Source organism: Malania oleifera, chromosome 2 (assembly GCF_029873635.1).
Source record: "Malania oleifera isolate guangnan ecotype guangnan chromosome 2, ASM2987363v1, whole genome shotgun sequence".
Taxonomy (NCBI): domain Eukaryota; kingdom Viridiplantae; phylum Streptophyta; class Magnoliopsida; order Santalales; family Ximeniaceae; genus Malania; species Malania oleifera.
The window spans coordinates 95754334-95826422 of record NC_080418.1 but is presented as its reverse complement, the minus strand read 5'-3'; the positions used below and the strand labels follow the sequence as shown (position 1 = coordinate 95826422).

Genomic DNA, 72089 nt, shown 5'->3' with positions numbered 1-72089 from the left:
TGTTAGCAGATTTAGCACGTTTCTACGTAGACTAACTGATGATGGCTAAAGACCCGCTGTAGTACGAAGTAATGAAATGAAATGTTATGCAATGAAATGACAGATGAAATGACAATGAAATGAAATGACAAAGGCAAATGATGTAAATGGGAAAAAGTCACTTAAAGTGAAATGAAGTGCAAAGTTAAGTTATGAACAGGAATGAATGTGCATGAATGTATAATGACAGAACAGAATGATGTATTATGATAATAGAAGTATGTATGTATGTAGAACATGTTATGATTGGGCGAGGCATACTCTTCGCCTGAGGGCTTGCTGAGTAAGGCGAGTGCACTAGTAGCTTCAGATGTGGCAATAGCTACATAAAACACTAGGGCAAATGGAACCTACTTGTATGGGCGGGTAGGATTCCCTATCCTTAGGGCCTTTACCGGTAAACTATTGTTGAACTATGTGAGTACGAGATTAATCTACCACTTGAGGGCTTACTAAGTAAGGTGAGTGCTCTGATATGTTTTAATTGTGACCTTAGGGTTACCTAAGTATCAAAGCAGAAGGGTGCTACTTGTATGGACGGGTAATCACCCCTATCCTTGGGTAATCTCGTGGGTTAAATATTTGCATGTGATTATTTAGGTTCATAAAACGATTTCAATATTATATGATGATTTGCAAATGAAATAAAAATGATATCTATCTGTCTCATGTTGGCCACACGCTATTTTAATATGTATATTTCTTCCCTTACTGAGATGTGTCACACCCGAATGTGATTATTTCTTTTTCAGGACATCCTCGAGGTCAAGCTTAGGGAGCTCGAGGGTATTTAGAATTTTGAGGGACTTAAAGAGAAAGGGTATATTTTCAAAACACTTTGGGGGAATGTAAATATTTATGTTTTAAGTTTTTATGTTTTAATCCTGTTGAGAACAGAATGGTTGTGAAAATACTAAAATGCTTTTGGAGATGAATGTATATATGGAAATGCAGGTGTTGGATGGATACTTTGGATTATAGATAGAAATTAGTAAACTCTGGTATTCTGTTACATGGAGATTATGATTATGTTTTCCGTTGCGTATGCTAGGTTTAATTATGGATTATCAAGGATTTTATCTAGTATAACGCGCCGGACCTGGGTTTAAGGGTTCGGGGTGTTACATTTAGCTTTTACCTGCTGGCAACTCAAACACTGCTGCATAAACTCAACAATCTCTCTATTCATGCCGCTCTACTAGAAATACTTTCGCAGATCCCTATACATTTTAGTGCTACCTAGATGTACCGTGTACAGGGACTTGTGAGCCTCTTCAAGGATCGTCCTTCTGATATCCACATCTGTAGGCACACACAGCCTAGTACGGAACCTCAGAGCTCCATTATCAAAAATAGTAAACTCCTCTCCCTATCTGTCCTGCACCTTCTCTATCAACTTTGTATTCTTCTGGGCTGCTTTAATCTTTTCATATAGCGTAGGTTGCACCACCAAGTTGGCAATAAATGTATGGTGATCACCCTCTACTAATTCCACACCAAGTCTCTCCAAGTCCATTTGGATCGGGCGCTGAATTACTGCTGCTAACTGTGTTGTTTCCCCTGATTTTCGGCTCAAAGTATCAGCCACCACATTAGCTTTACCTAGATGGTAGCTAATAGTACAATTGTAATCCTTGATGAGCTCTAACCATTTTCTTTGCTGCATGTTCAACTCCTTTTGCATGAAGAAGTACTTTAAACTTTTATGATCTGAAAAATATTTCACATCTTTTGTCGTACAGATAATGCCTCAAAATCTTCAGTGCATGGACTACTGCATTCATTTTTAGATCATGAGTGGGATAATTCTTTTCATATTCTTTCAATTTTCTAGGGGCATATGCTACTTCTCTGTCCTGCTGCATCAATACACATCTGAGCCCCCTCAAAGATGCATCATAGGTCCTGATAACGCTGAGAATCCCTCTACAAACCGACGGAAATAACCTGCCAGTCCTAAGAAACTCCTGGCTTCATGTACGTTCCTTTGCTTGACCTAATTCACCATTGCCTCTATCTTACTGGGATCTACAGAAATTTCATCCCCTGATATAACATGCCCCAGAAACGTAACTTTTTCTAACTAGAATTCACATTTTCTAAACTTGGCATACAATTTCTTTTCCCTGAGCATCTGAAGAACTAGCCTTAGATGCATCTCATACTTCTCAAAACTCATCGAGTAGACCAGTATGTCATCAATGAAAAGCACAACGAATTGTTCTAAGTACTGGTGAAAGATTCTATTAATCAAATCCATGAACACAACAGAAGCATTCGTCAAACCAAATGGCATAACTAGAAATTCATAATGCCCATACCTGATCCTGAAAGCTATTTTTAAAATATCCTCGGTTTTATCTTTCACCTGATAATAACCTGACCTGAGGTCGATTTCGGAATAGACCCATGTACCTTGAAACTGATCAAATAAATTGTCTATACAGGGTAGAGGATACCTATTCTTAATTGTTACTTTGTTTATTTCTTTGTAATCTATGCACGTCCATCACATCATGCTTCGTGAACAGGACTGTTGACTTTTTGAGTCCGGTCTCTATTTTGATGATAACAAAACACAGTGAACTCATGTGTGTATTTAGCATGTGAACAGGTCCATATTAGAGATCACACATAAGAGACAGGGAAATGAAAGCCAAAATAGATCTTAAAGCTTATTTCGTGTGGCATATTCCAAGAATGACAAGTGAGCAAAAGAAGAAAGAAGAAGGTAGTTTATTTTTATTGTAATTGCATTTGGTTTTCTGGTATGTAATATTTGCATATCATGCATGATGGGATGCATATGCTCAAGAGGCCTTATAATAACCATAGGATCCATCACCCATATATCTTAAAGGCCTTATGCTTATTCACAGTGGGTTGATGAAGCATAGAGACCATAACAGGACTTAAATGCACATTTTAAGTGGTCTCGATCGACCAAACCCTTAGCAGTATAAATGCCTTGGTCGACCGAACCAATCAGAAGTCAACAAGTTGACTTCTCACGGTCGACCGTTCTAAAATGAATGTATTGTCCTTGGTCGACCGAACCGGAACGTATCTGCACCCCAACTACTTGGTCAACCAAACCTTGTAGTTCAAAATAGCCTCGGTCGACTGAACCTCAAAAAAGGTCAACTGAAGCCAAGCCATGGTCGACCGAACCCACGAAGGGTTCAAAATCGCCCTAAGATGATCCATAGAATCCCTAGTTCAAAATTACCACGGTTGTTCGAACTTAGCAATACAGTCGACCAAACCCTTAATATGGTCGACCAAACCTCTCAGGTTGGTCAAATTTTTACTGCAGGTGAATAAGATTATTTTTAATTAAACATTATTAATCTTTTTCTAAAAAGACCTTCATGTCCCCAACGGTTACTTTTTCATGAATATTTATAAATACCCCCTTATTTTTTTTAATTAGCAAGAGATTAACAAAATCATTAGCCAAAAATTCTTTGAAATTCTCTTCACTCACAATACTTTTATAGCTCATATTCTTTCAATCTTTTGAGGCATATTGCTCATTCTCCTTGTTCCTTGATTTGCAAAACTATCTCTTGAGGAGAATTATTTTGTTATACACCTTGGTTGCAAACCAATTGCAACTTGTAAAGGAGTTTAATCTTTTGATATTGTGCTTACATCTCATACATATTATTGGTAGCTTACAACTCTCTCATTGTGCATTGTTTGAAATTGATTTTAGAGAGTAAGCTAGAGTGATTCCCGTACTATTTTATTGATAAATACTATTCGGGAAGAACTCATACTTTGGCTTATGAATCTTAGCATCTTTATTGCAAGAGTCAAAAGCTTGCATGTTATTCTTTTGGTAAAATCTTTTGCAATCTTAAACCCTAAGATCTATTGTGCTTAATCCTTGAAAATTATTTTCAGAGATATTTGCATAGAAGTTCAAGGTTCTTTGATTAGTTGTTTGTTGAAATTAATATCTTAAATTAAAGATATCACTTTCATGTATATACAATATATACACATTGGTTGAGAGTTGACATATAACTTGACCTTATCTCACTTGAGCATAAATCCTTATCATACGTGACCGTATTGAGCATATTGTTATACATCATCTGTTTAGTTTAGAGGCACATCTATTTGTACACAAAAATTATTGATTATCTATTGCATTCCTAACGGGTTGTCGGAAGAGGAAGACTAGCCTTGTGAATAGTCCAGACTTGCTCAGACCCGGTTAGGAGAGCACCGGATTGGTTCATAGCCGGTTAGGAGAACTAGGTGCACCAGCCTGTAAGGTGTTGTAAATGGTGTCGCTCCACTTGTGAAGTGAGCAACTAGTAAAATCCTCTTACTTGTGAGCTTAAGGCGGGGATGTAGACAGTTTTGGCTGAACCCTGATAACAAATCTAGTGTCAGTTTTATTTTTTACAATTTACTTTCTACACCTGTATGTTAATACTTATTGCTCTGAATGTTTTATATACTAAGATTGCTTTAATTGCTCTTATATCTACTTAGTAGTTTATCTATTGAATTGGTATTTGTTTTAGATAGACCCTATGTTATGGCATACTGCTGTTAGATTAATTATACCTAGGAAGAAATAATTTTAAATTTCCAATTCACTCCCTCTTGAGAATACACCAATTCCAACAAGGACTGTAATTGTATATATGAGCCTCGTAAGTAGACATTAACACACACATTGTACTTCTGTTATATGGATTTTATGATGTGAATGTACTAACTAAATTTTGTTCTATACTGCATGCTGACATACTGCAGGAGGTAGATTTGATCTCTCCAAATCCTTCAATACAGGGATTGGTGAGGGTTGAATTGAGGATTGTCCACGAGGGTGGACGACGGGGACATATACCTCGACCTCCACTGCCTACATGACATCCAGTACGAGGAGGTCGAGTTACTCCAGTATGAGAAGGACATGCCCAGCGTGCGGATAGTGGTTCACAGAGCCGATTTGGTGAATCATTTATAGAACCGCTTGTCATACAGAGTGATGATGTGTTTGGCCTATCAGTTCCATATACCTATTCAACGGGAGCTGATATTGCTGAGTTGTCTAGTAGCAAACCATATGTTGGAGATGTTCCTTCATCCTCTCATCCTTTATGTTTGAGTACCTCATATGACTCTCCTACCACCCCATCCACAACATTCTTGTTTGACAATAGTATAGATGCTAAGGATGTGGATGCACCGATCATTCCACCTCGTTCCTATTTGACATCATTATACGAGTCATCTCCCCATCCGCTTCATATGGATGATGATGCAGTACCTCAGGGTGGAGATGGTAGAGCTACAGGATGACGATGGGGTAGGAGACCTGATGGGGATGACTAGCAAGGAGAGGGTGGACGCGGATGGCAACCCCGACAGTGGAGACCACCTACGTGTGGCACTTGAGCAGTCATTGTTGTATATGTACTTTAGGGCCTATATTGTGTTATACATTAATTTGATTCTTATGTATTAATGCTTATGAACTCATTGCATTATTTTTGTATAATTGGGAATATTTATTTGTTGTTCCCTAATATGTATATGTAATTGAAAAATACTACTTGCACAGTATGAATGTATATAGTTGTGTATGAAAGTTGTGAAAATACTGTTATCGATTGCCAATGAAAATTATTTTCTTTGAACAGGAGCAACCATGAATGGGTATTCTTGATTTTAAGAGGATAATCTACCTAAATTTTTACAAAAGTTTGATGTGTATACAGTTGTGTATGAAAGTTATGAAAATACTATTATCAATTGCTGATGAAAATTTTTTTATTTGAACAAATGCAAGCATGGATGGGTATACTCGATTTTAAGAGGAGACTTTGCCAAAAAATTTATAGAAGTTTGATGTAGTATGAATGTGTATAGTTTTGTATGAAAGTTGTGAAAATATTGTTATTGATTGCCGATGAAAGTTGTTTTCTTTTAATAGGTGCAAGCATGGATAGGTATACTTGATTTTAAGAAAAGACTATTGAAATTTTTATATTTTTTCAATTATTCTGTTGTGCTTGAGTGGCATTGCCTTTATGCCTTTTCTCCTTATTTAATAAGTTGCCCCTTTGCTGATAATAATTGTTGACTTTTTTAGTCTGATCCCTAATTTTGATAATGACAAACCGCAAGTTTCTTATGTGTGTATCCAGTATTTGAACAGGTAACATTTTAGAACACAAACATAAGGAGACTGAAAATGGAAGTCAGAAGAAACTCGAAGGACATGTACATCAACTGGCGTATTCCAAGGAAGTCACAAGAGTAAAGAAGATTAAAGACTTTTAAATTTCACTTGTATTACATTTAGTTTTTCTATTTGGTCTGTAATATTTGCATCTGCATGCATGATATGAATAAAGCTAAAAAAAGACCGTAGATTGACCATAGGGATCCAAATGACCTTAGGGCATCCTTCGATCGACTGATGCCGAATTTTTTCAGTAGACCTCAAAAATGCCTAGACTGACCTTAGGTCCCTCATGCATGCATAAATGAGTGCTCTATCAAATTTAAGTTAATCATCATATGAATAGGGGCAACATTTTAAAGAGAAAATGATCGAAAATGCCCAATTTGGCATGTTCGGTCGACCGAACCTTGATACATAGGGAACTTCGGTTGACCGAACCCCCATCGGGTCAAGAAGTTGACCGCTCGATCAACCGACCAAGATTATATGTGTAACGTCCCAGACCCGCCACGTGGGGCCCAGAGTGTTATGAGACCAACATGTGTCTCTAATACCATTCACACAGCGAAAATAATAAATACCCTCAAATAAAGTATACCAAAGTTCTATATTTACATATGCAGATTCACATAATTACAATCTCATTCTTCATAATACAAAACCAGAATTAAAATATATTAAACATGAACTAAATACATATTCGTTCTATTATATTCAACTCACAAAACTACCCCGCCCTAGAGCTATCTAAGTTCGATCACCTGGATAACCTGAAAAGTTAAAATCATCGACGGGGTGAGACACCTCTCAGTAAGGAAGAAATAGTTTATAATAGTGTGTGGACGAAGTGTTTAATATACAATTAAAATATCCATACAAATGTTCACAATCCACTAGTAGCCAAAATAGCACGCTCATAATCAGACCATGGTCAATGTATTTAACATCCAAATAGGTGCTCACATTCATAAATATTTTAACGATAATTCCTGAGAATAGGGAAGTTTACCCACTCATACAAATAGATTCCCTTTACTCTAGTGCTAACACCAGGGCACTCACATTTTTTAGTAAGCCCTCGGGTTATGTATCTAGGTAAAGTCTTCGAGAATAGGGAAGGTCACCCACTTATACAAGTGGCTTTTCTCTACTCTGGTATCCATAAGTAATTACCAGAGTACTCGCCTTCCTCAACAAGCCCTCGGGTGGAGTAATCTACCTTACCCTAAACACTTAATTAAAGTTACACATAATCATTACCAAACATTTCACAAAGCTCCACACAAGATAATCAACATAGTCGTCAACCATACCCACACAGGGTCCATCACCATGCAGAAAACAACGTCCACACAGGACTATCAAACATATAGCATACATGTCCACACAGGACTGATCCACACAGGACTATCAAACATATAACTTACATGTCCTCACAGGACTGGTTCACACATGACTAATCAAACCACAGGTTACAAAGTAAACACTTCATTCATGGTAAATAGGTAAACAACCTCCTCATACCACTACCAATGTTTACCTCCCAATATAAACGCCCATATAACGACCTCCTCATACCACTGCCAACGTTATATAACGGTTATACCAGGAACGATATAACGACCTCCTCATACCATTACCAACGTTATATCGTCATTTACATGAACCATAACACAAATCAATAACCAACCTGACCAACCATTCATATCCACACAATTACCACTATATACACAATCATCCAATATCTGAAATTAACCAGCAAAGTCAACCAGGCAGAAATCACCGCCAAACACTATTCGCAATCTCAATGATTCAGCTTTCCACAATGCTCACAATAATTTAATTAACAAGAGTGGTTTCAACCACACGATTTTTCCCAATATAATATATATAAAATCAGTATTTTCAATACCAACATTTTTCAGAAAACTATACCTAAATATGTAGAAATTATACCCAAAATTAGTCGTTTAAAATTATTAAAAAGCTATTATAAAATATTTTTCCCTTACCTGCTTTTTGGGATTCCTACCTAAAATCGACAAAACGAGACCCTGTATTCTAAGAATCCCAACTTCCTCAAATCTCAAAAAAATATCCATATAATACATCCTAGGCTCCAAATAACAATATTTGCTAAGAAAGTTCCAAAATAATACACTTACCCTGGTTTTGGGATGTTTCCCAAACCCCTTAAATCAAAGATCCACTCCACCTATTTTGCAAAGAATCTTCTCAGGAGTCTCGTGGTAGCTTCCGATTGTCAAACCAAGCTAAATTCGGCCCGGAATCATAGAGAGAAGGTAGCGGGGCCAAATTTTCTAGGGGGAGAGAGAATACATGCAAAGAGTTCACGCTGAAATGAAAGAATTCACTATTTATAGGTAGGGGTTCGCCGATGAGACACGTGGACTCGTTGACGAGTACTAGTACACAATTCAGTGACAAAACAGCAAACTCGTCTGCAAATTCCAGTCGTGTGAAAAACTCCTCTCTGTAATTCCTCATCGACGAAACATGTGCTCTCATTGACGAGCCAAGATAGAACGCTCATTGACTAGACTAGTTGGTTCGTCGACAATTACTCGTTGTTACCTTTACAAATTTATTCTTTCTTCCCTTCTATCCTTCTTATTATTTCAAATAGTTTAAAATTTTTCGGGTCGTTACAATAAGGGCAACGCTCTAGTCGACCGAACTCCCCACATGGGAAATGCCAACCGCCCGGTCGACCGAACCTCATAGTTCAAATTGACTCGATTGACCGAACCGTGTGGTTTTGGAAAATCGCCTTTGAAAGCTGCAAGTCCAGTCGACCATCCTTCTAGTTCAAATTTCTCCCGGTCGACCAAACTAGAACACTCGATCAACCAAACCTTAAGTACGGTCGACCAGTGCTCTCGGGTTGGCGAAGTTTAACTAGGTTAAAAACATTGTTATTTTTACTAATCTCACTTAAACCTTTTCTAAAATGACTAATATGTACCTAACGGTCAGATTTTCTAAGGAGTCTATATATACTCCCTCATAACTCAAAATTAGCAAGATGATTAGTTAGAAAATCTTCTCAAATTTTTATATCATATTTTCATTTTCCTAAGCCTGTTTTTCATCCTCTCTTTGTTATATATTCGAAAAAATCATTTTCAAGAGAGTATTCTTTATCTTGGGCATTTTATTTTTACAAATCATATTACTTATACTCTCATATCCCATTATTTAAAAATCATTATCTTGAGAGTAAATTCTAAGTTTTCTCCATATATTTTCATTGATAAATATCTTTGGAGAAAAACTTATTTATTGCTTGTGAATCTTGCACACATATTGTAAGACTTCAAAGGCTCATATATTCTTCATTGCAAAATTTTTTTTGAGCAAGAATCCTAATTCCCCTAAGCTTTATTTAAAAACTAGTTTTTGGAAAAAACTCCTAACATATTGAAAAGAGTACCTTGAGCATATTCTTATCTTAATATCTCTGCCTAGAAGGTCTCTTATTCTTGTTAGTAAAAAAATCATTTTTCACACTCAGTCTTTATTGAGAAATAATTTTTTTAGTGAAAAATACACATTCTCACATTGAGCTTTAATTCATATCATATGTGAGTGCATTATTTGGTTGAGCATATTGGTACATATCTGCTTAGTGTAAGAAGCATATTTCCGTGTACGCAAAATTATATTGTTTGTTGTATTCCAGGAATGGGCCTGAAGAGGGAGACTAACCCTATTGTATAGTCCTGGATTGGCTTAGACCCGGTTAGGAAAGTTAGGTGCATCATCCTGGTAAGGTGTAGGTTGAGGTTAGTCTCGTTTATTGACCTGGTTGTAACCGGTGCCGCTCCACCTATTAAGTGAGCATTAGTGAAATCCTTATGCTGGTGAGCCACGGCAGGGACATAAGCACAATTGGTCGAAACCCGATAACATATCTTGTGTCGGCTCTTTCTTTCTTTATACTTTTTATATTTCTGCAATTTAATTTATGCACATATATGTTTATATTTGGATAGTTATATGAATGTTGTGCATGCTTTAAATATTGTGAATGATTTGAAAATACTGAGTCTGCTGCATTTGTTTTAAATATTTGCTCAGTATTATTCAGTTGGGGTATTGGTATGTGCTTAGACAGACCCTAGGTTGGAATTACTGATTGTGGAATTGAAATCAACTTAGGAAATTTTAATTACCCAATTCACCCCCCCTTTTGGGTATACACCAAAGCTAACGATAATAATAATAATAATAATAATAATAATAATAATAATAATAATAATAATAATAATAATAATAATAATAATAATAATAAATATAATAATACTAAGAATAGTCATAATAATAATTTTTGTTGGGTAAAAGGGAGTATGATGTTTGTTTGGTAAGAGTGCAAATGCAATGCTAGTTTTGAGTATAATAGTCATGAAATGCTAGAAGCAAATACGTATAATATTTTCTTTTGTTTCCTTCAAGCCTTGATGAAGTGATGTGATATTCCTAGACTAAATTTGATGAGAAGGAGATAGTGAATGTATATTTGCCTTTTAGTTGAATTTCATGTCATGAATGTGTTGGATTTAATGAAAATAAAATGTTCTTTCAAAGTAGGTACATGATGCTTGGTTTTGATTTTCATGATGATGTATGTGTGAAATACGATGCAAATGAAATGATTTATGGAAACACTAATCTTAAACTAAACTATATGCAAGTGACAATTCTATGCAAATGCAAATGTCTGACTTGATGTAAATGATTTACTTAATGCAGATGAGGTTAAGCTTAACTATTGTTCTTGAACTAGACCTCAAGTAATGGATGAACTAAGTGTAAAGTGGAAATGCAATTTCAATTTAAAAAAAAAAAAAAGGTTTTTCAAAGACCTCATAAGAATACCATGCTCATTGAAGTATGATGTCCCAAATTGAATTGTGAAGCCACACTAACCTCGAATTTTGAAATTGGATGATTTCTTTTATTTTCTTGAACTTTGGGGCTTTGATTTGAAAAATGAATGCCTACTAGATGCAATGCATGTATGCTAACATTTGAGGATTGAATAAAAATTCCTAGTAGTATGAGTTTCATAGATCAAAAGACAAAGGAGGTAACCTAGTAGCATAATCTAAACTTGATGTGCTTCTCCTATGAGTATCTTTTCATTAAGAATGCAATTGATTGATTTATCATCCAACAAATTTATTTGCTTTTTCAAAGCTTCCTTTTATGAATCCGTAATCATTATGGACTTTTAAAGAAGTTGAAATACGTATTATGCAAAATCAAACACTATGATGCAATTGACTTGACCTATGAAATCTTGACTTTACTCGGTCCATCGATGAACATCCTAGTCCGAACTACCCCAATGTACATGGTTATGCTAAGTGTGTTTAAGTCACGTGTCTCTCCAATGACATTACGTCGATTTTCTACCCTAGTGTAAGGGTTGAGCTACAACACTTTAAATCTTTCATCTCATAATGACTTGATGTTGGGAGCTCAAACTCCTTTTGCCCTAATGTGACGCCCCGAACCCCTGTTGGGTCCGAGGGTTTGATTTTCCATGAATTAATTAATACAAGCAGCATAAGTAAATATAACCACAAATATTATACACCAGAGTACTAAACAATCGTATTTACATGGGTATCTAAAATAATAATATTTACATCATGTGAAATATAAGAACATTTTTAACTAGTATTATATAAACAATTATTCTAAACTACATTCTCTAATCCTGCCCTGATGCTCGCTATGCCTAATTTCTAGTACGTCCTGCATAGTTATCTGTAATGTAAAATAATAGTTGGGGTGAGATGATGCTCAGTAAGTAAAGACTAGATTATTATCAGTGTGTGGCTAAGATGAGCTTTATAGTGTAAAAATTTATTTAACAATTTAATTGTTAAAAACTGCATTTAAATAATTAGAAATCATAGTCGTATGCATATAACTATATATATTTCCATTTATAATTTTTCTTCACGTAATCATTTAGCCCTACTAAACGGGTCTCTGTTAACATATATGTGTATACTTTCTTTTACTGTAAATCATCATGCAGCCCCTTTAAATATGACCTTGTATAACTATATATATATATGCACACTTTTCCTTCAAAACATCATTTAGGCCAAATAAATGGCTCTAATCACCTAAATATATAAATATGTATTAAAAAACTCCTTTTGCCCTGTGGGTGTCATGTTTACCCCCATGATTGAGTTGTGCGGTCCGAAAACTGGATTTAACTGGTTGGCCAAACAAACTAAATCAAATTGTAACATCATCTGTAAGTGAGATTTTCCTTATTATGTCCTGGTTCGGAACCATGTATGCACTCAAAAGAAATCCACTACCATCCACCAACACTTACACAATAGTGTGGTTGCACTCATAATCCTCTGTAGGTTACGGTACCGAGCATTCATAACATTCGAGCCATCAAGGTTCTTAAAACATACAATTATAATTTATATAATAAAAACAGTATCATAAAAATCCCATCATTTCTTAATATAAAACTTGTATTAAAATCTCATCATTATTCACAATAAAACATATAATAAATATAATACTGTAAAAATCTCATACTTGCTCATTTATGCAATAAGATAAGCTCATGCCACACGATGTACGTGCTAATCATTATTATAATTTTATAAATTACCTGAGAAAATTTAGAATATTTCTTAACAAAATATACTCAGTTATATTTAAATAAAAAACAAATATGATCAAATCCACGTATTTTAATTTAACTCATATATATTTAAATAAAAAGCGGATATGATCAAATCCATGTGGTTTAATTTAACTCAGGTATATATTCAAGTAAAACAGATATAATTAAATTCACGTACTTAATTTAAATTAGGTATATTTATGAAAAATCTAACATAATTTAGCCAACTTACATTGCTCTATTCGGCCAATGTGATAAAATAATAAATTCCTAAAATGAGTTTAGAATTAGTAGGAGAGTAAGAATTTTAAGTGTACCAAAAATTCTCCGTTCACCACTAAATCTTTTTCCTCACTTTTCCCTTTAATTTCTCTTTGAAATTTCCTATAAAAATGAATTTAGAAAGTAATCATATTTATAGGGAATTGGGAAAATGACATCTTTGTAATTTGTTGAAAATGGACAAGCTTGCAGAAGAGGTGAGGTGCATGACATTATCTTGCTTTAATGCATGCAAATGGGATGGGGTTAGGATGAAATGAATTTATGTTGGGGGGAGAGGGGTTTGTTTTGCATGCATGGAGAGGGGAGCTTGTTTTAATGCAAGCTAACAAAAAGGAAAAAGGGGATGAGATTGTACGTGCATGTGTGAAGTGTGATCAGATTGAATTTCAAATTCAATATGATATATTGAATGCATTCACATCCTATTTAATATTATTATATTATATTATCCTTTATCTTTATCCTTTTATATATATATATATACACACACACACATAATATTATATAATTAATTAATTAATTATTTATTTAATTTAATAATAATAATTTATTTATTAATTTTTTATACTTACGTGTATATTATTTTTGGGGTTGTTACACCCAATGTATTTTCTTAAGTTATTGTTATAAAAAGGGTCTATGTAGCTAGACCCTTACATCAAAACCTTCATTCTCTCATTTTGGTTAGGCTTGTGCTTTGCAGTTATGACATCTTTTTACTTTTTGGATGAACTCAATGAACCAAAGCGCATATGCTTGCCTTCAATCTTTCAAATGAATACTTCCCATCATAATTAACTGAACACTTCGAAATAACTAATTCTTGTTGACTCTTGGCTGCCTCACTCTTTATTGAAATGACAACAAAATTGTAACCAATATTAAATGTTCATTTTTTAAGATTATTTATAAGTAAATAGTTTGGAAGCTCGCCTTTTTATCTAAGACACCACCACCACTGCAACCAACAAAAATAATAAAAAACAACCATTCCTTAAATTATAGTAGGTGGGGTCGATTACATGAATCCTTTTCAACCACTACAACAACTAGTTTATTTTTGTTGATTTAAGATTGTTAGATTGTTATATTTTTCCTTTTGTGCATGCAGTTTGAATTTTTTTTTTAAATAAATGTTGGTGGACTCTTTTCCTATCATTATTTTCTTCCATATTTTGATAGTTTGAATTGACATTCTTTATTTGTGCAAAGTTTGTTCACTGGATTATATCCTGCATTAGCTTGTGCTAATATTTATTGAACCTTATCCGCTATAAACTAAAACTGCACATTTGGTACGTAAAAATATAATGAAATTAACAAAATGATTCTAGATAACGAGTTTATAAACAAATCACGACTCATTTTTAAAATTCTATTATACAAACTTTAGAACTCACTCATTGTTATTAAAAATGATAAAAAAGATTTATGAGTTAAAATTAAAAGCAATCAATTTAAATACTCTTAATATCTTAATATCTAATGTAAAAAAAAATCGTTGAAATTTCTTCAAATCTCTCAATAACCTAATACAAAAAAAATTCCAATTATTGAACGTTGCATGAGCCATGCAAAAATTGCTGGTCCAAATAGTATTTTTTAAATGCTACCTGAAGAAGTTTTTTTTTTTTTTTTTTTCAGAAAAGAGGTTAAACCATTTAGCATTTTTTTTTATTTTTTTAAAATGCTGAATGGTTCAAGGTCTTCTTAGCTGTATCAATTGTGGAAATAAAGTTTTACTTGAATTTTTTTAAATATTTTTTATTTAAAATAAAATTAAATTAGAAAAAAAAACTCCTGCCATTCGCACCAATTCACCAATTCCCTACTTCTAAGGTTGGGTCACATCTCACGGGACCAGCTTGAAGTAGGAAAGTGCTGGTCGCGGACTCACCGTCCCGTGATGGTCGCGGGGTCATCACCATTCGCCAATCTAAAGTAATTTCCTATCACCAGCGGTGTAATGCGAAGGCAAATTGACTTGCTCTATCCCCTCAAATTTTCTCGCTTATCTTCTGCTTCAGCATCGTTCTTTTCGAAGTCAACGCATTCATATTTTCCAAGTGACCTGCCGGTGAACATCCACCAGCAATGCCGCCGGCTGCGGTCGCCCTCTCGGCTACACTGCGGATTACCCCTTGTTCATCTTTTCTCTCAATTCCAACCAGCAGCAACAGTAGGCACAGCAAAAACCTAAATCCCTCGTCGTTCATCACCGGTACCACCACCCATTCCCTCTCTCAATCCCGCGGAACCATCACAGTTGCTTCTACTTCTAATAGCATAGCGCGATGTGCGGTGGCGATTGAGAAGGAGACGCCGGAGAACGAACGTCCCCCCACATTTCTGCGAGCGAGTAATGAGAGTGAAACTGGAAGTGGGAGTATAAGGGGCCGATTTGAGAAGATGATAAGGGATGCGCAGGACAGCGTGTGCTCGGCGATCGAGGGGACGGATGGGGTTGGGAAGTTTAAGGAGGACGTATGGTCGAGGCCTGGTGGAGGGGGTGGCATCAGCAGAGTATTGCAGGATGGGGCAGTTTGGGAGAAAGCTGGAGTTAATGTCTCCGTCGTCTACGGTATTATGCCTCCCGATGCTTATAGAGCTGCCAATGTTTCTTCCTCCTCATCCTCCAATCTGAAAATTGGCCCCGTCCCCTTCTTTGCCGCCGGTATCAGCTCGGTAATTCATGCATTTTGATAAGTGCTTCTTCCTGGTTTAATCTCCTTGTACTTTTTTCAAAAGTGGTCATTGGCTCTATGCTCTTCTTCAACATGAAATTTGTAATTGAGAGGGATCTCTGCAGTCTACTGTGTGAAAATTTAGGTTCTTTGTAATCTTTTTCTCTTTTTTACTTAAGTATATATTTGCTTTCAGGTTTTACACCCAAAGAACCCTTTTGCCCCAACATTGCATTTCAATTATCGCTATTTTGAGACTGATGCTCCAGAAGGTACTGTCTCTCCTAGTTTCCTTAATGTTTTTTGCAGAAAGGCCTTGTGCTGATTTCCTAAGCTTGATTCTGTCAGCACAAGCACTTTTGTGCTAACTTCCCAATATCTACTATGTTGTGATGATGATTTTTAATTTCTCAAAATCAAATTGCATATAATTGTTTTAGATCTTTGCAGTTTTTAGTCATGCATCTGAGAATGGGTCAGTTTGTGCTGTTTCCATATCTGTTTATACATTAGAAACAACATGAACAAACATGCATTAGACACAAGCTATTATTTTTGTCCGTAAGCTGTTGTAACCCTAGTTTCCAAGATAACTAGCTTAAAGATATTGTCAAATTTAACTAGTGAAATTAGGTTCTGATGTACTAATAGATATAGTGTTGCTGTTCTAAGTTTGAAGCACCACACAAAATAGACTTTATAGGTTGTGGCAAAATGATCCTCCTATAAAAAGAAGAAACCAAAATAGACTAGAAAGCAATCAAAATTAAACTGCCTTCCAACCTCTTTAAAAGTCGAGAAAGGAACCCTTTTAAAACTGCCAGCTGCAAGAGAAGCCTTGTATTGAATACTGTCTAAAGCAAAGTATCAGAATACATTTTCTTAAAAAAGATAGAAACACTCCTTTCCATCCAAATTCCCATTAAACTGCAAATACGGCATTAGTCCACAAGACTAAATGTTGGCCCGTGTGTGCGTCTAGAGGGGGGGCGAATAGATGATTTTCACGGATATGTAAATTTTCTACAAAATAAAATAACTTGGCAAGAAGCAAGTGAAATATATCACAATTATTTCAAAGCAAATAAACACAAACAAATAAATGGATGAGGGAGAGAAAAGCTCAACATAGCGATTTAACGTGGTTCGGCACCAAGCCTACGTCCACGCCTTGACACCAACTCAAGGATTCCCAAATCCACTATATGATTTCCTTTCAAGACGGAGAAGCCTTTACAACGAGGGAACCACTCCCAGTTGCTTACCAAGAGCTCAACCAAGGTGTTCACCAAGAATCACCTTACAATGGCTCACAAAGAACCTCCAAGGTGTATAATGAGTCAATAGCAAATAGATACAACTTGAAATGCTCCTTCTTGAGCTAATATTACAAGTAGAAACCTCACACTACTCTCTTTTGCAAATGATGTGTAAACAAGAATAAGGGGCAAGAGAGCTTGAGAGCAAATATGAAACCTAGAATGAATGCGCAATGAATATTCTCAACAACCAATGCTCAATCAATATAGTTAATGAATGCTAATGGTCGCTGGCTAGCCGTTGGGCATCAATGGAGATAAGACAAGGCAAAAACTAGCCGTTATCGTACATTAAATTTCTGTCTGCCGCAGTCATTAGTCGACGAGTCCATGGACTAGTCGACGAGTCACACACATGCACTGGTTGACGAGTGCCCTTTTCTCGTCGACGAGTCTTCTCTGCAAGTCTCAGGACCTCCTAGTTGACGAGTGCCCTGTTCTCGTCGACGAGTTACCTGCATACACTAGTTGACGATTTCCCTGTTCTTGTCGACGAGTCACCTCTGCAATCTTAGGTAGGCCTCGGGATCTCCTAATCGACGAGTGCCCTGCACTAGTCGACGAGTCCCCTTCATACACTAGGTGACGGGGCCCCTGATCTCGTTGACGAGTCACATGTTTTACTACAAAAATAAGTCTCTAAATGTACTAGGACAAGTTCAAATGAAGTGGGTTTGTTCTAATTAAAATCCAACCTTGTCCAAATGTAGTTTTGACCAAGTATAAGATGTCTTGGTTAATAAAACATATTTGAAAACTTGTTTTGACATTTTATGCAATGGTGTGACTTGGTATGCAAGTATTAACTCGGTTTTAATGTTCTAAACTGATATGAACTAATTGCATATGCAATTGCTCAGCTCTTGCAAGGTATTCTTATACGCATCACACACACAAGAGTTACAAAGCAGTTCCTACTTCTCACACAACCCAACAAATATGTAAACAAACAAAAGACTTTATATATGCTCTGGTTGGCTGTGCTTCGGGTGTTTCATGTATGTGCTTTGGTAAAGGCCTTTGCTCATTGCCTCCTCAATAAACGTCTGAACCTTGTGCTTGCTTTAGTGTTGACCTGTATACCTGAACTTAATTTGGGAATGTAGATTAGGTAACTTGAGGGTCGCTAAGGGGTTGTTATCATCAAAACCAACTGGAATGAGAAGCCTTAGCCACTAGGGCTAACATTCTCCCCATTTTTGATGATGACAAACCATTGGTGCTCTTTTGAAAGATTTTTCTTAAAAATGCCCCCCCCTTAAGATATGCATACTTGTTTGAAAAATTTTGAAAAATTTCTCCGTCTAACTGTATGCACTTTATGCATGATTTGAAAGCATTTTTCCAAAAGAAATTAGTATATCAATAGTACAGTTTAGCAGGATTCCCAATGTCAACACAAGTAGTTTAGTATGTCCAACACAAGCAGTTCATTATGTCCAATACAAGCAGTTTAGCAGTTTAGTAGGCAATCAAGTTAAGCAATGACCATTAAGCATAAAACATCAATTCAGTACAACGGAATCCATAAAAAGTTGTTTTTCATTAGCATGTATCATGCTCACTAGATAGTGGAACAACACCGAATTCATGACACAGTAAATACAAAAAAAATACAACCATAAGTGTGAGTATGTCAGTCAGCCATACAAGATTTTTTTTTTTTTTTTTTTCAATACAAAAATTTTGTTCTCCCTTCCTAACTTTCTTCCAAAAAAATAATCTTTCTAAAACACAATTTCTTCTCCCCCTTTGCCATCATGAAAAACAAACGAGAGGACCCTATGGGTTGCGGCGGAGATGCTCAAGAATAGTAGCTAAATTAGAATTGATGTGAGTCATGTGAGCCTCTTGAGCTTGAATGGCTGCGCGGTGTTCCTGCTGTATGGACGTCATTTCTAGCTCAAGTCTGTCAAGGTGCTCCAAAATGGGATCAGCCGGTTGTGCCTTAGGAGCAACCTCCTCAAGAGCATCAGGAAGGAATTGTCCTTCGGCTGCCGTGTCCGCTTCCATAGCGGCTTCCACTTCTTCTTCCGGTTCGCCAACCAGTTCTGCAGATTTCCTCCAAATCCTGTCCTAATCATCCCTCACAAAGTGCATCCTATGAAGGGCGGCCTCAATGTAAATGTCTTCCGGAGAAGGTACTACATTAGGCATGCCGGCTTGAATAATTTCGAAATGATCAAAGAATTTGGTAAGCAACATCCATGTGGCAAACACCCTTTTTTCCTTTTAGAATTCTCTTCCACATGCTGAATAATTACAGTTGGCAAATATATTCCCCGGCCATTCCATAGACAAAACATAGCAAAGACGTCGCCAAGTGTTACCCAGTCTCGCCCTCCTTGTCGCGGCGAGAAATTGTAGGTAATCATATGATGTAAAACTCTAAATTCGACTGTTAGTTTCTTAGATTTTGGTTTTGCTAGTTTTGGAATATCCAGATTGCCTGTCACTAATTTCAATGCATCGTGTGAGTCAAACCAGTCGTAGCCCGTAGGCCACATTGCCTTGGGAAGGCTTTGAACAAGGTTAAATTCACAAGATAAGACCTCAAAAAAGGTTTGATCAGTTAACCTAATGATTTTCCCTCTAACGGCGGAGTAAGCTGCACAACCTTGGGATGATGGAACAAAATTTGTGTAGAACTCCCTAACTAATTCAACATAGACGGGCTCATCCAAAGTAAACAAAGCTTCCCATCCTACAGCTTTGATCTTGTCTAACAAGGTAGAGAAGTTATCCTTAAGAAATTTTAACGGAATGATCTTACCGAATACTATATTCCGCTTATAGATGTCGTTGTTGTATCGGTACTTAGCCTCTGAAGACACAAATCGCATGCCTGCATCTTTGGCCCCTTTGTGTGCTTGCTCAGAGGTGGGATTTCGAGAAGAACCCTTGCCAATCTTAGGCTGTCAGGAAGAGCCGACGGCTTTTCTCTTGGAGCGTGATGCCATGGAGTTCGTTATAGGGCTTGAAGATGTTGGGATGAGAGATTAGGGCTCAGATGGCTGTGAAGAGAGGAAATGGGAGAGAGTTGGGGTTTTTAGGGCTCGAAGGGTTTTGTTTTGGGCTCTGGAATTTTAATTTGCCCGTCAGGGCTCGTCGACGAGTGACACAAGCTAGTCGACGAGTGGCTTGTTATTACTCGTCAACGAGAGCCTTTGGCTCGTCAATGAGTGCAGTAAAAATTGCTGCCTTGTAATTTCAAATCTGAGCCAATAAAGACCAAGAGTGATTTGGGTGTTTTAACATAAGTCCTTGAAAGTGCACGTACCCAACTCATGTCTAATTTTGCTGAATCTTTCCTCATTTAGGGGTTTTGTAAGAGTATCTGCTAATTGATTTTCAGTGTTAACATATACTAGCTCAATGTCCCCTTTTTGCACGTGGTCTTGAATGAAGTGATGCCAGATTTCGATATGTTTAGTCCTAGAGTGTAGGCACGGGTTTTTCGAGATGTTTATGGTGTTGGTGTTCTCACAATGAATTGGAGTTCCTTTTGCTAAAACTTTGAAATCCTTGAGTTGCTGCTTCATATATAACGCTTGAGCACAACAACTACCGGCTGCTATATATTCATCCTCGGTGGTTGAAAGGGCAACTAAGGTTTGCTTCTTGCAAAACCATGAAACGAGAGTGTCCAAGAAAGTGACACGTTCCACTAGTACTCTTCTTATCGGTTTTGCATCCCCTATAATTAGCATCTGAATAGTAGGTTGGATTATATGGGGCGCTTTTCGGGTAGAAAAGCCCTAAGTCATGTGTACCTGCTAGATACTTGAAGATTCTCTTAATGAAATTTAGGTGGGATTCCTTGGGACATGATTGGAACCTGGCGCATAGGCAAATGCTAAACATGATGTCTGGCCTACTGGAGGTCAGATAAAGAAGACTGCCAATCATCCCACTATATAGTTTTTGGTCAACCTTTTTACCGTTCTCATCTTTATCAAGCTTTGTTGTTATACTGTTTTTCCCATTTCTAAACCAAACTTTTTGAGCATATCTTTTCCGTATTTAGCTTGATTTATGAATATTCCATTTTTCAACTATTTAATTTGTAAGCCAAGGAAGAAGGTTAATTCGCCCATCATACTCATCTCAAATGTATCCTACATAGTTCGAGCAAATTCTTTACGCATATTTTCGTTTGTAGCACCAAAAATGATATCATCTACATAAATCTGTATGACAGACATATCATTTCCCTTATGTTTTAAGAACAAGTTAGTATCAAATTGTCCTCTTGTGAAACCATCTTCCAAGAGAAATTTATTTAAACGTTCATAGCATGCTTTTGGTGCTTGTTTAAGTCTATATAGGGCTTTTGAGAGTTTAAATACATGTTCAGGGTGAGTATGACTCTCAAAACTTGGGGGTTGTCGAACATATACTTCTTCATTAATATATCCATTTAGAAATGTACTCTTGACGTCCATTTGAAATAGTTTAAAGTCTTTGAAACAAGAAAATGTAAGTAACATCCTAATAGCCTCAAGTCTTGCTACAGGGGCATAAGTTTCATCATAATCAATACCTTCTTGTTGGTTATACCCTTGTGCAACTAGCCTTGCTTTGTTTCTCACAATGTTACCATCTTCATTTTTCTTATTCCTAAACACCCATTTTGTGCCTATTATCGTTGCGTCATTGGGTTTAGGAACCAAGTCCCATATTTTGTTTCTTTCGAATTGGTCAAGTTCTTCTTGCATGGCAATGATCCAATTTTCATCATTTTCAGCCTCAAAATTTTTGGGTTTAATTTGGGATATGAAAGCTATGTTATTGCATCCACTTCTCAGGTGTGATCTAGTATTTACTCCCTTAGATGGATTTCCTATGATGAGCTTAGTTGGATGGTTTCTGACAAATTTCCAAGCTCTAAGGAGTTCTTGATCTATTTCTGCAGATTCCTCCGGAGGTGATGACTCTTGATGATCATTTTTGATTTCTTAGGAACTTTCTTCTTGTTCGTTATTTATCTTGAGTTGCTCAAGTTCCTTTTCAATTCTCATGTTAGGTAGTTATTTGATCATCTTCTTCCAAGTCAGCTGTTGCTTTGGGTGCATACGGATTTGATTCATCAAAAACAACATGAGTTGACTCTTGAACAGTTTGGGTTCTTTTATTAAATACTCTATAAGCCTTACTGTTTATTGCATACCCTAGGAAGATCCCTTCATCAGATTTTGAGTCAAATTTTGCTAGGTGATCTCTATCATTTAGAATAAAGCATTTACAACCAAAAACTTTAAAGTGTGAGATGTTGGGTTTCCTACCCTTCCATATCTCATATGGGGTTTTGCCTATTTTGGATCTAATGATGATACGACTGCTAATGTAACAAGCTGTACTAATGGCTTCAACCCAAAAGTATTTTGGAAGCCTATGTTCATTGAGCATTGTTCTAGCCATTTCTTGGAGTGTTCGGTTTTTTCTTTCAACTACTTCGTTTTGTTGTGAAGTTTTTGGTGCGGAGAAGTTGTGTGACTAACCATTTTCATTACAGAAGTCTTCTAACTCTTTGTTTCTAAATTCTCTTCCCTATCACTCCTAATCTTAACAACAGGCATTCCTTTTTCATTTTGAACTTTTCCACAAAAATGAATGAAAGCATTGCAAGTATCACTTTTGTTTGCAAGAAATATAACCCAAGAAAATCTAGAGAAATCATCAATGATCACAAAAGCATACAATTTACCACTAATGCTTGCTACATCATTTGGCCCAAATAAAGCAAGGTGTATTAACTCAAGAGGTCTAGTTGTGGAAATCAATTTCTTGGTTTTGAATGAAGCTTTAATTTGTTTCCCATATTGACATGCATCACAAACTTTGTCTTTGACATAGTTTTCCTTTGGTAAACCATTAACTAGATCTTTAGTAGATAACCTATGCAATAAATCTACACTAGCATGACCAAGCCTCCTATGCCATAACCAACTAGATTCATTTGTAGCAGCCAAACATCTAATATCGCAAGAATTTATACATCAAATTCAATAGTGTAGATATTTGATTCACGTTTGCCTTCTAGTATAGTATTTCCATTCAAATCATTTATTAGGCATTGGGTGGACTAAAATATAACAATGAGTCCCTTATCACATAGCTAACTAATACTCAATAAGTTGTGCTTAAGTGTGTCAACAAGTGCAACATTTTCAATGGAAAGAGATGAATTACCTATTTTACCTTTATTGATGATTCTTCCCTTGGCGTTGTCTCCGAACGTCACGAACTCTTCTTTCTTGTAGTTGAGAGAGACAAATTTGCTAGCGTCTCCCTTCATGTGCCTTGAACACCCGCTGTCAAGGAACCACTTGCTCTTCGTCGAAGAGGTCTTCGAGCAAACCTGCAAAAAGAGTTGGTGATTTGTTTTGGTACCCAATTTTCCTTGGGTCCTTTGTGGTTAGAATTCTTGATCACCCACACGTACTTCTTTTCTTTTCCTCTGTTTCCGTTAAAAGGAAAAGTGAATCGTATATGACCATTTCTTTCACAGTATAAGCAAGTTTTATCAAACATGCAAAGGGTTTGGTTTGGGTGCTGGGTTTTTGCTTGGTAATGAGTTTCTTTTGACACATAGATTTGTAAAACCAATAGATTTGGATGATGAAAAGCCATAACCTAAACCTTCTTTGAAAATCCCAAATCTTTGAACTCCAAGTAATTTGTCAAAATTCTCTTTTCCATTGGTAAACTTATAAATGATTTTGCTTTGGTCCTCAATTTCCTTCTTCAGGGACAAGTTTTCCTTAAAGCTTTCATTAATTTGATTTTTCAAATTTTTTATTTTCTTTTGAAAAAACTCATGATCTATTCGAGAACTTTCAGTAAGTTCTTCAATTTTTGTACTCAAAGATGCCTTTTCTTCCTTTAAAGCAGAACAAAGACATATCTCTTTTCTCTTGCATTTTGAGTGTGTTTCTTCAAGATGTTTATTTCTCCTTTTAGTTGCAACTAACTCATCATAAAGCTTCCTACAATTTTCTTCCAATTCATCATAAGAAGGAAAATATTCATCATCAGAACTTACCTCATCTAGCTCATCTACCATGAAGCAAAAGTTTGCAACTTCTTCTTCGTTTTCTCCATCGGTTGAAGTTCTAGCTCGTCCTATTCGGTTGCATTCATAGCTTTGTACTTCTTCTTGTCTCCTTGCTGATTGTTGCCTTTGTTTTTGAATTGTGGGCAATCAGCCATTCGGTGTCTGGTCTTTTTACAATTGTAACACCTTATGTTTGACTCTCTTTTCTCCTTTTGCTTTCCAACCTGTTTGTTCAACAAAAACTTTCTGAATCTTCTTGTGAGGAGAGCTGATTCATCTTCATTGTCACTCTCTTCTTCTTCCTCCACAATTTCTTTTTGACTTGTTGCCTTCAGGGCTATCCTTGGTGCCTTTTTCGGTTTTTCCACTTCAAGTACGGCATTTTTCTTTTTGATCTCATGTCATGAGAGACCTGATGAGCTCATCAAGTGTGACCTTTGAAAGATCCTTTGCTTCTTCAATGGCTGTAGACTTTGCATGTCGTGATTCCAGCAAAGAACAAAGCACTTTCTGCACACTGTCTTCCATAGAGTATACCCTACCAAGTGCTTTCAAGCCATTTGTTATATGTGTAAATCATGTAAACATGGAAGCAATTGACTCACCTTCTTCCATTTTGAACATTTCATATTCTTTAACCAACATATAAATTTTTGACTTTTTAACTGAGACGTACCTTCATACGTTACCTGGAGCTTTTTCCACGTTTCCTTTGCGTTGTTGCATCCGCAAATATGGTTGTATTCTTCATCACTTGCAGCACAAAAGAGAAAATTCTTTGTTTTGTAATTTAGTTGAACTAACCTTGATTCTGTGTCCGACAACTTCTCGATTGGTTTAAGCTCACCTTTGTCATCCTTGAACATGTAATCTCCTTAGGTGATCACATTCCACATTTTCAAGTCGTATGATTAGATGAAGATTGTCATTCGGTCCTTCCATGCCGGATAGTTGCTTCCGCTAAACTTTGGTGGATGATCAACAGGTTGTCCTTGGGAAAACATATCCGCCATGATCTTTGCGCTCTAGATGTTACTTTGAAGGTCTAGCGATTGGCTCTGATACCACTTGTCGGCCCGTGTGTGCGTCTAGAGGTGGGGATGAATAGACGTCTATGCCTTGAGACCAACTCAACGATTCCCAAATCCCATATGATCTCTTTTCAAGATGGAGAAGCCTTTACAACAAGGAAACACTCCCAGCTACTCACCAAGAGCTTGACCAAGGTGTTCACCAAGAATCACCTTACAATGGCTCACAAAGAATCTCCAACTTGAAATGCTCCTTCTTGAGTTGATATTACAAGTAGAAACCTCACACTACTCTCTTTTGAAAATGATGTGTAAACAAGAATAAGGTGCAAGAGAGCTTGAGAGCAAATATGAAACCTAGAATGAATGCACAATGAATATTCTCAACAACCAATTCTCAATCAATATACTTAATGAATACTAATGGGGTATATTTATGGCCAAGAAGACGAGCAAGTTGCTGGCTAGCCGTTGGGCATTAATGGAGATAAGACAAGGCAAAAACTAGCCGTTATCGCGCATTAAATTTCTTTTTGCCGCAGTCACTAGTCGATGAGTCACACACATGCACTAGTCGACGAGTGCCCTGTTCTCGTTGACGAGTCTTCTCTACAAGTCTTAGACTGGTCTTGGGGTGCCCTGTTCTCGTCGACGAGTCACCTACATACACTAGTCGATGATTCCCCTGTTCTTGTCGATGAGTCACCTCTGCAATCTTAGGTAGGCCTGAGGATCTCCTAGTCGATGAGTGCCCTGCACTAGTCAATGTCCCCTTCATACACTAGTCGACGAGTCCCTTGTTCTCGTCGACGAGTCACTTGTTTTACTACACAAATAAGTCTCTAAGTGTACTAGGACAAGCTCAAATGAAGTGGGTTTGTTCCAATTAAAATCCAACCTTGTCCGAATGTAGTTTTGACCAAGTATAAGATGTCTTGGTTAATAAAACATATTTGAAAACTTGTTTTGATATCTTATGCAATGGTGTGACTCGGTATGCAAGTATTAACTCGGTCTTAATGTTCTAAACTGATATGAACCAAATGCATATGCAATTGCTCAGCTCTTGCAAGGTATTCTTATATACATCACACGCACAAGAAATTGAAGGAGATGTTATGCATAGAGTTGCGCAGGCTGGGTAAAATAGAGAAGTGTTTTGGGTGTGTTGTGATATCATTTCTACCCTTAAAATTAAAAGGAAAGTTTTATAGGACGACTATAAGACCAACTATGCTGTGTGGATTAGAATGTTAGACAACTAAGAAACAACATATACAAATTTTAAAAGCTGCCGAAATGAGAATGCTAAGGTGGATGAGTGGTATAATGTTAGAAGATAAATTAAGGAGGGAACATATTTGTAGACTATTGAGTATAATACCTGTAGAAGATAAGATAAGGGAGTGGCAGCTTATATGGATTGGGGATGTGCAATGTAAGCTAAATAGTGCACTTGTGAAGAGGAGTGAGGTAGTTACTCTTAGTAGTAGAAGGGGTAGGGATAGTGGGACTTGAAGCTTGATTTGTTGTTGTGGTTGTAGATAAATTATTTTATTAAATTAATTTATATATTTCTATATTATATAAATCAAAGTAACTAAATTACAAAATATAAGAATTATAGTAAAATGACTAGTATAATTTATAATTCTTATGATTTAATAAATATATTTATCTATAAAATTTAATTAGATAATTATTAAACATAATTTGTAAAATAATAGTAATAATTTTTATTATTAAATTACAAGTTTCCCAAAAATGAATATTGTTGGCTAAAATTATGAGTGAACATCCATAAGGTGCAGGGAACTAGGGTTCCACTGGTTGCTGCTAAATCTTGCAGAGGTGGCTAGGGCTGCAAAAGGGGACGATGAGGCTAAGAAGTCTGGGCCTGGTCATCTGGTATGAGAAAGGTGGTGCTTGTTTTTTAATAAAAGTTGGGTCATTTAATAGAACAGGCCCAGTGTTTTGACTTTTGACAAGAATGCTATGGGCCTTTCTCTGGATTCAAAAGAAGTCTCTTATAAACAGGGGTTTTCTCAAATAGGCCTTGTATCTAAAATGGCCCAGGGCAAGGATACAGGTTTTCAGGGCTTGTTTCTGAACAAGTCCATTTACCTAGCCAAAAATTACACACAGGAGATGTGGGTATTCATCAAGATGGTAATGAAATACAAAATCTTTCTTCAGCTCTCCACAGTATAGAATGGATCAACATTCAGATAAGTATAGAATGGATCAACATTCAGATCGTAATCAGGATGATTTTCATTTGGTTTTGTAATCAATTTGTGAAGAAAATGATGATAATAGAAGTGGCAGATTGGCTTTTAATTCTGGTTTTGCAGAGGGATTAGAGGCTGGTGTCAACAGGATTAATAAAAAAGAAGAAGCTAGATTGGGTAGGAAATCTGGTGTTTCAGGATTTAATTCTGAAAAACCTAAGGGTCCTAAGGTGCATGCTCGTCGGGAGGCTGCAATGGTGGGTGCGGAAATGAAGAAATTATATGAAGCAAAAAGAGAGCATTCCGATGAGATAAGGCCAAAGATCATAAGGAGAAATTCTGAAGGAGAGTTGAGCATTGCGGAAGATACACTTGCTAAGATGAAGGATATAGCAAGTGATGGAGTTTGCAAAGGAGGCTACAAAATGGGAATTTTTCAGACAACGATAGTGACAACATCAGCGAGTTTGACTATGATGATGGTTTGTTGTTGGAAGAGATTTGGGACAATATGATTATGGATATGTTTCTTATTCCTGCAACATTCTCGGGGACCTATCATATGTACATCCTGCCCGATTGGAAGCATTGGAGGAGGTTCCTATTTTTAAGAATGAAGGGTTGGATAATAAACTGCAGTGCAATGAGGGAGTTTTACCTACACCAGTGGAAGTGATTTACAGGAAGGACTAAGAAGCCCAAGATATAATGGACAAACTGGATTTAAAAATGTGTGATGCTGGTGGAATTGAAGTGCACTTTTATGGGTGTAAGTACAAAGCGAAAGGTCAGATGGAGCTTGCAAATTTAAAGTGCTCAGTGAATTGTAAAGGAAAGGGATTGAAGAGGGGTTTTCTTGGTTAGGAGTACTTTTCCATCAGTTTTTATTTTTATTTGTAATTTTTTAATTTTCATCTTTATTATTATTTTTTGTTTTGTTTAGTTTTCAAGTGGACCTCTTGTCCCCTTAGGTTGTAACTTCTCTTTCTCAATTGGATATACCTTTTTTATTATCGAAAAAAAACAGTACTTAAAAAATACACCATAATTTAAGTGGCTTTCTGTAAGCGATCTATGATGACTAATGGCGCTTTCTGTAAGTGCTCATACTATTTTACAATGGCAAACCTCCAAACGAGTGGTGCTGTAATCTGGTAATGGCACCCCTAATTCCTTCAATCACTGATCAGCCCCGCAACTAAGACACAAATTTTCTGATTGTGAACTACTTGAGCAGCCTTCGCCTCTCTTTTCTTCCATCACCACCTTACACCACGATTGAGGAACTGAAGTGCTTGCAAAGCCTGCTCCTTCAAAATCGTCACAAATTTCCTTTGCAAATTCACATCACTCATTCTCAAAGCTTCACCATCCAATTTCTTTTACAACTCCAAGAATGAACACCGAAAAATTCTTACCTTTACCCCTCAGCCGTAATTCCAAAATTAAAATCAAAATTAAACGATCATATAAAATTAAATATAATTAAAATAAAAATATACATAAATTTTTAAAAATAATAATAAAGCCCAATATAAAATACTTTTACTATTTTTCAATTGTCATGTCTAATAAAATTTTTATTGTAAATTAAAATTTGAAACTAGAACAATTAAGTAAAACAATTATAATAATTTTTTTTTTACTGTAGTAAATTTTTTTAATGTGCATTATTTTTTATTTGGCCTGCAACAAGGAGGAAGAAATTAAGGAGCCGTTTCATATTACTGTAAAAAATTAGAGAAACGAAACCAGAAATGAAAACCAAAAATCAGAAATGGAAACTAAAAACTAGAAATCAGCAACCTGTTTGGTTAAAATTTATAAAACTAATAAAAATTTAAAATTTAATAAAAAAAAAAAATCTCATTTTCATCTTTAAATCAAAATATTATAAAGATATGATTAAAATAATAAAATTAAAAATAATACACATTAAAAAAATTACTATAATAAAAATAAAATTTATTATAATTATTTTACTTAATTGTTCTACTTTTAAAATTTACTTTACAATAAAAATTTTATTAGACACGACAATTGAAAAATAATAAAAGTATTTTATAAGTGGCTTTATTATTATTTTTAAAAATTTATGTATATTTTTATTTTAATTATATTTAAATTTATATGATTGTTTAATTTTGATTTCAATTTGATAGTGTATAAAATGAATAATTTAACCCAAAAAAACTATTTTTGGATATTAAAATTTTTAGTAGCAGGTTGCCAAAATAACTAAAAACCATAAAATCTGGTTTTCAGTTTTTTGGCAAATAGTTGAAAACCAGCAACAAAAATAGAAAACTGACAGCGGAAACAAACGCGTTTTTATAATCTATTTTTTCACGATAGAGAAACAGAAACAAAAAATAGGAAACAACAACAATACCAAACAGACCCTAAGTTAGCCTAGGTGAAAGTTTGACTACACAACATAGAGTCTTAACATTAGGTATACATACTAAAAAATGAAAGAGAGAGTAACATAAATCAACACTAGAGGACTAGGTGGTGGAGCTTGAAGGGAGAAAATATTTTAAAATTCAAAGATAAAATGATCAAAGAGTGTGATTGGACAATGGGGGTAAGATAGATGTGAATATTGTTTTAAAAAAATGGTCTACTCTATCTTTAAGATAGCAAAAGATATTTTAGGTGAGTCCAAATGAAGATACTTGGGTGGTAAAGAAATTTGGTGGTGGGATCAAGAAGTCCAAAAAGCCGTTAAGACAAAAAGAAACTTGTATAAAAATGAGGCAAAGTTGTAGAAATGTAAAAAACCTTGAAAAGGATAAAGAAAAAAAAAAAAATACAAAAAAGCTATTAGTGAAGCTAATTGTAGAGCTTATGATACTTGATATACTAGGCTGGATACAAAAGGAGAAAGAGACATTTATAAACTTGCTAGATATAGAGAAAGAAAATGCAAAGATTTAGGTAATGTAAAATGTGTGAAGGATGAGAATGATAATCTCTTAAGTAGAGAAGAATACATAAAAGAGAGGTGGCGGAGATAATTTGATAAGTTGTTTAATGAAAACCAAAATAAAAGATTGAACTTGGAATTGACAAATGAGGAGAAGATTAAAAATAGGATATTTATTTGCAACATTAGAGTCCTTGAAGTTTAGATGGCTTTAAAAAATATGAAAAGTGGGAAATCTATAGTACTCGATAACATACCAATTGAAGTTTGGAAATGTTTAGGGGATAAGGGAAATATGTGGTTAACTAATCTATTCAACATTATTACAAAAATCAAGAAAATTGTGGAGGAATGAAGGAAAAGTACTTTAATACCTTTATACAAAACCAAAGGCGATTTTCAAAATTGTAATAACTATTGCGGAATTAAGATTATAAGTCGTACAATGAAACTATGGGATAGGGTAATTGAACAAAGAATAAGACTAGATATGAGGGCTTCAGAGAATCAATTTGGTTTCATGCCTAAGAGATCGATGACAGAAACTATGTATTGTTTAAGAAGATTAATGGAAAAGTTTAGGGAAAAGTAGAGAAACGTGCATATGGTTTTTATTGACCTAGAGAAAGCATATAATAGAGTACCTACGGAAGTTCTTTGGTGGGTCTTAGAAACGAAGGGGGTATATAGTAGTTATATTGAGGTCATTAAGAATATGTATGAAGAGATTAAGACTAGCATTATGACTGTAGGAGGGGAATCTAGAGATTTTCCAATCAAAATAGATGTACATCAAGGTTCTACTTTGAATCCTTATTTTTTAACTCTAGTGATTGTTGAACTCATTGGGAATATCCAAAACGAGATCCCTTGGTATATGTTGTTTGCAGATGATATTGTCTTGATTGATGAAAGTAGGAGTGGAGTGAAATCTAAGTTAGAACTTTGGAAAACTGCTTTAGAGTCACAAGGTTTTTGGATAAGTAGGAATAAGATAGAATAGATGAAATGTAATTTCAGTCATAGTAGTCAAAAGCACGCCTGGGCGCGAGCCGCAGAGGGGTGACGAGGCCAGCGCCTCATCACTGGTGAGGCAAGGCGACCTTTAAAAGGTGCAGAGGGGCGCACCGAGGCGCGCTGATGCACCAGGCACCGTGAGTCGTGCCTTGAAAGTTTTGATGCTATTAGCCTATTAATAAAGAAAAAGCCAGAACGAGCCCTAGCCCTTGTTCAAATTGAACCAACAGATTCATCTGCAACTCTTTGAGCCAGCATGACACCAGCCAGAAGCCTTCTTCTTCGAACCTTCGAAGCAGCATGAAACCAGCAAGAGCCCTTTGCAAGTTCATCTTTGAGCCTTCAAACCAGCAGGAGCCCTACGTGAGCTCATCTTCCAGCCTTCGAACCAGCTAGAGCCCTTTGTGAGTTCGTCTTTGAGCCTTCAAACCAGCTGGAGCCCTTTGCTAGTTTGTCCTTGAGCCTTTGAACCAGCAGGAGCCCTATGCGAGCTTGTCTTCGAGCCTTTGAACCAGCTGGAGGCCTTCATCTTCGAGGTTCGAGCCTTCGTGAGCCATCAGGCTGCTTTGATTTTCAAACTAGTAAGTCGTCGTCATTGTCTTCTTCTTCTTCTTTTCTTCTTCAGTTCTTCTTCTTTTTCAGTTCTTCAGTTCTTCTGCTTCTTTTTCTTCTTCTTCTTCAGTTCTTCTTTTTCAGTTCTTCTTCTTCTTCTTCTTCAGTTCTGCTGCCTCTTGCTGGCTGCTTCTTCTTATAACATTAAGTTGCAATAAGTCTCTAAGTAATATTATATAATGTGTAATTAATTATGTAGTTTAATGCAAGTTTATACTTTATAATTAATATATATCATTTTTTTTACTGAATTTTGCTGCTCTTTTGTAATTTGTTTGAAAATACAAACTATACATTTTTTTTGAAATATATTAATATATAACATTTTTTTACTGAATTTAGCTGCTGTTTTATTGTACTCTTTTCTTTTGATATTGAAGATGCTTTTGGGCCTTCAGCCTGGAAATTTTATTTCATTTCAAATTTGAAACTTGAAATCTTGCATGCCTAATTACTTATGTTGAACTATGTTTGTTTCACCTGGAACTTGGTACTTGGTTGTCATAATTACTATTGAATATTTTGGCATTTTAAATTCTAATATTACTATTGATGTGTTTTTATATCAATTACCCACCAAATAGGCATTGTGCACAATTTTAATAATTGTGCACATCACCTTCGTGAGGCGTGTGCCTTCGCCTCGTGCCTCAGCTCCAAGTACCCTCTGTGCCTCGGTGCGCCTTTGATTATTATGATTTCAGTGATGTAAGGAGTGGTGGAGAGAAGATTAAACTTAATAATCAAGAAATTAATAACAATTGGAAATTTTGATATCTTGGATCTATTATGTAAGTGGTAGGGGAAATTGAAGAGGATGTAATACATAGAATTAAAGCAAGTTGGGTAAAATGGAGGAGTGTGTTAGGCATGTTGGGTGATCGAGTACCCTTAAAATTAAAAGGAAAAATTCTATAAAATGGCTATAAAGCCAGCTATGCTTTATGGTTTAGAATGTTGGGCAACTAAGAAACAACATGCACAAAAGGTAAAAGTTGCTGAAATGCAAATGTTAAGGTAGATGAGTGATATAATATTAAAAGATAAATTAAGAAACGAGCATATACACAATAGTCTAGGCATAGCACCGGTTGAAGACAAAGATATGGGAGGGGCGATTAGATGGTTTGGGCATTTGAAATGCAGACCTAATAGCGCACCTGTGGGGAGGGAGTTATTGTTTCTAGGATGAAAAGGGGTAGGGGTTGGGGTAGGTCTAAAATAACTTGGAATGAAGCAGTTAGGAAAGTTTTAATAGCTCTTAATCTAGTAGAGGAAAATTCTATGTTCGGGTGAATTGGCAGAAAGGATTCCTATAGCTGACCCCACCTAGCGGGGCCTAAGGCTGCTTCTTGTTGTTATTGTCTCTGAGAGCTCTATAGAAAGAGACGCATAAAAAAAACTATAATGCTCGGCATTCATTCCTTAATAAACCAAAATAGCCATAATTTCATTAAGCCAGCCAACTAAATAGGAAGATTATAAAGGTATTTATAGATTTGTAGATCTTTATTTTGTGATCAAGAATTGTTGGAGGCCAATCTATGACTTGAGATTGTGGTTCATAAATATTACTCTTCACTGTATTTGACGTCATTGGGGCCACTCAATACCATATCATTGATTATCTGGTGCTCTCCAATACCTTAATGGATGATAGAACTTCACAAGCCGTTAGACACCTAAATTGGATCTGTATTGCTTGCAAGAGCTTTTTAACCCTATTTGTATTTTAAAGATAAATTCCTAAGCAGAACTATCACATTGTCTCTCAAAAAACATCAAATTTGAAACTCAAAATTGATAGTAATGCGATTGAATGTAAAAAATTTTGCTGCTTGGAAGAAGTATAAATCCTATTTTCAAAACCGTTTCTTCAATTTTCTGTTATGTGAGGAAGGAATTATATTTCTCAGATAAATGTAGACATTCTCAATGCCAACAAAAAATAAATACTTAAACTTGAGGTTGGATAATCTCTAGTTTTAACTACTTGTCCTGTAGCTGAATTTTTATTGTTTATGTTACTGTAGCATTATAATGAACGGTGAACATTTTGTAGAGTTTATATTTCGTTGTATTTATGCTATTGACTAGGAAAACATTCTGCACTTGTAGTGGTTGTGAATAAGCTGTTGTGCATGTGTGCGCGTCTGAAACGTAAGAGTTGATATTTGTTTTTCAGTTCGCAAAATCAGATCTTATGAGAAATAATATATCTTCATATATCCAATGTCTTTCTAGCTGAACTGCAGTCACCAATTATGATCATTATTGATCCTATGGTTAATGTTATTGCCAGCATATATAATTTGCCTGCCTATTCAAGCAATTATGGAAGTGTCTACTGTGAAGCTTCTGTCATGCCTTTGTTGCCATGTTTTATATTGAGACTTGGTTGACATTTCTCTTTGTCAGATGTTTAATGTGCATGAGCCATGCCTGACAAAGAATATAAGACTACTGGGCACACCTCTGAATGCACAGACAGTGACAGTTAATAATATAGAAGGACCAACAGAGCACATATACTGATGAACATGAAATCAATGTGAACTGAAAAATTAAAACACAATCAAGTAACAGAATACTTCCATTACCACATCAAAACTGGATTTGATGTTTACTGTTGTCATTACTGTCAGCAACTTTTGCCACATTGCCATTTGATAATTTTTATGTATTTGAACTGCATAAGATGACAAGCTTTTCCCTATGACTTTATTTTTTGGCAACTCTTTTTGAAAGCTCATGCGCATGTGACTTTTGTTGTTATTTTTGGTTGCAAAATGATGCAATAGCTTGGATCTATTATGAACTGTTAAACTAATGTCTTATAATAATTATCTGCAGATGCTCCAGGAGCACCTAGACAGTGGTGGTTTGGTGGTGGCACCGATTTGACTCCTGCATACATCTTTGAGGAAGATGTCAAGCACTTCCATTTGGTTCGTGAAAAAATCAAAATACTTTCCTTTTACTTTTTCAATTCCTGTGGTTAACTCGTATGGTCTTTCATTAATTCCTTTGAAAATTTATGCTGCTTCTTGTTCATATGTGCAAAGCATAGCTTTACCTATGATATGTATTGAAAGTTAAAGGAACTTAACTGAATGTTGTTGCTCTATGCAAGTTCAAATGGGTAGCTGGGGGAAAGAAAAGTGAAAATAAGATGCTTTCCTAAAATCAATGGGTAGTCAAGTTGGGAAAAGAAAAATGATTTTTTCACTCAGTTTCATTTTATCGAGTTGGGAAAAGTGAGGAGATTTGTAATCCCTGCAAGTAGAATATTGCAACTAGCGCTGTATTATACATTCATATCACTGTAGTAGCGATTAGAACTAATGCAACATATATTGAAATAAAGCACAACACATAAGATACTACCTCAGGAATTGCATTCTGTGTTTATGAAAAACTGTTTAAGTAGGGCAAAAAAGATTTGTGGTATCAGTTTTATTTGCTGTATTTATAGAGTATATTAAAAAAAAAAAATCTTAGTTCTATGATTATTTATAGAGCTTTTGGCTGAGAGAAATATCATCTTTTATAGGTTCAAAAAGGTACTTGTGACAAATTCGATCCTAGCTTTTATCCACGGTTCAAGAAATGGTGTGATGATTATTTCTATATTAAGGTATCACTTCGTTTACATTTTGATTTTATTATGTTTACCATTTCCTTATCATCGGTTTTTGTTTCACTTGTTTTTAGCTTTTTTATTGCTTTACTTATTGGAATGTTGGTGAAGAGCATCCCATAATAGATTCTTATGATTGTTTCTTTTTGTTTATATTTTTTCCCCTTTTTAAGTACACTAGGAAATAAGATAGTCCAAAGGAGATTTGCTACACTTCATGTTTATATGTTTAAGCATATATATATATACACACACACACAAAAGAAAATTTATTACGGTAACCTACTGTTCCTAAAGGAATTAGGAAGAAAAAAGAAAAAAAGTGAGGGGAAAAAATGTCATCAACCAATAAAAATGTGAGCATTTCCTTCCAGTCAAACATCCCAAAACATTGGCAAAACAGAACAATGCCTCAACTATCTAGCTTCCTTGCCCCTCCTAAAACCTCTAATGAGAAACAAGTAGGAAAGTGTCTGACAAATTTACACAAGCTCAATTTTTACCACTGATTCCATGAACTCTGTGCTGCGCCAGCAATGTAACAATGGATGAGAACATGTTTCATCTCTAGTAAAACATAAATACATATGTTTGCGGGTAAAGCCTCATGGGCCTTCCTATTCTGCAAAACATTTTTTGGACTATATCAAGGAATACCATCCTACTAAACTGCTTGAGCTTGGAAGGAACCTTGGCTCTCCAAATAGGATTAGCAAGAGGAAAGGAAGGAAAAATATTGAAGATCAATACCAATGAGAGGAAGAATTTACAATAGAGAATATACCTGAACTATCCAAAGTCCAGACTCCAGACCCTAGAATCCCTCCTAGAAGAGTTGAAAAGCATCCAACAAGTTGTTCTACAATAGAAAGCTTAACAGCCTATGATCATTAAGATTCCTGCAGAAATAGAAATTCCAAGAAATGGAATCCCCTTCAACCACCACTCAAGAAAAAATGGCTGATTATATAATAAAAAGAGATAATGATGATGGGGGAAGATGAAAAATGAGGCATCCCCCACCTAAACATTCTCCCAAAACTAAATACGAGATGTTAAGATCCATCACCCTCTTGATACTTGATAGGGGGAATAATGAGGAAGAAATTTGCAAAATGAATTTCCAAGGACTCCCATGAGTGGCTCTAGGGCCAATATTAGAGTCTCAACTCTTCTCTTGCTAATCACTATCGCTTTTAATCAACTTAAGCCAAATGGAATTAATTTCCAAGGAAAACTTCCATTACTACTTCCCCACTAGAGCAATGTTGTTAAGACACTGAGTACCAAGGCCTGGACCCACCCAACCCTGCAAACAATATCCAAAATGACTAAATTACTAAATGATCCCTCCTCTCACCCACTCCTGACTAAACATTGTCTCTTGTGACCCTTTTGATCTTATCTGTGCTTCCTAACTGGAATTTGAAGCAGGGAAAAGAACTAAAGGGTAATGGGAGAATTTTTTATCAAAGATAGCACCTTTGATCAAAAGAGACATGCCCACCTAAACAAAAGATAGCACCTTTTCAACCATCAAGATTTTTACTTCCTTAGCAATGAGCCAACGTTAATGTCCAAAGAGGCTAAAGAACGAGGATTACCACCAGAGGAACCCCTAAATAAGTCATGGGCAATGGTAGTATGACACAGTCCACTAACACAGCCAACTCTGAAATCCTATTTGAAGATATATTAGTAGCACCAATCTCACTCTTATGGTCTTACCTGTATTAATCCTCAAGACCAAAAACTCTTTCAAAAGTCGAGAGGGTAAGGATATAGCAGAAGGACTCTTTAGCATCAGCCAGGAAGAAATCAGCAAACTTGTGATGAGATGCAGTAACACCTTCACTACCCACAACAAGATCTTGTATAAAACCTCTTATCAGCTGTCCAATCTATCAACCCTCTCAGAACATACACAAAGCATAGCTACAATAATAAATAAAAGAAAAGGAGACTATGGGTCACCTTCACTCCTTCCTTTTGAGGTTAAAAACTAAATTTTAGGGTTCTCAATTGATAAAAACAACCCAAGCAGCACTAGACAACAGCCCCTAATGCAACTCATCCATCTAGATCTTTAGCCATTTGGCCCATTTCTTGCCAAAATTTTCTCTAAACAACTCCAGCTGACTCTATTATGTATGTATTAGCTCTTTTGCCTTCTTACATCCTCAACCACCTCATTTGTCATCCACACAACATCCAAAGTTTACTTATCCATCAACTGAAGCACTTTGAGAATAGGATATAGTATCACACTATCATCACTTAAAGACACATTCAACCTATTAGGAAATGAGTTAAGGACCTTTACAATAATCTTAAGCACAGTAGTCAACAAGCTAATAGGCCTGGAATCCTTCACCTTAGGCACCTAGGTGATAAAAGTCATTGATATTCTTACCAAAAAATCCATTACCACAAAGCTCTTGGAAACCTTCATTTACTCGACCTTCACTGCATTCCAATAGTCCTGGAAAAAAAAGCCATGTTAAAGCCATCCAGTTTAGGATCCTTTTTTCTATCCATCCCATACATTGCGCTTTGGACCTCCTAAAAAATGTCTCTCCAACCATGCCACCTAATAATAATAAAAAATAGAATGCAATCCAATCCCTCAAAGTTGGTTCTGCAGGTGGGATGGGAAAGTTTTGAGTTTTGAGGTGCTTTTGTAAACTCAAAATTTTCCCATCCACCACATAACAATCTCTCCTCCCCTTGGCTAAAGAGTGAAATGAGTGATTAGTCAACCATAAGTTCTGAAGAAGAAGATTATGACCTATTTTAACCTTTATAGACTCTAAAATATTAGGAAAATGATCCCCTCAGATCTAGAAAGTGCCTCTAGAGAATGATCAGGAAATTCTCTCTCATTCCCACTGAAAAAAAAAAAAACAGGAAACCTATCCAGAGAGAGGTTGATAAAGTACTAACAACTTGAACAAGAAAAAAAAAACTAGAAAAGAAAAGAAGGTTGAAGTTGAAAAATTTATAAAAGAAAAATTCAAACAAAAAATGTTGATATGAAATTGTTAATTCATGCATCTCTACTCTATACTCTCTTGTGAACATTATTATTTTTGGTTATTAATTCATTATCAGTTATCACCTTCATTATAACCCCCTCTCTCTTCACAGCTTTTTAAGAATTATGTATGAAGGGTAAAAAAGAAAAATGAGAATAAAAATTTGAAAAAAAAAATGTTTTTTTTGCCATAACAGTCTTGTAGTGGTCTGCAATGGCCACTGCAGCTGTGATTTTTCTTCCCACTGATTTAGCAGTGTATAATGGTGTCAGACCCAGAAAACCATTACATAACGGCATTGCATCTGCTATTTAAAACCATGCAGAAGCATACCCAGCAGAAGATATTTAGTGAATTTATTGCGCAGAAAATGTCTCCAGAATTTACTGCACCAAGAGTGTAACCAAGAAAAGGAACAGTTGCTAAGTCCCTTTCTTAGCCAATTCAATACTTGGATATTTGGATGCCCTTCAAATGGCAAACATCAATCTGAGCAGACCTGAATGAATCTGCAGGCTCTCTGTCACCCTCTTCCACCTCAACCTTCAGAATTTGAACTGAGTTGCCCTCCCCCCCCCCCCCTCTTTTTTTCTTGTTTCTTTCTTCTTCTTTTTTTGATAAGAGAAGAAGATATATTAAAGGAGAAAGAGAGAAAATATACAGTCTAGGGAAGGATACGAAATCCTAAAAAATAAAAATAAATTTAAAAATAAAAATAAAGATAAGAAACTAAAATTAGCCAAGAAAATACCTTTTCAAGCCCTTCCCATCATAATTCACGAGGCACTTCAAATTTTCTAATTCCCTCCACCCATCTTTACCTTAGGATCTTAAAATCAAATCTCTCACTACGGATGCATTGTGCTTGGAATTATATTCAGAAAGAATTTGTTTCAATTCAGTGCAATTTTTTTTAGAAATCCAATGGTACTACCAGGAATGAATGGATTTATAAGCTAATTCTATTTAATTTGCTTGCTTTGTATTGCAAATGGAAAAAAAATTTGTTGAATTGTTTTTCCTATTTGATCCCAAAAAGAACATTCAAAGAATGACTTATAAATTCGGCGCGATGGTGATATATTTGTATCTCATTCCCAATTTATGAATTTTCACCAAACCCAGCCATTTTTTGTCTGATTCATGACTCTCACATAATGTACCTTTTTTAGAATTTTGATTCCAACTGACTTTATTTCTTTGCATTCCACACACTAAATACCACAAAATGAGAATTATGGATGATGCGATTAGCCGATTAGCAAATCCTTGCAATGCCTAAATCTAATTGAATATCCTTGTTCTCCTCATTAGGCTACCAATAATCCTCCTCCATGAACTGCTTGATGAGAAAACCTTCCTCAAACCTCAAATAAACTATCCCTGTTATTGCTATTTATTCAATCTGTTCATTGAGAAATCTACTCTTGCAAGTCAGAATTATTCAATCTGTTTATCTTCAGGAATCAACTATTTTCAAGTCAGAATAAGCAATTTTGGAGTCAGAAATGTTTCTATTAATTTCAGGACCAGCCAAGGCATTGCAAATACTGTAGAACATCCATTTAACAGGAATTAAATGCCACGCTTTTTTCACTCTGTTTGCAATACCTGATTTGTCATCTTTAGAGGAATTCCCACAGCATTGTTCACAATTTCCTATCTGAATTTCAGTTCTCAATGAGCTCAATGATTTTTCTGTTCTCTTTGTTAAATTGCCAACTGGTTGGCCTTTTATTGTTACAGAGGCCTTGCCCTTTTTGGACCCATTTCAATTTAGTAAGCAGTCTTCTATTAAAAACTGACTTACTAGCAATGGGCCTATTGATATTTCACTGGGCCCAACATGAGTAGTGACCTTCTGCGATCCATTCTTCTGAAGCCCACGAGACTTTAATTTTGAATTCTGATTGAAATATCTTTACAGCAACATTCCTTCCTCACATTCTCAGAACCAACCAAATTTATTATTGCTCGAGTCAGGGCGATTGGACAACTAGAAATTCTCCATTGCTTCTCTGGTGCAGTACCATTCCTGAAGAGATCTACAACTTGGCTAATTTGCATTTTAAGCAATCTCCTCCATCCCACTGCACTTTTATGTTTTTACCATCAGGACTGATTGATTTCTCTTGAAATCATTGCAGTGGAAATTTTCAAGGGCCAAGAAATGCCCCTTGTTGTTGGTTATGCGATATCATTGTATGAAGCTGTTAAAGTATTGCAAAATCTTAACCTATATACTTGTTTTTCGAACCAGATTCTCAATCCATGAGGCCAGCCATCTTGATTTTCTCTTGTCCTCTGTTAAACATAAGAATGATCATCTCTACTTTCAGCAGTGCAAAGCAAAAGATGGCTATTGCCAACAAAAGAAAATTCAAAACCTTCCTGTCAAGTGTTAATAACCTTTACTCGGCAATCATTATCCATTTGCAATTACTGTGAATAAATTATTATTGTTTCTTTGGAATCAGAAGTAGAGTGCAGGAAATCTCTACTCTTGCCCACTACAAACTTGTTGAACTTTTGTACCTCTTCTGATTAAGTAATGACTTATCATGACTCCTCAAGTTGCTGGCAGAACGTTAACACCTTCTGTACTACGCTTTATACTAGGTTGGGGTAACAGGATTACCTGGTTCTGAGTCTATTTTTGTTCTTCAGGGTGCACTTTTACATATGATTTTTGTAGCTTGAGATTTCTGGTTAATACTGCACTTAGTCAGCAATATATTGATTGAGTACAGCAAGGCAATTAATTTTATTTTAATATTTTATTTTATAATATTTTTAAATTTTATTGGGTAATATCTATCTGGGGTATTAGTTTTTAGGAAAGCGGTATCATGGTTTATTTTCGTTTCTAAAATTTATTTTTTGGATATTGATGGTGTAGAAAATCTCTATTTTTGCCCATTACATACCTTGTTAACTTTTTGCACATGTTCTCGATTTTAAGTAATGACATTTCATGACTTAAGTTGCCATCAGATCATTAACTCCTCCCTCTCGAGGAAAAAACAAAAAAGACAGTTCTGAATATATTTATCTTGTAAATTTGTTCTTCATGGTGCACTTTACATAAGATTTTTAATAGTTGAGTTTTTATTGACTATGAGACAAGTAATGCTGAATTTAATCTGCAGTAGATCGACTCAGTAGGATACAGAGTTAATTTTTTATTTTAGGATATTTTTCATTTGGTAATATCTTTATGATTCTAGGTATTGGTCTATTTAGGAACGTAGTATTTTGATTTATTTCAGTTTCTATAATCAGGTTTTGGTATATAGTGTAGGGCTGGAAATCTCCATTCTCGCGATTATAGTTGCTTTTGTGCACCTCTTCTTGGTTTTAAGTAATGACACTTCATGACTCAAGTTGCTGAGAGAAAATTTACACCTTCTGTAAGGTTAGAATTAGATTGACAGTTCCAAAGGACCTGGTTTTGAATTTGTTTTAAGTTGTAGCTTTGTTTGGGGTGCACTTTTACATGATTTTTGTAAGTTGAGATTTTATGTACTAAGAGATGACTAATACTAAATTTATTCTGCAATTGAATGATGCAATTTGGCATGAAAATTAATATTATTTTTTTTATTTTATAAAATTTTGTAGTAATATCTTTTTGATTCTAGGTATTAGACTTTAGGATAGCATGGTTTATTTCAGTTTCTAAAATTAGTTTTCTTATTCCCCAAGCAATGGAACCCTATAAAAGGATATGCTAGCCAAATACTATATGGTGAATTCTAGCGAATGCCTCACCAAGCCTTCTTTAGATAATTTACACATTCTCTCCTGCCTATAGGCCGAGTCTAGCATGTTTACATTAATATTCACATTGCTAGACGATGTAAGCAAAGAAAAACAAATTATCGATCTAAATCATCACAACATGAGACCAACTACTGGCCTGTTTTTGAGCCTTTTTCTGTCAAGGGCGCTGGAGCTACAGAAGACTCCCTATCGCTTGTGCTTCTGGCTACTCTATTGGCTATGCTTATTTCGATACCCTCACCACCTTTGCCCCTGCAGCAAGCCTGCTTCCTTCAAAGCAAAGATTGGATTCGTTCACTGCTAACTAAACAAGAAGAGTTCCAAGTCAATTTGGTCTCAATCCTTTCTTTGCTAGTTTTATGCGTAGTTGACTTTATATTAAGTTGCATTGGACATTGATCATACATTATAGATTGACCTAAAAGTGGTAAAGGAAAATAAAAGAATTTAGCAATGACATAAATGTGATGTACATCATTGTGAATCAAATTTTAGACAAGGCTAACCCATCCTTCACCCTACCCCACCTTGTATAAATGATAGAAATATAGGTAAAATGGGTTTCCTTGCTTGCTGGAAGCTAAGGAGAATATACATGATGCCAAATAGCTCTCAAGTGAGCAAAGCTTGTCCCAACCAAAATGAGTTGTTCTGAAGTTAAATTATCAAGAGGCAAGACCACAAGAAGGAAAATTTGCATGTATGTAAAAAATAATTAAATTGAAATTGGATTTTCCATATATTTTTGGTATACAAAAGCTAAGAAAGATGAAATTGATGTAAATGTGTTTGCTTTTGCATGTTCTTTCATCAAAATAAATTTGGGTGGGTAAGCCACAAATCACAGATTCACACCAGGGCATTATTGCGGTTGCTTTTTGAGTATTTACATCTACAGGGTTGCTGGAAATTGGGATGACTTGTCAAAGAAAAATAATGTGACTTAATGGCTCATAAAAGTTACTTTCTTCAGTAACTGGTGTTTTTTTAATTTAAGAAAATAATTTAATCAATTATAGACCTAAAAATTCCAACTTCTGGAAGCCAAAAGTAGATTTTTTTCCTCTTTAAAGCTAACTTCTACTATGACTAGAAGTCATGAGTGGAACTGGGTCATGCCAAAAACCCCCTAAATAACTAATCTTGAAATATTCTAATTGCACTTAAGGATAATGTTGAAAGTGTGCTCTGTTAAAACTAAAATTATTTCTGAAATTTCACAAAATTTTACTTTGTTTATTCAATTATTTGTAAAAATATTCTGTGATTGCATTGCAGGATTACTTGGGCATTTTTAAGCAAGACAATTTTATCTGAGCTGAGCTGATTCAAATATTGATGGCTTCATTTGAATTGCCATTTCATTCCCTGTTAAAGTAGTAGTGAGGGTTATCTGGTATGGCATTGTTAGAATAATCTTTGAGAAATTTAGCTTGATGAATCTAGTGAAATTGATAAATTTTATTTTTGTAAGGATTTATACTATGGTTGCCCAATGGAATCAACCCAAGAACAGAATCAAGGTGGGAGTGGAACCAATGTTTGAATGGGATTACAGTTTTTGTCTATGCGTCCTGAATGACTTTCAGAATGGAATGAAAAGCAAGTCCCATTCTGAAATTTCCTTGAACCTGGAACTTCAACTCAATCCCATAATGATTCCCATTTTTTCCATGTCAAAACATTTTAAGTAAATGAAAAATTTACATGACCCCCTACCATTTTCGGGGGTAAAATTTAGAAATTGCATGGCCCATTTACAGATTTTTTCTCTTAAATGTCATCGCTATGGATTTCATTTACCTCGGTTGGGGCCAATTTCTCCTAGCACGGAAAGAAAGGCCTCAGTTACAGATCTTAAGAAAAACTATTCTGATAATACAAACTGAAGATGTTAGGGACTCCATGGTTAAATGCTTAGGTTGGCCTGCCAGTGACTTTGATGTTAGTGATTCCATGGTTGAAATAGTCACTTTCAACATCAGTAATAAAATCACAAGAATCTGCAAAATTATGATGAACATGGCATCCTTGTAATTTCGTCAGACATTCCAGCAGAGGGATTAATCTGGTCAAGTATATGTTGCATTATTCTCAAGGTTAAGAAGACAAAAAAAGGAACACAAATGCTCTTTGTTTCCTAGATTTTGAAGGGTCCAAGGTTTGTGTTCTCCGTGTGGGCTTGGCCCTTACTTGTCAACCTGTCAAAGAATTCTTAAATGTCTTCTCTTCCAGCTTCAAACCATCACCACAAATCTGAGCTTGCTGATGATTCCATCAGTCCATGGTTTCTGGGTTAAGTTACCATAACACCAGCGATTAAGCATTATAAATCATTGATGTCTCCTGGGCATTGAGAAGAGTGGGGTGGGAGAAGTAGGGATGACAGTATATTTAGAATAAATGAGATACATGCGGTTATTTTTGTCTTTATAAACAGTAAGCAGGAAAGGAATGGTGATAAGTTTGGATCTAAGGCAAAATTCATCAGCTTGTTCGGAATGTGATTGCACACTTATTCATGTAAACTGAACAATAGAATGGTAACTGGACATGAATTCTGACTGTATTCTGGCCATAATGCTACAAAACAAATGCAATTTTAATCCTTATGTGGTGCGAGTCAGAAAGAAAGCCTTGCGATTCTTACTGTCTCCATATTAAATGTCTCATCAACCTGTCAAACCATCACCACAAATCTGAGCTTGCTGATGACTCCATCAGTCCATGGTTTCTGGGTTAAGTTACCATGACACCAGCGATTAAGCATTATAAATTGTTGATGTCTCCTGGGCATTGAGAAGAGTGTGGTGGGAGAAGTAGGGATGACAGTATATTTAGAGTAAATAAGATACATGCGGTTATTTTTGTCTTTATAAACAGGAAGCAGGAAAGGAATGGTGATAACTTTGGATCTAAGGCAAAATTCATTAGCTTGTTCGAAATGTGATTGCACCCTTATTCATGTAAACTGAGCAATAGAATGGTAACTGGACATGAATTCTGACTGTATTCTGACCATAATTCTGCAAAACAAATGCAATGTTAATTCTTATGTGGTGCGAGTCAAAGAAAGCCTTGTGATTCTTACTGACTCCATATTATCGGAGGGTTTGTTTCAAATTTTGCATCTGGTAGACTGACTTGGTATTACTACTGGCTCAATTAGATTGTATCTTAAAACCATGGGACTATTTATGCAGTTTTCATATGTAATGACTGTTAAGCTGTCCGCAGCATCGTGGTGAACGGCGAGGGCTTGGAGGTATATTTTTTGATGATCTCAATGACTATGACCAGGAGATGCTTCTCTCTTTTGCCACAGGTTATTGCTTGAAAATATGACGACCAATATTTTTATATTTGTTTTTCTAGCAATAGTTTTCAGTGTCAGCGGTCAATAGATCCTATTGTATGTTTATTGTTGTCTTGCAGAATGTTCAAACTCCGTGATTCCTGCATACATTCCCATTATAGAGAGAAGGAAGGACACACCGTTTACCGATCAGCACAAGGCATGGCAGCAGTTGCGAAGAGGGCGCTATGTAGAATTCAACTTGGTAACGGAAATAGTTACAAAGACCCAGACATTGCTGTTCATTCTAAATTGGGTAACATTGCTTTTCTTCCCCTTTCCTTGGCAGGTATATGATCGAGGCACTACATTTGGACTGAAGACAGGTGGTAGGATCGAGAGCATTCTTGTTTCTCTGCCACTTACGGCACGGTGGGAATATGACCATGTAAGCCTTCATTTGAGTTCAGGGATCTTTCTGCAGGAATAATGACTAGGTTAGAAGTTAACTGATGATATTGTAATTTTCTTGGGCCTGCAGCAACCAAAAGAGGGTAGTGAAGAATGGAAACTGCTAGATGCTTGTATCAACCCGAAGGAGTGGATCTAATATTCTTCAAAAATAATATCCTTTGTACTATTATTTTGTGTTTTGTGTACTATTGTGTCATTTTCCTTTTTCTCTTTTGTTGTTCTGGTTCCCAACTCAGGTGTAATTCGGAAGTTACCTGTAGGCGATAAGAGGAAGGTTGTATTTGTAATGGAAATGAACTTAAAGCCAAGGGGAACACAAAACTGCAAATTTTTGTACATTTTTTTGTCGTCTAGCTGCATTCGGATACATTATTTTCTCTCTCTCTCTCTCTCTCTCTCTCTCTCTCTCTCTCTCTCTCTCTCTCTCTCTCTCTCTCTCTCTCTCTTTAATATATTTTCAATAGTAGGTCAATCTTGTTTGTTCTTTCAGAAATTTGGCTGTTTCCAGCTGCAATACATCTGTGAGGGCTGATGATGTAATTGCCGGAGGTAGATGATGAGCAGTGAGGGGATTCCGAGAAGAATGCCCCGTGCAAATAAATCATAAATGGAAATTGTTAAATGGACCCAGAGAAGGTGTTTAAATTGGCTGAAAAAATAAAAATTATATAGTTGGTTTCACTTGGTGGGATTTCACACTTAATTTGTTATTATGAAAGATATTTGGATCTAATGATTTCCCAGCCGCTTTCTGTTTGTGGGATTTGGTTTTCAATAATAAAAAATACTCGTGGGCCAAAAGTATTATTGTGGGGTGGTACATATTTATTGAAAATTTCATTCTTGAAAAATAAGATTCTTATTTCTTAAATTTTTTGTTTGATCTATAAATTCGTTTTATGATGTTTATGTTGGTGTTTGGCTAAATGTAGGAATCTTGATAGATATTTTATCATGATTTTATTACAGCCAAAACTTTTATATAAATAATATATGAAGAATAAGCACAAATACCTTTTGATGTACTAAATTAAATCTATATTCTTAAATTTTCAATTATCACGAATAAAAATTAACACAATAATGTGATTAAACAAAATAATGCACAATAGCACAATATTGAAATTTCAATAATAATAATAATAATAATAATAATGTTAACTAAAGTAGTAGGGACAATTTAGTCTAAAAATTAGAAATCCTGTAGAAATGTGGTTTCATAAAATTAACCTTGGGAGTAGCATGCGTCTGGTACAATGATATGAGAAGGGGGATATATATATTTGTACACAAATATATAGTTATATACATATAATTTTCTTGACAAGAAATGATTTTACATGTTATATATTTTGTTTTATGCTTGTGTGTTAAATTGTCATGTCCAAATTTTTAACTCAAAAGGGGAGTTATATTTTCAAAATCTTATATCAAAAAGGGGGAATGTCATTTTAAGCTAAGATTTTTTTAATGATCCACTATTTTTTCTTAACTTAACCCTTTTGTTGAAGCCAAAAGGGGGAGAGGGAGAGCAAAATGATAAAATTTATGAGTTATATATTGCATGCCATATGTACATGCTTTATTGTTAAACTAAATGCATATTATTTGAGATGTCTTTTTTTGTGAATATACTTGGTCTATTTTCAAGTTATGCATATTCTTAGGGGGAGCATTTTTCAGGCATAACCCATTTTGTTTCTTGGTGTTTGTCATAAAAAAAAAAGGAGAAATTGCTGACTTTTTGAGTTCGATCTTTGTTTTGATGCCGATAAAATACCAGTATCTTATATGTATTTAAGTATGTGAACATATCTAAATTTCAGCACACATAAGATTAAGAGATTTGGAAGCAGAAGAAAAACCAAGATCATATGTATCTGACGCATTCCATGAACGAGCAAAGAAGAAGAAGAAGACTATTTAAATTGTAAATACATTTTTATTTTGATTTGGTATGTAATATAATGCATGACATGCATGATGGGGATAATAAGCTCAGACAACTATAGACTGACCTTAGGGATCAACACTTTTCATAAAAATTCTTTTCTCAAATTAACTAATTGGTTAGGGTCAAAGATTAGGGCTAAAACGAAGTTTACAAAAACTTGGTTGATTGACGCCAGATTTTTTGGCTTAATTCAAAAGCTTCGATCATAGGGGACTAGACAAGGATCATCGCTGATCTCGGGGGCAAAATAGGAATTTCACTTGCCTTGGTCGACTGACCATCGCAAGGTCATTTGACCTCAGTCGACTGAACTAAGAAGTTGACCGAAGTCAAAGTTTTGGTAGACCGAACTCACATGTGTCTAACTCCCAACAACTTAGTTGACCGAACCATTAGTTCAAAATTTTGGTCGACCGAACGTCGAAAGGTTCGTAATCGCCTTGATACGGTCAACCATATCTCTAGTTCAAAATGGTCACGGTCGACCAAACTTAGTAATATGGTCGACCGAATCTTGAATATGGTCGACTGAACCTCTCGGGTTGGTGAAATTTTTACTGCAGTAAATTAGGGTTAATTTGCATTAAACATCATTAAATATTTTCAAAAATACCCAATATATCCCTAACGTTCAAAGTTTTTCCCAACTTTATATATACCACCTCATTTGTCATAATTAAAGAGGGATTAGCATATAAATTAGTAAATTTTATCTGAAAATTTTATTGAGCTAATTCTTTCATACTCTTATCCTTTTTACAAGTATATTGCCAAAAACTCTTTCTTATACTCATTTGATCATATATCTTTAGAAAGAACATATTTTCCCCACCTTCTTCATTTGCATATTGATTGCATTTCGAAACTAGGTTGAGTGTTATTCTTTTGTGAGAATATTTCATATACTCAAAAGCTTTTCTCTCTCTCATACTTGCATTTGTTGTGTATTGATTTTTGGAGAGTAGTTTAAAGTTTTTCCCATTATATTTTATTTATAAAAATTAGATTAGGAAAAACTCTTCATTGGCTTAAGAACTTGCATCCTTATTGCAAGTTTCATAAGTTTGCTTTGAGTTTTGATAAAATCATTTTTAGCAAGTTTAAACCCTAATATCAATTGTGCTTGATACTTGAAAAATATTTTTGAGATATTTGTTTAGGGTTCTAGAGATGCTTTGAACACTCATATTGCAAATACATTATCTTGAAATCAAAGGTCTCAATCTCACATATACATATTGACACACATATTGTTGAGAGTTAACACATTGGTAAACAAAATATCACTTGAACTTAATATCTTATCATTTGTGAGTGCATTAATTACATTGTGTGTATAGTGGTACATATTTGTTTAATGTAAGAAGCATACTTGTTTGTACAAAAAATTAAATATCTGTTGTATTCCTGACGTGTGGTCGGAAGAGGGAGACTTGCCCTGTGAAAAGTCCTGGGCTGGTTCAGACCCGGTTAGGAGAACTAGGTGCACTATCCTGTTAAGGTGTTGTATTAGGTGTTACTCCACCCGTTAAGCAAGTCATAGTGGAATCCTCTTGCTTGTGAGCTTGAGGCGGAGACATAGGCAGTATTGGTCAAACCCCGGTAACATATCTGGTGCAACTTTTATTTTTCCGCACTTTCAATTTCAGCACATATATATTTTATGTTTGATTTATTATATGAGTACATGTGTTTGATTGTTTGAATGTTTGATTGAGTTTACGATTATATAGAAAGACCTTAGGCTTGTGTAATATTATTTGTGGAATTTGAATTGACCTAGGGGAAAAGTTTTAAGTACCCAATTCACCCCTCTCTAAGGAATACACCAATTCCAACAAGAGAAATTGTAGAATTTATAATGATGGTCTTAAGCTTTTAGTGACGGAATAAAACCATCACTAATACTCAATTATTAGTGATGATTTTAATTATTAGTGACGGTTTTAAAATTCGTCACTAATAAGTAGTTGTCATAGCCGTTTTAGTAACTAATTTTAAATCGTCACTAATGATGATTAAACCGTCACTAATAAGTATTAGTGACGGTTTGAAACTGTCACTAATAACCTTATTTTTTGTAGTGAAAGAAATTCTTTGTGACAAAATCAAAACATTTATAACTCACAGATTATGCATATGTCACATCCTCTAATGGATATCCTGCCATTCCTTTAAGCAAGGCCTATGAATTTCACACTTGCTAATGTACATCTAAGCTCTAAATAAATGGATGAATGTCAAGCCAATGAATGGAGTACATGAATGTATGAGTGAATGGATCGAAGCCCTAAGGAATAAACACATGCAAATATAAATGCATACAACCATGGATGGGTGGATGTTACCACATGAATTAGCTTCCAAAATGGGAAGAATGACTATAGGAGTCAACATATAGGATAGATGATCATATTGATTGATGAACCCTAGCATCTTGCATGGAGATGGATAAAACTATCGAGTCTTAGGGTAGTTGACTAAGGAGTTGGGTTAAGTCAACTGGGTTTAGGTCAGGTTGACTCGAGTCAGGTCTATTGAATTGGGGTTGAGTTTGGATCTTTTGATTTGGTTCAATTTTAGTTGACTTATGTTTAGGTTGAATTTGTTGACTTGGGTTCAAGTTTGTTTGACTACGTCAATGGGTTGTTTAACAGGTTGGTTTGACTAGGGTTGATGGGTTTGTTTGACTGGGTTAATTGATTGGTTTAACGAGGTTGACGAATTGATTTGACCAGGTTGATGGGTTGGTTTGGCCTGATTAACGAGTTGTATAGACTCAAGTTAATTGATCACTCAGCATGCACCCAAATTGTACTCACAAGGTCTCACAAATTTGCATACACAAGCATCAAACCATCCATATAAAAATCATAGCATGTAAATAAAGCAACTACTAACACTTTTGTGATCACCATAAAATCCTCTTGCCATTATTTGCATTCCTTTTAAGACAAATTAGGGTGTTAGGATCTTAGTCATAGCTTCAGCCTACTGCATAAAGAGCCCCTTTTCTATATAATTTGCCCTATTGTATCTTCCTTCAATTTTTTGACGCTCTCTCTTCCCAGCACTCTCAGTTTGCTTGAGCTCTTGATCAGCTCTTTGTCTGGCCCTATAGCCCCTTTGCTCTACCCCCTGAATGTGGTGCTCCTTCTCTCTCTCTCTCTTTCTTTCTTTCTTTCTCTGCTCTTTCCTATTCTCTCACTCTCTGATCTTTATATCCTCTATTTTACTGTAAAAAAATGCCTTTTCTTTCTGTCTCCAACATCCAATGTAGCACCAACCCTCCATTAGCTTAATGTAATTATGTATTGTTGGGTTTACTATTTTTAAATTAATTAATATTTCATACATGTTCATAATTGCAAAATTGATTCGACTTATACATGTCCGTAATTTTATCGATATGTGATTATAGTGTTGTATATACTCATTATTTGCAATTAAATTATACAATTATGTAATTAAAATTATAGTTAAGAAATCTAAGTGCATAATTTTATAATTATGGACAACTCAATTATAATATGTACGTAATTATACAATTATGTATATGTGATATGTTTTGATTTTTCAAATCAAGTAATATGTAGAGATGTACGTAGTTTACAAAATTGGTTCAATTTAAGTATATTTGTAATTATGAGCAATTTATAAATGTATACAATTGATTTGACTCATATGCATACGTATTTAGTTTGATTTAAATATGTTTGCAATTATATAGTTATGTAATTAAACAAGACAATTACATTTGTCAATACTATAATTGATCATGTTCAACATTGCATTGAAAGAATGATGAGAGCCTGCAGCACTTGTTTGACTGTCTTTATTGTAGGGCAATTACTATGGAGATGTATAAGAATGATTGCTGTAAAGGGAGCAGTAACTGAACTGGGTTTCAAGAGAGTAAAGAGGGATGGGGTGGGGTGCGTGGGTGTGGTATACCCATCCTCACCGATTTTCTGGTGTCCAAGGGGACAACAGTGTAAATAATAGGGGGTTTATAGACGACTCAAATCTTGGACCGAATGTCAAATGTAATCCAAGTAGTCTGACAACTGACTTCCTTTGAGAGGTCTTTGACTCGAGGGTCACGAGAGTCCCAAAGATTGAGTTTTTTCTCGGATTATTTTTAAAAAAAAAAAATATATATTAAATAATGCCTTTTTTTGAGAAATATTTCTTAGAATGACTCTAACGTAATCTCGCTACTCAAAGTAGTAAGATTTACTTTTGACTGAAGGGTTCGTGTTGACGCGTGGCAAATCTCGCTACTTGGAGTAGTGAGATTTGCTTCGGATTTGAAATGGCCATCCACCCGGCTATCGATGCGTGGCAAATCTCGCTACTCCAAGTAGCGAGATTTGATTCAGACTAACCTCGATCATTCTTCCTCATTCCTTGCGTGAACAGACAGTACCTTTGCAGAGGAGGAGTGCAGGTTATCGTTGAAGGACTCCAGAGCGCAGGTTACCGTTGCAGGCTTCAAACCATTGAGGGCTATATAAACTCAAGATGAGGTAAGTTACATTTTCAATTTTTGGTTCATAAATTTTTAAATTAATTTTATTTGATCCAATGCCTTTGATAATCGGAGAGTTTGAGTTTAGAGTGCTGAAAGATTCGTGGATAAACACTTTTCTTAAAGTTAGTATTTCTTTTTTTGTATTTGATTTTGATTTTTTGCCGAGAATATGTAATTTTTTCCATTCAAACTGTTGTTTAATATTTAATTTTTTTTTTGGAATTGTTTTTCCCATTGTACAATGCATTGAATTTCTTGTTTTTCATCTTTCCTATTGGCAAATATTAAATTGTTTTTCTTGGTTTGCAATGTATTGATTCTCGTATCATAAATTAAAAAAATTTCTACTTAAGGTTTTGTTCTTTGAAAAAAAAAAAAAGGTCCCCATGATTCCTTAATTTATGATTTACATTAATTTTTTTTGTTAATGTTTTACAGTGTGTTCATCTTTCTTGATGGGATAGCTAGGTAGATTTTTGCCAATCACTAAACTTTAGGCTATGTATATTTGGTGAACATTTTTGAATTATGTTGGATCTCTAGATTGTAGCTTTGGAATGTTTTGATCATGAAATATAATGGAAATAAGATGGTACCTTGATGTTTGTGATTTGTGCAAAAATTGGTAATTATGAACGTTAGTTTTACAATTCTAGTGCTTTATTTTGGATTGATTGTTATTAGGATATATGATTAGAAGCTATACTGAATTGTTGATATGGAATTTTGAGTGCAACCTGATGAATGTATATGGATTATTGAAATTTTTAAGCTAAAATTTTGCCAAAGTTTCTATAAATTGGACTCCGTTGGTTTAAGGGGAGTATATAAAACATTCCTTTACCATTCTCGTGGAAATTTTCAATTTGAGAACTTATTTGAGAAAAATTGCATTTTTCTTTTTAATCTATTGAGCATAATGAAAAGCATTTTGAGTTGGTCATTTAAATACCCTTGTGAATGAATCTTGAACATATTGATAATATACATATTGTGATAGTTGGTGTGAAATTAGAGCATAGAACATAATTGCACATGTTTTGTGGAGTTGATCTTGTCTTTTTTTTTTTTAATAAAAAAAAGTAGATTAAATATTTTGAGACACTGAGATATTAAGGACATTGAAGAGTTAAACATCTTAATGTTTAAGATTATTTCATATATTGAAAATCTTTGTAGAAATATGAGCATATTTTTAAAAATATAGTGGAAATTATCACTAAGAATGAACACCACATTTATTATGTTTGTGAAAATTGAAGATTCTCCTCGAATTTATGTATTTTTCACCAATATATTGATATAAATGTACCCCCAATGTTCACATTTTAAAGCACTTGCCATAACACGATCCCATTCCCATTTCATGAATCGAAATGTTATGCGTCCTAGGTAACATTTTTCCAAAAGATCCCTTCAACTCTTTTGAGGATGGATGTTCGGATCAGCAATGAATCCCCAAAAGGCTACTAAACAAAATTGAACTTCAAATTAAGTGGCAACCCAATCCATAATGAGGCAGAGTATGAGGTACTCATCATAGAGCTAGAAATATCAAAGAAAGAATGGGAAACTTTTCTTTTAATATTCTCTATATTTTTACTTTTTATCCTATGTATCAAGCAACTTGGATATTTGATTTGGATTTGTATATATTTAAATAAAATATATTTAAAAGTTTTATTCAATTTTTTTCAAAACCATACTAGCCCAGACCCAATCCCAAGCCTTAAGTTCCTAGATATTATTTTATATATTCTTGTAAAAAAACTGACAAACAAGTTTTCCTCATCGTAATTTTTGTTTTTAAATCAACAGAAATATTATTTTACATAAATAAACAACTCTTTAAAATTTCTAATAAAAAATCTTGAAAAAAAAAAAAAAGCAAGCTAGAGTTTTTATTAGTTTATAAAACTAAAAAATGAAAAATAGAAATAGTTTTCGCTTCTTGCATTGGATGTTGCAATGGTCTTGTTTGAGTTGCTCCTAATCATTGCATCTTCACTCTTATGTTGTATGTAGAAATGTTATTGATAGTCATAGTGTGTTTGATAGTAGGGGTAATTAAGCAATAAAGCTTTCTCTTTTCTCATTCTGCATAGGAATAGTATGCCGCGCTCCAAGTCATTCCTTTACACACAGATCGTAAAAATTTTTGTAGCATCTGCATCATTGATTGTTCTAATTTTTTCTAGGCCATTTATCCTAGCCGCTGTAACTCTCACTTTTCCATTTATGCAAGAATCCTAAGTATATGTCATATGGGGAAAATCAATACACATTTTGGAAAAATCCTTAGTATATGTCATATGGAGAAAAGCAACAATTAATCTTTCTTTGGTAAAATTGCTTACGAGCACCATTTCATAGTTCTTTGGATTCTCAATTGAAGTACCATTTTGGAAAAATCCTAAGTATATGTCATATAGGGAAAATCAATACACATTAATGTTTTAACAATTTATTCATTACACTTTTCAATTAATCTACTTGCTTTCTTGGTGGAAATTGAAGTTAGCTCCAAACTCTAGAGTTTGTTTATTCATAGACTTTTAATTCATCTATTTATTTTCTTGGTGGGAAAGTTAGGTCCAAACTCTAAGTTCATTGATTCATTAGAATTTGTATACATCTATTTGATTTATAGTTATTTCGTTAAGCTATAAAACATATCACTTGTACATACAATTTTGTCTTGCGTAGGTTTTTTTTATTTCCCGATTGCCGATCTAAATGGCAAGAAGCTCAAGCAGTGCTCCGTTGATGATATTATTATATATAAGGGGGAACATCATAACCGGATTAGATGGTGTTAGGTATAGTAGTCTACCAGTTCGACCTATTCGAATTGGCCGTAGGTGTAAATTAAATAAATTATATACGAAAATATATAAATATTTGCATATTGATTCAGATCAATATGCATTGCGGGTGACCGCAAGATACCTTGTGTGAGGGTTAAATAATACAACCTTCTATGAGGCTGTTCCCATATCAGATGATTATAGGCTGCACATTGTATTGGACGCACACTGCGTCGATGAGACATATTTAACGGTGCAATTGTATGTCGAGACCATTCCTCAAACAGGTGTAATCGCAGTTAGGCAGCCAGACGTGCCCGCGGAGCAATTGGATGAAGTCGGTGAAGACACCAAACAAACACATCACCTCGATGTTGGTGCGGATGTCCGTGCTATGTCTACGATCGATTTTAATGAATATCCAAGATCGTCATTCGAGCCATCGGCGTACGAAGCACCTGTTCCTGACACGTTTACGCAGGGTGGTTGCGAAGACGTCCCGAGTGCGGGACTAGCATCGTTGTTCGCCATAGCGAACGACGCATTGGACGAGAGCATGAACATTACGAATGATGTTCATCTTGAAAATGAACACATACATGAGCAGGAAATGGGTGAAGGGTTAAATGATGTCCTCGATGATGTGAACTTACCCCACCATGAAACGGACGACGCAACGTTTGACGCCCAATTCATGGGCGAGCTTCCGATGTACGGTCATATTGACCTAGATGCTGCAGATTTAATTGCGGTCGATGAGCTTCCTATACACGTGACTCGTTGGGAAGAATCCTCTAAGTTGAGTAAGGGGATGCTCTTTGGATTGAAGGATCAGCTGATTGCCGCAGTGTGAATATATCATGCTCGCACCCACCATGACTTCCACGTCGTGCAATCTACCCCTGAGTTGTGGATTGCTAGGTGTAAGGACCACGATTGCGTGTGGAGATTGCGTGCCATGTATCAAATGATACACCGTTTATTCGAAATCACCCAATATGGTGGTCCACACACGTGTTTGAATGAAATTTTATTGTAGGACCATAACCAAATCATGTCGTCCCTCATTGCTGGGGAGATAGTGAATATGATCAGGGGAGATGCGTCGACATCGATCGCTACATTGAAGGAGTTCATAGATCATCGATTCGGGTATTCAATCTCTTATAAGAAGGTTTGCTTGGGAAAACAGAAGGTAATAGCCCAAGTATTCGGTGATTGGGAGAAATCCTATGAAACGTTACCGAAGTGGATGGAAGCAATGCGCGCGTACAATCCTGGGACTATAGTCAGGTGAAGGTCGACTTTTGTTCCAGGTAGCGAGAATAGCGCAACCTTCGTATCTGTATTTTGGTCATTCGCAGCATCTATTCAAGGTTTTCGTCACTGCCCTCCCGTTATATGTGTGGACGGGACACACTTGTATGGTAAGTACAAGAGCAAACTTCTTATTGCGACGTGCCTGGATGCAAATAGGCAAATATTTCCCTTTGCATTCGTTATTGTGCAAGAGGAAAGCCTCGACACATGGAATTGGTTTCTGTGTTGTTTGTGTTCTATTACTGATAGGGACGACATTTGCCTTATATCAGATTAGCATTCAGGGATTATCGTTGCGGTGCAGCGCAATCCTGATTGGAAACCACCACATGCGCACGACCGATTCTGTTTTCAACATGTGGTGAGCAACTTTAATACAAAAGTTCGGAGTGTCAATTTGAAGCGAATGGTTGAGCGATTGGGAAGGGAGCACCAGGTGAGAAAATTTGATAAGTGGATGGGGAGGATATTCGATGAGGGTGGAGAACCAGCCAAGTTGTTCTTCGATCAGATCCCTCCTCATATGTGAACTCAGTGTCATGATGGTGGAAAGAGGTACGGGAACATGACCACTAACCTAGTCGAATGTTTCAACGCCGTCCTAAAAGGCACTCTTAGCCTTCCCATAACGGCCCTTGTGCAACTAACATTTTATCGCGTTGCACATTATTTTAATAGCCGACGGGAGGCTACTCGTAACGCAATATCTGGAGGAAATACGTTGACTCCGCATATATTGCTAGCAATGGAAAGAAGGAAGCTGAAGGCGGCCGGACATTGAGTCACGACGTTCAACCAGTCTAGGGGTACTTTTAGCATCACGACCACGCAGCTGGGACCCCATAAAAGAAACAATGTCCAAACTTTGAGCATCTAGAGGCGCGAATGCTCTTGCGGGAAGTGGCAATCTTTACACTATCCTTGCTCTCACCTACTTGCAGCCTGTGCCGAGACATGGCTAAATGCAAGCCAGTATGTTGAGCCATATTGGAGCACTGCCGAGCACTATGCAACATCTGCTGCGGAATTTCATCCGATTATGCATGAGGCATATTGGCTAGCTTCCTCGTTACCGAATTTGCAGGCGAATATTGCATACGCTCGACATAAAGGTCGGCCTAGGAGCTCACGTATACACAACGAGATGGATGCTCGGGAAGATAGGAAAAATATCACGTGTAGCATATGTCGTCAAGAAAGACATAACCACACGAGATGTCCAAGAAGGACACAACCTGGGGATGCAGTTGGACCTTTGCACTGACCTATCACTTATAGGTTGAATGACGTGTCCTACACATTTAATTGTCATAAGAGGGGTGAAAGAATGAGTATGGGTGCTGCCATACTACTTCTATCTCTTTGTTTTACATATGTTCCATATGCAATATATGAAGAAATTTGTCTACTCGTAGTCCTCGAGTCACGACAAGTTTTCAGCTGCCATACTACTTCCTCCTTCTAAATAAGGCGATTATAAATAAGTCAGCCGCATCCATTTACGCGAAGATTCATGAACTTGGGCTTGGGTAAGGAGAGCCTTATTCCTAAATTCCAAATCTAAGATCCCCAGGACGCCTTCCTTTTTCGGTGAACTCATCTCTTTCCATGCTCAATTTGCCTCTGAGCAATTGAGTCACCGTGTTCATCAATGACGAATAGTGCATCTTGCGATAAAAACTAGGTGGGATATTTTCAGTTGTACACATTTAGGATAAAACCTGAGATTTTCGTTCAGTTCCACCGTACAAAGCAGCCGTGATAGATACTCAATTCTGATGATTTTTATGTTTATGCTTTAAATATGCTGTCTTGTTTGCAGGATCGATCCAGGGCCGTCCGATCCTAGTGTACTGACTATGGGTGATCGTCACCGCTCCAGTCGAGCATGGACCAATTCGCATGCTGACGTGTTATATTGCGGGAGGGGCAGTCAGAGCATACACGAGAGGATAGGCGCGGACCTTGCATTGTTGATTGGATACGGGACGTGGGCTTTTATGGGATATATCAGATTGACCATATCCAGTTGGATTGGCATCTTGTGACCGCTTTGGTGGAGCGATGGAGGCTAGAGACACACACATTCCACTTGCCACACAGGGAGGCAACTATCACCCTACAGGATGTCGCGGTGTTGTTTGGGCTACCGATTGATGAGTTACCCGTCACTGGTCATACTGTTGGACCAGTACTAGAGGGAGGGGCAGGTCCGGGGGGAGCACTTCGCCGCATGTGCGAGAGATTGTTAGGAGTGGTGCCTCCAGATGGTGAGCTTGTTGGTGCCCGCATTTGCATGCGGTTTCTGGAGGGCGAGTTGTTTTGCCAGCTACCGGCAGATGCCGATGATCACACAGTAGCGTGTCATGCACGTGCCTACATGCTGCGATTGATATGTGGGACGCTGTTCTGCGACCTCTCAGAGAGTTACGCACACTTGATGTTCCTTCTACTCCTCGCGGAGCAAGCAAAGATATGCCATTATAGTTGGGGCTCTGCGACGTTAGCGTGGCTGTACCGGGAGATGTGCCGCGCTTCTAACGTTTCCCACTCACAGATCGGAGGAGTACTCCGCTTATTACAGGTTTGGGCGTGGGAAAGATTCACGTCGTTAGCTCTTACACGCTACGGTCTTGGGCATCTTATTCAGAGGGACGAGGATGGATGCCCGATTGACCCAGCTCCACTCGCGTGGAGGTTAGTAACTCCACTTACAATCCTTTCCTTGTATAAGTGGTACGAAAATTGAGTCATACTACGTACTAGTCGTTATACCTTCTTAACTTACGTTTTATTTTGTACAGGTGGAGGGATCGGTTGTTGGCGCCTAATGTTGCGCAACACACGCTGCCCTGGTATAGATTCGAGTTGGACATGCACCGAGAGCACGAGGTAGTCTCAGTTATGTGTATTGACAGTATTTTTCATTCTTTGTAGATATCCCCACCCACCTCTTTCATTTACCATATGTTTACGCGCAATTCGTATGGGCGCCATACACTGATGATATTGCAGCCGACCTACCGACTGGCTATGCAATTGGGTCAGACCTCTGGGCTGCCCGAGTGCCACTCATATGTTTTCATATTGTCAAGTGTTATCTCCCAGACTGAGTGATGCGCCAGTTTGGCTTTCGACAGGGCATCCTAGACCGCTTCTGTACTTTAGGGGTCGATGTACGTGGGGACGACCTGCACGAGATTGATGGTCGCGGTCGGGGGAACACGGATTGGGCTGCCGAGCACGCGATGTACTTGAGCATGTGGGGACATAGGCGGGAGTACATCGTAGAGGGAGTGCGGGCAGATGGCCCAATGGGTCTGGAGGATCCATATTACACATGGTACAGGTTGATCACACATCGCTTCGTAGATAGTACCGCGACGATCTACATGAGCCTCGTACGCTTACTCAAATGCATACTTAATTTGTTACCGTTTACATTAACAGTTCAATGTTGTAACCACTATTTTTGTATGCTGCAGGCTGACGTATTACACTAGGTCGACGTACTATCATCAGACCCCGCTGTGAGCGATTTAGCGAGAGCTGGTTTGGACATTGTCTACGAGGACGAGCAACGGATCCCTACCCCACGTCGGCCCCCGGGACCACGAGGTGGTCGAGCAGCTCCAGTACGAGGTGGTCGAGCAGCTACCTCCAGCCGTCCATCGAGTCCGACCTTCTCACCGCCCATTGTACATGAGGAGTATGTATTCAGGCCGTCCGCATCGTATGCCCCATCAACAGCCGCTGATATTACGGGACCCACCAGTAGACCAGCGGATTATCAATCTGACTTTGCCGCGACCCCGTCGATGTCGTACCTACTAGACGACCCTCTCAATGCGGAGGAGGTGGATGCACCCGGGTTGCCACCTCGGACTCGTCCAGAGACTATATACGACATAGCTCCCTGTATGCTTCACCTAGAGATAGATTATCCAGTACCTACGGGCGGAGATGACAGACATGCAGCCCATCGACGTGACCGGATGCCAGACGCGGACGAGCAGCCTGGTGAGGGCAGACGTGGACGAAAGCCACCCCGACACCGGAGACGACCTCCCTGCGGCACCGAGTAAGCGATATATGTATTTCTTCATTACTTCATTCTTTCATTTGTACATCGGATATGTGTTTACAACTTCATTTGTACATAATGTATTTGTTCATTACTTCATTTGTACATTATGTATTTATTCATTACTTCATTTGTACATAATGTATTTATTCATTACTTCATTTGTACATCATGTATTTGTTTAGAATATATCATTTGTACATAATGTATTTGTTTAGAATATATCATTTGTACATAATGTATTTGTTCTTAATTCTGAATCTATAGAGCACCCCTATGTAAAGTGCAAAGCAGGTGTCATTTAATATAGTATTTTGATATGTTGAATGTATACGAATCTTGTGAATGTAACGTTGTGAATATACTGGTTCCATTAAATTTGAAGAATGTTTTCTTTGCACAGGTGCGTGGATAGATATGCTCAATTTGTAAATAGGACTCTGCCAAAATTAGTATAGTGTTTTGATAGGTTGAATGTGAATCTCGTAAATGTAACGTTGTGAACATACTGGTATCAATTGTATTTGAAGAATGTTTTCTTTGCACATGTGCGTGGATGGATATGCTCAATTTGTAAACAGGACTCTGCCGAAATTAGTATAGTGTTTTGATAGGTTGAATGTATACGAATATCGTGAATGTAACGTCGTTAACATACTGGTTCCATTAAATTTGAAGAATGTTTTCTTTGCTTAGGTGCGTGGATGGATATGCTCAATTTGTAAACAGGACTCTTCCGAAATTAGTATACATTTTTTATAGGTTGAATGTATACGAATCTCGTAAATGTAACGTTGTGAACATACTGGTATCAATTGTATTTGAAGAATGTTTTCTTTGCACATGTGCGTGGATGGATATGCTCAATTTGTAAACAGGATTCTGCCGAAATTAGTATAGTGTTATGATAGGTTGAATGTATACGAATATCGTGAATATAATGTTGTGAAATATAATTTAGTCTCTCTATTTATATTTTTTAAGTTTTATTTCTCCAGCGTTTTATTTTCACAATTTTGAAAGTAACACTAAACGGGCCCAAAGGAAAAAGCAAAGAATTCAATTAGGTGCAATTCAACTTGAATAGGGTGGAAATGTATACTCAGTAAAAGAGGTGTATGATATGATGATTTATCTTTAGAACTACCCAAAAAAAAAAAAAAATCCTAAAAAGTGCATACCGAGCCATTTGTATTTCTACAACATTTGGTTCGTGGCATCATTGTGTCCTTCCATTTTGTGATGCTTGAGAATTGTGTTACTCAAGATACAAAATTTTCATGAATATAAGAATTTTAATGTTTTGATCACAAACATATTGCTAATAGATTCTTTGGCATGGAACATTAATCTTTTCTTGATAATAAGATTGATATGGAAAGGAGGGTATTTCTTATTTTTTGAAATATAATTTAAGATTTTTTCTCACTTCATAATTTTTGTTAATTATTACCAAGTTGTGAATCTAGATATGAATGAACAGCTTCAATGAAAAATCTTTATTCTCAAGAATGGAATTCGAACCAAACGAGGGCAAACATTGGAATACTTAGGAATCATTGAATGCACAAACCAAATGCCAAGCAAAGTCACAATAGAACCAATCATAAAATCAAAAATCTAAAGACAATCCAAAATGTAGAAAGTTAAACTTAAGCAGGAAGGAAATAATAACCTGTGATCTGTAAAGGAGGAAGTTCTATCAACTCCTATCAATAATGGAGGCATATATGATGAAGAAATCAAAGTTAAAAAACATAAAATGTAGGATAGTGTTGTCCCAACTCTATATGCTAGAACATGTTAATAGCATAGAAGAAGGAAATAATTTACAAATCTTTAAATTTTGTAGGATTCATTTGCTGAAAGGGTTTTAACAGTCAGAAATGTAAAGACAATCCAAGGGGGGAGGAGAAACAAGCCTTCAATTTCCCATCTCAAAATTTTAATTTCAAATTACAAATTCGAATGCAGCCTTCTTCTGAAGATAGGTGTGCAAGCCTAGTCTTCTTCTTCTTCATCTTGTCCGAAATCAGAATCATCAGAGACCTCATTGCTCTCAGAATCACTGAGAACATACCTGGCCTGCATGCGGTTACCACCAATCCTGATTGGTAATGTCGTCTGAAGGAGAAGCAGAATCAGAATCCAGCTTCTCTCTGCTACTCGCTGCCTTCTCTTCATTACCACCTACCCTGCCGAACACTGAACTGCTATTCTTGTTAAATGGGGATGCTCTCATCTTCCTCACCTTCTTCTATGGTGAAATCCTTGGATTCTCTGCAGGCTTTAAAATCTCAGTCAGCAGCTTCTGGCCTACTAGATGAGGTTGCTACTTAAAATCTTGTCCTCTCTTCTTTGATGCTGCTGCCGCTGCCGACTTGGCATTTGTTGCTGCTTGTTTGCTTCTACCCCCATTCTTTCCCACTTCTAGGGCAGTAGCTACCACCTCCACCTTAAAATCTTCATCGCTGAAATCATCGTTCTCATCTTCCGCATCAGATATCTCTGTTACAGTTAACGACTTTTTCTGTGCTGCAACCCTTGATACTTTCTTCCTCACTGGCACTTGGGGAATTTCATGTTAATTCCCAACATCAAGAACAATAAGTTTTGAAATGAGCAGAAGACTCGATAAGTATAATTGTAGTAGTCATTGGAGGAGTAATGAAGAAAATGTTAAGATTTGAAGGTGATGGTCAAAATTCAAAATAAATGTCATAAAGATGGTATGGTTTGGAGCAAATTGGACAGGGTGATTGCTAATCAGAGATGGATTCTGGAGGACCAGAGGGCTAAGTTTGAATTCCTTTTCCCTGAGATTCTCTCTGATCACTCGGTGTGCCTCATTTCCCTGTTTGAAGAGGGGTGTCTGGGAAGGCGATCTTTAAAATTTTTCAACATGTGGACTCTAAACCATAATTTTCTGGACATTATCAAACAAGGTTGGGATGCGCAGGTCCAGGGCTTTGAGCAATTCAAATTGGTGAGGAGACTTCAGGGCCTGAAAAAACCTCTAAAGGCTCTTAATGCATCCTATTTCTCCCACATTTCGACTAGAGCAGAGAAGGCTGGCAATGATGTGATCGAGCTACAACAGAAACTACAAGACATTCCCTCGGATGGTGACCTGCAACTACTTCTGAATGAAAAAAAATCAGAAGCTGTTAGACTTGCATCGGGTAACAGATTTTTCTTCACTCAGATCGCCAAATGTAGATGAAATTAGGATAGCTTCCCAAGAGGGAGGTGAATTGGGAATTTAAAAAATTTCTTTTTAATCTCTTTTAAGAATACTTAACTTCTTTTATTATTTATCTAATTCTTTTACTTGTTTGTTTAATTTGTTAAACACACAATAACTTGGATTCTTTTATACATTCAACAACACAAGCACTTAAACAACTAAATCACCAATCAACCTTTCAATTAATCACACTATCCAAACTAACCAAACACAATTTGAAGGCAAACAACCAAACCAAAATTAAGATATACAGTAATAAGATATTAGGATGGTTGTTTGTTTATGTATGCCTTATAAATATGAATCAAGCCTTGTAGTTGAATGATATGCTTGTTAAAATAAATTTGCTTCTTTCATATGATTTACAACCACACATCCACACTCTTCCCAAAATTCAGAATTCAAATAAACTCTTAGTTAATTTTCTTTAGGTGTTTTAACCAAGTAACGTACTCCCGTATGGTTTCTGCAAAGTATGGTTTAACCAACGTACTCCCTTTTGGTTTTCGCAACCCAAATCAAAATTAAACTTTAAGTTTGTTTGATTTCCAAATAAGCGTAGTGTATATGATTTCAAATTTAAACCATCCACGCAATATAAATATGCTGAAAATAAAGAGTAAGGGAAAGAGAGAGTGAGACACAGGATTTTACGAGGTTCGGCTTCAACACAGCCTACGTCCTCGCCTTTGGCAAAACCACCAAAGGATTCACTAAACCTGTTTCTTTATTAGGTGGAACAATATCTTTATACACTCCTTCAGAAGGCTAGAGCAGCACCTCTCTAAGCGATAATCCCTCGCCTAGCCAACGATCCAACAAACCTAGAATCGTCACAATCTACAAGAATATAATATAAATTCTGCGTACAAAAAATACTCCCAAAATTTAGAGCAGGTTGTGCAAATTGAAATGTAAATTGTACTTCAAAAAACCAAAGCAAAATAGAATATATGAAGCTCTAAGGTTTTAGAAGTCACCAATGGTTCGTTTAAAAGAGAAATGGAATTGCAACCCGGAACCGAACTTTGATATTTTCAATCTACCAGAATTGTAGAATTCTTCTCCAGCAAAAGATGTGAGCAAAGAAGAACTTCAGAAGAATTTCAGCACAAGATGAATTTCAAATTTTGTCTGATTTCTCTCTTTTCTTGTGTTTTCAAGTCTTGTATTTTTTCATTACCCAAAGAGTTATTTATAGGCAATTTAAAAGATCAACTTCCACATCAAATTAGGTAAACTTTGAAAAAACATTAAAATTGTTGACTAAATTTTGAAATTCAAAATTTTGAAAGATGTTGTTCATATCAAATTAGGTAGACTTTGAAAAAACATTAAATTGTTGATTAAATTTTGAAATTCAAAACTTTGAAAGATGTTGTCCATATCAAATTAGGTAAACTTTGAAAAAACATTAAATTGTTGATTAAATTTTGAAATTCAAAATTTTAAAAGATGTTGTCTATATCAAATTAGGTAAACTTTGAAAAAACATTAAATTGTTGATTAAATTTTGAATTTCAAAATTTTAAAAGAAGCTTCCCTTTGAGATTTAAAATTTGCTCCGCGTGGCAGTCGTCTGCCATGACATGGCAGTCATCTGTTATAGTTAAAATTTAAACCCAAAATACTTTTATTAAACCCTTTAACTTGCTAGTCGTCTGTCCATAGACAGACAGTCATCTGTCAGGTGCACTGCTTATCAGAAATTCAATTTTTATTTTGAACACTTTCCTTCCTTTAAGACCTTTGTTACTTTAATTTCAAAAACATGTTTTAAGCTCTTTAAAACAAAGTGTTTCTTAATTTCTTTTGTTTTTATAAGAGCTTCACATATCTAAATGACATTTGGTTTTGAAGTACTTACAACAGTTTTTCTAATTATAGTCTTCTTAGCCTCCTTCAACCTTTTGAGGTTCACTTTTGACTTTGAGTTTGCTTGCCCTTAAGCTTCTTCATTTGTTATTCATTGCCTTCAATATTCTGAGGCACTTTCACTAGAATAACATTGAGCTTCAATTTAACTACCTTGAGAGTTCTTTTACCTAAAACGCATCACTTAACATTATATGTTAAAGTGCTCTTCATTTTGTTATCATCAAAACAGGATTGAAAAGTCCAATTAAGTCAACAGTAGATACTTAAAGGAAAGTGACAAAGGCACTGCTTTCTTCCATGGCCTGATGAGAATTCGAACGAATATGAATTACATCTCAGCAGTTACAAAAATAAATGGGGACCAGACCTGTAACGTCCCTCAATAAAATACAACATAATAAATAAATGGTCAACCCAAACCCGTGGGTAACGGGAACACCTGTCATACATAGAGAAAAACCTAGCAGCAGTAAACATAAAAATCCATACATCCATCCATAAAACATAATACCAGAGCTTTTATAAAATTATAATATTGTACTTCTGTACATATCCATACACATCAAAATATCTCTAGGGTCACATAAAATAACTCTAACTCTAGTACAAAATCTTACCCTTCTCACAGGTAATCTCATTAACTTAACAGCGGCCTTGACCCGCCGGTCTCTCAAGGGCTCCTGAAAAATTTAATAATGTTGGGGGTGAGACACTTCTCAGTAAGGGAAAGTAAATTAAATACAGCTGTGTGGTAACATGAATATTTAGTACTTATACATATACAGTACATTTCATAACTCTGGAAATAATCATAATATCATGCTGGATAATAATGTATTTTCATATTCGTTAATAAATCATAACATATATAAACATTTGTTATAACTCGTAATACTGAAAATATACACCTAGGATGAATAGCTAGCTAATGTCATGTATTACCCCCCATGACGGGTTGTACAGCCCGAAGGCGGGACCCGACAATGGCTAACCGACCACTGCCGAATCAAATATGTCTGTAAGTACGATGAGCCCGCCACACCCTGGTCCAGACTGCCAGGTGGACGTATACACTCTACTGAAAGCCACATCGACTATCCAGCTCCCATCCCCTCGTGGGACAGTTAGCACTAATATGGCCTCGTGCCAAATATGATCTACCCATAGCTACGGTACCGAACTCCTGGTTTGAACTAAACTAACATCCTGGTTGTAATAACATATAATACATGCACATACATAACATCATCATGGCCTCGTGCCGAAAACATAGATACGGCCTCGCGCCGAAATCATACATATGGCCTTGTGTCAAAATCATAGTAAATATGGCCTCGCGCCAAAAACATAAATACGGCCTTGTGCCGATAGTATAAATATATGGCCTCGTGCCAAAATTATATAAATACGGCCTCGTGCCGATAACATAAATATGGCCTCGCACCAAATACATTTCAGGTATTTACATTTGAAAATAACTCATTTATCATATATTCGTCAACTCAATATAACATAACACATCTTTTCAAAATACATGAAAATGTGTTTTACTCGTAAAAGCATTCATATCTTATCTCATTTCACATAAATTAATAATCATGCCACACATGCTTTATCAAAAGTCATACTTCATACTTTAAAATCATGATTTTCTGACATCTCATACATACATATACTTTTTAAGCATCATAATAGTATTTTCCTAATCGTACATTTCATTCATAATAAACGAATATATCATATTTTTTTCTGAAAATATAACTACTCCTAATCAATAATAGTTTGCATGGAAAAGAACTGCTTTAATTTACTCCCTTACCTGATTACTGAGAAAGCCCCCTAAAATCCTAGCCTGACTCCCGTAGAATTTCCTACTCAATACCCTGAAACTCAAAACTCTCAGTATTAAACATCCGTATTTTCATGCGTACATCAATTTCTATAACTACCATAAAGTATGATTTGGCTTAAAAAGCCTTACCTCAACTTTGGAATGATTTCCAACTTCGTTTTCTCGACGATTCACTCCAGCAAACTTGTGGAGAACTTCGCCAGGAGCGTCGTGGTAGCCTCAAATCTTCAATCCGGCGTAAAACCAGCCCAAAATCGAAGAGAGAGAGTGAGAGAGCCGAAGAGGAGAGAGAGAGATTTCTTTAAAAATGAGATTTTTACCCGGATTTCCATTTTATAAAATAGAGGATTTCGTCGACGAGCCTGATCTTCATCGACGAGTCCTTCACAAATTTCGTCAACGAGACCCTGTATTCGTCGACGAAATTTAGGCTGCCTCAGAACCCCTCTCGGCATTTTCTTGTTGACGAAACCCTGTGTTCGTCGACGAATTCTCTTAAGCCTTCGTCGACGAAACCCTGTGTTCGTCGACGAAGCTTGGAAGCTTCCTTCTTTATTTTATTTTGTTTCCATTCCCTTTTCTTTTCCTTCCAAAAATGCAATGTCGTCGACGAAGTCTACGGTCTCTTTCTGTTACTGTTTTTATTTCCCTCTCTCTTTACTGTTTAAATTTCATTTAAAAATTCGGGTCGTTACAAGACCAATTCCCAAGCTCAGGTAGTTGAGGAGTTTTTGAATTTTTACAACTAGCTGCTAGGAAAGGAGAGGGACTGTGAAATGATAGATGGGAAAGGAGAGAGACTATGAAATGATAGGTGGTCTGGGGGTGCTGGATCTGAAAGCCTAGAATCTTTCCTTACTCACAAAAACCCTCTGGAATATCCACTCTAAAAAAGACTCTCTCTGGTCCAAATGGGTCAATCAAATCTACCTGAAAGGTTCAAGTCTTTGGGAGGTCAGGATAAAAAATGATGACTCTCCACTATAGATAAAGCTCATTGGAATTAAGAACCTATGTCAAGATATGCCAACCACCTGGATGTAGTGCTTCAGCTTTTTGAGGAATGAGACCTCGACCATTCTAGCTCTTCCATTTGCTATAACTTTTGGAGAACTAAAGGAACTACGGTTCCTTGGTCCATGGTGGTTTGGAAGAGTGGAAGTACCCCTATACATGCTTTCACTCTTTGGCTGAGAATTATAAGGAAACTACCTACTTGTGATAGGCTTATTGGTTTTGAAGGAGACTTGTATTGTTCCTTTTGATTAGTAAGAGAGTTGGCCTGGCCTTTACTGTTTATCTCATATGGAATGCCAGAAATAGGAAAATGTTTGGAGGAAAATCCATATCCCCAATGGAGCTGATTGTGACCATTCAGAAACATATATACACAGTGGTATATGACAAATTTGGGCTACACAGAGATGGTAGAGTTTAACCTCATTTTGGATCTCATTGTATAAGTTTTGGATTGTTGTAATAGGCCAAAAGGCCCCTAGATTGCTTAGGCTCTCTTAAGATCCTGAGTGCTGACTTATTGCTTGTAATTTTGATGGGGTTCATTTCCCCCCTATATCTGGGTATGCCCAGTGTTCCATGTAAATACTCATTTTGATCAATACATTTACTTTTCGATCAAAAAAACAGTATGATAAATTGATGGATCATCGACTCTCTTTGTGTTAGAGATAGCGGCAATAAATGGAACAAATTAATATTTAAATATTTCCTACTCAATAATAAAATATATAAAAATTTTCCTATTTAATTAAATATAATTAGTGTATATGTATAGTGTATGACTGTTATATTACATTTTTAACTAAATTACAAACTGTAAATTAAGCAAATCTCAAGTAGTGAGATTTAAACGTCAGACATTTCTCGTAGAGACGCATGGCAGCCAAATCTCGCTACTTCAAGTAGCGAGATTTGCTTAATGTCAACACGTGGCAAATCTTACTTGGAATAGTAAGATTATGTCAGAATCATTTTAGAAAATATTTCCCAGAAAGAGGTATTATTTAATATATATTTTTTAAAAAAAGATAATTTGGGAAAAAACTCCCATAAGATTGTACTTGATGGGTGCCTCCTAGTTCGTTCGTTTGGCCATGCCTGAGATCTGCCCCTCATTAATTGGAGACTATCAGTTATTCAATGTTGGATTCTACGTTTGCCAAGACCAATAATCTGAGAAAAGTTTTGGTTACAACTTGATTCTCACGTGGTGGAGGGTCTCCCAAACATGGCGTTTGTCTTTCCAAGGCTGACTCATCTCCAGCTAATTTCTGCCAGAGAAAAAAGAAACAGCATGAAAATAAATAAAAACACTGCTGCTGCCAGCTGCCTCATCTCCAGTCAGATGCTTCATTCTCCTTGGAAAGACATACTCCACGTTTGGGACGCCCTCCACCACGTGAGAATCAAGTTGTAACCAAAACTTTTCTCAGATTATTGGTCTTGCCAAACGTAGAATCCAACATTGAAATTGATGTGATCCCAAAAGGGTGAATCGGGTTTTAAAATATTTTGATTAGATTTAAATATTTTTCGATTCGTAGAATCCAATACTAAATAACTTGTTGAAATTGGTGTGATCCCAAAAGAAGGTGAATTGTGTTTTAAAATATTTTGGTTAAATTTAAATTTTTCCTAATTTATCACAGTTCATATCTCATTCAACATACACGCGTGTATGTAAAATAATTAACAATGAAAGCAAATATTCACGTGTACATTATATTTTATTTAAATCAAATGTGTGTATGCAAATAATTATGATATTAAATAAACATTCATACACATGCGATATTTAAAGTGCAGAAAATTAAATAAAATAGAGAGAGAATGACACATAAATTTGTTATCGAGATTCGGCTATTACTATCTATGTCCCCGCCTTAAGCATACCCTCCAAGAATTACACTAAATTTGCTCACTTAAATGGGCGGAGTAGAAGCCATTTACATCCTTTCTTTACGGGGCGAGAAAAATCCCAGTTCAATTTCCGAACTGAACCAAACCAGTTTTATTTACGAGATTGAAACTCTCCAGTTCAATTTTCAAACTGAACCGAACTGGTCTCACTTACAGGGTCGAGACTCACCATTCAATTCCGTACTGAACCCAACAGATGCACTAAAATCATTTTTGTACATAATAGTACTTCTGAAAATACAAGTATTGATGTACATATTAAGCTCATAAAACATGCACTCTCTAAAGATATAAAATAATACTCAGTAGAGAAAGAGTGTTTTTCTTAAAATAAATTTCTAATCTTTGAAAGATAATGTATATAATAAATGCTTTAAAGATTTAAACTCTAATAAGATTTTCTCAAAAATATTTTATCAAGGTGTAACAGGAAAACTTAGGGTTTTGCTCCTAAAAGGATTTTTGCACAAATAAATATGCATGATTTTTGGTTTGAAAATGATGTGCAAAAATGTTTATAAGCATAAGAAAAAGTTTCTCTAAAAATATCTACGAAGAAAATAATCAGGAGAACCTTTAAGTTTACTCTCAAAATGATTTTCAGAAATGAAAGAGTACGTGAGAGTAAATGCTTATGAATGCAAGAAATAGATGTCCAAAATAAAATGTTCTCTTCAAAAAGATTTTCAAAATAATGAATGAAAGATAATGGAGAGTATAAAATATAACCCCACAAAGATTTTGCAATAGAAATATGTTTTTGGGGAATAATAATTAGGAAGAAAAAATTTGCTAATCAAAATTGCTAATTTTGACAAATGAAGGGATATATATAGTTTTTACGAAAAATATGACCATTGGGACACGCTGGGTATTATTAAAAATATTTAATCAATTTTTAACCCCAATTACCCTTAATTACTTGAGGTAAAAATATGGCAACCCGAGAAATTCGATTGCCCGAATAGACACATGATGAAAAGTATATTTTTCATGTAGGTGCCCGAGGATAGGTTCGGGTGGCTGAACTATGCGATTTTCCAATCTGCTTGAGGTTTGGTCGCCTAATAAAAAATTCGGTCTTCCAAACTTCAACATTCGGTCACCTAAGGTGAATTTGAACGTGAAGTTCAA

General features: G+C 36.0%; 2 protein-coding genes across 2 annotated transcripts in view; one reads left to right on the top strand and one right to left on the bottom strand.

Moving 5' to 3' along the window:
- The first annotated feature begins 15095 nt into the window (after positions 1–15095).
- Positions 15096–46713, top strand: LOC131148509 (oxygen-dependent coproporphyrinogen-III oxidase, chloroplastic). Its single transcript, XM_058098228.1, has 8 exons — positions 15096–15917; positions 16113–16188; positions 34966–35060; positions 35666–35749; positions 45808–45895; positions 46006–46130; positions 46215–46313; positions 46407–46713. The coding sequence occupies exons 1-8, from the start codon at positions 15327–15329 to the stop codon at positions 46473–46475; spliced, it is 1227 nt and encodes a 408-aa protein (XP_057954211.1). The 5' UTR covers positions 15096–15326; the 3' UTR covers positions 46476–46713.
- Positions 46714–66663: 19950 nt separating this feature from the next.
- The window catches only part of LOC131149458 (uncharacterized), a 9818-nt gene continuing 4392 nt past the window's right edge, over positions 66664–72089 (bottom strand). Inside the window, exon 2 of the mRNA XM_058099909.1 lies at positions 66664–66843. The gene's annotated coding sequence lies outside the window, so the exon portion shown is untranslated. The remainder of the gene's footprint in view (positions 66844–72089) is intronic.

Excerpts from the sequence above, each read along its gene's own strand:
- LOC131148509 (XM_058098228.1), top strand. The coding sequence starts at position 15,327 with ATGCCGCCGGCTGCGGTCGCCCTCTCGGCTACACTGCGGATTACCCCT. Across the intron at positions 15,918-16,112 it reads TTGCCGCCGGTATCAGCTCG|GTTTTACACCCAAAGAACCC; the intron begins GTAATTCATGCA and ends ATTTGCTTTCAG. Across the intron at positions 16,189-34,965 it reads TGAGACTGATGCTCCAGAAG|ATGCTCCAGGAGCACCTAGA; the intron begins GTACTGTCTCTC and ends AATTATCTGCAG.